The 72,089-nt window shown below is 39.2% G+C and overlaps 1 protein-coding gene across 3 annotated transcripts; it reads left to right on the top strand.

The window, feature by feature from the left end:
• Positions 1–28,459: 28,459 nt before the first annotated feature.
• KIF5B (kinesin family member 5B) lies at positions 28,460–67,952 on the top strand. 3 transcript variants are annotated; one of them, XM_082319279.1, is made up of 27 exons: positions 28,695–28,834; positions 31,111–31,215; positions 37,395–37,482; positions 39,184–39,257; positions 39,719–39,823; positions 40,239–40,287; positions 40,621–40,676; positions 40,784–40,871; positions 42,374–42,498; positions 44,215–44,319; positions 44,756–44,901; positions 46,775–46,923; positions 48,277–48,470; positions 49,280–49,348; positions 52,297–52,503; positions 54,302–54,445; positions 55,541–55,729; positions 56,572–56,689; positions 57,046–57,107; positions 57,196–57,305; positions 57,489–57,590; positions 59,778–59,838; positions 59,969–60,040; positions 60,217–60,321; positions 60,847–61,063; positions 62,829–62,961; positions 65,364–67,952. In XM_082319279.1, the coding sequence occupies exons 4-27, from the start codon at positions 39,252–39,254 to the stop codon at positions 65,368–65,370; spliced, it is 2,619 nt and encodes an 872-aa protein (XP_082175405.1). In that variant the 5' UTR covers positions 28,695–28,834; positions 31,111–31,215; positions 37,395–37,482; positions 39,184–39,251; the 3' UTR covers positions 65,371–67,952. The 3 variants fall into 3 exon arrangements, with proteins under 3 accessions (XP_082175404.1, XP_082175403.1, XP_082175405.1); XM_082319278.1 differs by lacking the exon at positions 31,111–31,215 and having other exon boundaries at positions 28,460–28,834; positions 55,544–55,729; XM_082319277.1 differs by lacking the exon at positions 31,111–31,215 and having other exon boundaries at positions 28,460–28,834; positions 65,364–67,951.
• The last annotated feature ends 4,137 nt before the right edge of the window (positions 67,953–72,089 follow it).

Genomic DNA, 72,089 nt, shown 5'->3' with positions numbered 1-72,089 from the left:
GAAGTGAGGCATGGGTAGCCACTGTTCTGGTAGTACAACGTGTACTTTTAGTTACTGGCAGAACAACAAAATGAAAGAACTTGAGGTCAAATCAATCCCCAGCCATAAATACCAGGCATTGACTTAACATCACTTCGTTGGTACATCTAACAGCAGAATGACACAGAGGGTGATATTTCCATTATAATTCATTTTCTCAGCCTCAGAGGTACCTGTCATTGCTACCCTGTATTGCCTTGTTTCACGGATTCCCATTATTTTTTATATTTCCAACCATTTTCTGGAGAGTCATTTTTATTATTCTCTCAAAACTGCTACAGAATATAGCCTGCATATGTAGAGTAATCTGAAGAGATTAGCAAAAATGACAAATTTCCAGCTGTTACAACTTCTGTGTGTTCATCTTTGCATCTGTGCTTGGTTCTGCCATCACAGCTGGCTTCCATTCTCCCTTCCCTCCCGCCCTGGCAGAAGAAGAAGAAGAAGAAGAAGAAGAAGAAAGGGAAGCCAGGCAAGGTTTGCACCCTCTGGTCAGAGCACGGGTTCCTGCGGTGGGCAGGGAAGTTGTGCTTTGCCCAGCAGTGCCTAGGCCTCTCCTCTGTGGGTTTAGTGGATTTCAGTTACACGCCATGAGGGATTACCCTAATCTTCAGGTACACGTGGCAGAGGTAATTCACCTTTTAATCCATATTTAGCAAAAGCCTTTCAACACACCTCTGTAGTGCAGCTGAATACCCTTAGAATTTTAGTACCAAATACTATAGTGGGTAAAGAATAGGAGCACACTGAAGTTTAGGGCCCAGTCATTATGCATGGTACTGATTTCTGCCTGGATGTTACTGCCCTGAATTGTGAATAGGTTACAGAGAGGAACTGCAAGCAAAGTGGTCAAGCAATAAGGAATAATATAGCGGCCTCCAAATAAAAGCTAATTTAGTCTACTATGATTGTATCAAACACAATCTCATAGAAAATAGGCCTTACTAGAGAAAAGAATAAGAGACATACTTTACCTCTGTGAAAATTTTCCCCATCACATACCTGAAGGAGGCAAGGTAACATGATAGAGAACAACAACAGTTGGTATACAAAAAAAAAAAAAAATTAAAGCATCAGCATCTATTGCTGTGCAACTTGTACTAAATTCATGGTGTGCTCTGCATGAGTTTCTGATGCATCTTCAAGTTCCTTTAGACATTTACAGTATCTGTTCTGAAACCGGTAGATCAGAGGTTCTGTAACCCTTCTTGTCAATATTTCTTCCTTTGATTGTTTTCCCACATAAATGTTCATTGAACACAATGTGGCTGTAAGATTTAGGGAACATCACTCAGATGCAGAGTACCTGATGGATTTGATAAGCATCAATTAGTAATTATGTCAAATTAGGGCCAGATTTTCAAATTCTAAATCCAGTTTAGATGTGGTTATCTAGCAAAGCAAATTAGGCCTTTATATGGTTAAGCATCTATTTTGCATATGTAATCAAATATGTAAATATTCATGGCCTCAAATGCATTTCCTTTCTCATTCTGATGATATATGGGAGACTGAATTGAAAACGTCACCCTTCATTTTGGTCATTTAAACAGATCTAGGGCAGTTGTAGCAGATGTGATACTGCAGCTTGATATTAACCTGTTGTATTTTAACCTTTTCCAGCACTTCCAAATATGTGATCTCTGTTCAGGCCCCTGCAACTTCAGCCACTCGGGGTGATGTTTCTCGTGGTAACTATCCATCACGGAGCAGTTTCTAACACACGAGTACAGCTCAGCCTGTTCCCCTCAGCCAGGGCCCAAGGAGCAGCTGCTGTGGTCCTCACCCCAGACTGGAAAGCAAAGGAGGCTGCTGTAATCTGCTTCCAAAATCAGAATGTGTGCAGGGAACAAGGCAGCCGAGGGATGAGATGGCATGTTTCTGCGATCAAGGCAATCGAACGCCTCTCTGGAGAACTGGATTCTGTCATCACATTTGCCACATTCCTCCTTTTGCTGTTAATCAAGTCATTTAAAACAAATGTTTCAGATGTGTTGACAGATCAGTATGTCAAAGGCTACCTTGAACCCAGGGAGTCTCTTCCAGCAGCCTCTGTGGTCGGTAGAGAAGGACGGACTCCAGAGGTGATCTGAAATCTCAAGTTAGACACTGCTCCAATCAATGTTTCTCAGTGTGGACTGTGCAACGTCTAAATGTGCTCTGCAAAATAAATTAAATTCATTTTTATTTCACAGATATCCTCAAACACATGAGCACACAAACAACAGGAGGGGACATTCAGAGTTTGGTCCCAGCTCCCAGCTGGAGGTGACAGCCTGTGTCAATACTACATAACATGGATATTCCTGAAAAGCTAATGGAGGGGCCTCCAATTTTTTTTAGAAAGTGAAAAACATTATCTATAGGAGCTCACCTCTTAGGGTAAAATTAATTGTTGTGGCTCCTTGTAGTGGTATATTCTTCATTGTTTGAGTGTCTGACTTAGGACTTCAGCATCTCATCTACAGGGTTTTAAATATTCACAACTAAATTAAGAGGAGCAGCACTTCAAACGAAATCTAAAGATCATAAAAATAAATATAAATAATATATATTACACATAGAAAACAAGATTTGATGTCAAGAACTCTGAGAAAATGGATTTTCAGATTGTGCCCTCCAAATCAGCAGACACTTCATTTATCTCTTCACCATCTGCCCCCAGGTAATACTCATCTCCTAGGGTTTGTAGTAGTGCAAATAAAATATTCCCTGCGGCTTCTCAAGCAACAAAGCGCAGTATACAACACTTGAATGTGACTTTTGCTGGCTCCCTCTTGCAGAAGGACTGGATGAAGCATCGTGCTCTCTGCTTATTTAGAGCTACAGATCGGCCCATTCTAGGCACAGACCCAGTTATAACTTAAAACAGTATTTCCAAAAAAGAAATGCAAAGAAAAGCAGAATGAGAAGAAACAAACAACAAAAAGCAAGGTGGGAGCAGGACCAAAGTCTGAAAGCAAAATGAACCTCAAGCCCAAGAGGCTGAGGAGAGTCACACAGGCATTCACATCCACCAGCCCAGCCTCGGCCGCAGGGAAAGGGGGGCAAACCAAGGGTTAGCATCTATGTCCCCCTCTTGCTGAGCGTGGGGCATAAGCGTTGATTGCTGGCACCACCATGGGCCTACCAGCTCACACAGATGTGCAGGGCGGTGCTGAGGAGCTTCTCCCTGCTCTGGAGCAGCCCACAATCGACGTGGCACAAGGGATGGTGCTGCCTGCTGCAGCTCTCCTGGCTTCTGCTGCGCCTCCATGGCCAAATACGCAATGGCCTTTCCCTTTCCTGGTGCAGACAGGATCGCATTTCATGTCTGAAAAACAACTGATGTGACAGGGCTCACTATGACTTTCTAGCAAAGGAACTGCATCTACAATAAATTGGGGTAGTTGGAAAAAATGGGCATGACTTAAACATTCCAGAGCTACACATATGTAAATAATATAAATATAATAATAGTAATATAAACATGTTGAAATTTAGGCTGTTCTTTGTTCCTGTATTCACAAGTTAATATCTTCTTATAATTCATAGTAATACTTGCTGCCCACTTTGGGAAAAAAAAGCTTTCCTAACCTACCTTACCCTTTTAGCTGTCATAGTCTTCTAGTCCCCTGTAATTGCAAATGTTCTTCGTCCTGAAGTTGCCTCATCGCTGCTTTTAATTTGGCCTTGTCTCTTAGTGTGTTGTGCTCAAATCACAGTTGAATAATTGGTCTCAGTACCGAGCAGGAAAAACAGAATCTTAGGGAAAGCAAATTACTGCATCCACTCCTGCAGGTACAGTCCGCTAATGAAATTATGGACTAGAAGCTCATGTTCCTGTAGCTAACCTTAATCAGCAACATAAAGGTTCATTAAAGAACAGGACACAGATTCAGCTTTTTATTCAGCTGAGTCTGTAGCTTTGAATAAATTACTTCCAAAACTAATGTTTTGGACTGCAAAAGTGAAAGGTAACTGAAAAAGCATTCAGAAAACAAGACATATTTTAACTATCAAATTAGGAGGCCAATATTTAGTATTTTAAGCTTAGTGGGGCAGATTTTGCTCTTATAGTGATCTATAAAATTATTAAATTAATTTGGTGAAGTTGAATCAGCTCAGAAACTAGAAGTTTAGCTATTTAAAAAAAAACAATACTAATGATAATATAATTTCTCAGCTATTTTAACAACAGGTATGCTTTGCTTGGATGAAGACTATCTCTGTCACATGCATCTGACAGTGCGCCGTGCAAAGGAAACAGCGACCCGACTGCAGGGTTCACTGTCATCTAAGGGGAAGCTGAGCAGCTCTCTTCAGTGGGTGACCATAAAGCACACTGAAAAACTCAGGTTTCCTTCTTTTCTCCTTTTAAGTCCTCACAAGATAAACATACTGTCTTAGGAAATAACACATTCACTAGGTCTGTGTAGATAAGTACCGGTTAGGAAGGGAACGACTGTAGCACCCCCAGAAAGGGAAGGGTATGGAAGGCCCCACAGTGGTGGTCAGGCTGCAGTGGGTGCAGAGGAGTCAGAAGCTTCTTGGAGGCAAAAGAGAGGATTTCTCAATCACTGGATCAAAACCACTCTGGTCACTGTCACTGAAGCTAACTCCCCGTACTGCTTACAGCAGCGTGGTTTTTACTGGAAGTTCAGATGGGAGTGCTAGCGCCTATCTATCTGAGAAGCAGACCTTTGAAAACACTGGTTGTAAATAATCTTGATAAGATTTTAAAGCAAGTTTCCCTGAATATATTATCTAAAATCTTAACAGTCTGGCCCTGACTGATGCAATTGAAGAGAACAACCTTTGTTAGGTAAAATTAATGCTGTACAGGGCATGAGCTCAAGGTCCAAGGGTCAGAACAAAACTTGGTGCCCAAGAAAGTGGATAGTCTCCATGCAAGTCTGAGATGATGTCGTATACGCAAATGCACCGGGATCATGGCTTTTTCATGGCAAAAGAGCAAATTGGTGCACTAGGCTACCACGCTCTGCAGACACCAACATCTGTACTGCCAACCAAACCCCAGCATTGCAACAGAAGAGATCATGGTCCAGTTTCTTGAGAGTTTGTTAGAAATCATGCTTTCTAAATTCGCCTCCTGTTTTACTCAGTTTCTGGGATAAGCTCAGGTTTTATCATCAAAGAATTTAAGTTGAAAAAAGAAACAATTGGTTTAAAGTGTTAGATTGTATAATTGAGACTACGGATAAAATGGGATCAAATCACCTAAACAAATGCACTTCCATGTTCAACAATATTTTCTAAGCATAAAGATGGCATCATCTTAGGAGCAATATTAGTTTGAGAGATGTGTATTTCATAAGGCTTGAAAATTTGCATTCTGTTTATAATTGCGGGTTTCAGCGTGATAATCCTCTCTCTTAAAGTATGCTTATACACAGGTACAGTAAACCAGCCACACCAAAAATCAGGACAGAGATAATACAGCATAGCTAAATCTGAAGTTTGGCATCTCTTGTGAGTTCAAAGCTTGCTTTATTCTTTAGAGCATTTAGTTTGTGGTCCATTGATGTCATCGGCAGAGCAGGCGTAACTTTCACTTTCAAGAAATGCCCGATTTAAAGCTTAAAACTGTTGAATCTTTACTATATGTATAGCTGTTGCTTTAAGGTAGGATATTGCCACATAGAGCTGGAAACAGTGGTGTGTTTTAGTATTTTGTTGGCAATATCGTCAAAATGAAGAATTTCAGAAGAAAAACTTCCTGAATTTTGTTTGACTTAATATTTTGCTTGTGTTCTAATCAGTATCATTTGTATCTATCTTGGAAAGTAAAGCATATGCTAAGGCTCAGGAAGGGCATTAAACTGTGCCCATCAAGAAATCATATATTCTACTCTTTATTTCTGTAAACAGCCTCCTTATTTGTATGAGCTGGCAGGAGGGGACTAAGGCACCAGCAAATGCTTCTGCATGTTTGTGTGGGTAAGCAGTAGCGTAGCCTTGGTGGCCACGATAATCACTGCCCCTCGGGGTCGCGGCTGGCAAAGGAAAGAATGCGGAGTCCTTTCTGCAGCAGGCTTGTGTCACTGTATGTGGGTTGGGGAGGGGGGGTAGGAGGAGAAGATTGCCCCAGGATGAGGAGATGGATGTGGGTAAATACTGAACAAACATTGAGAATGAAAATTAACAGCCTCTATTGCAGTTTCCTTGGCGCCGATGGTCTTCCTGCTGGAGCACAGCCTTTGGCAAGCTGCTGGGACAAGCACTTTGTCAGACTGCTCGTCCTCGTGCTTTGGAGCAATGCCTGACTGTGGCTGGTGACGGCAATCAGATGCCATCAGCCAAACCCACTTTCAGGCATTTTTATATCTAGAATATCAAACTGTTTGCCGTTGTTTCTCTGCTGGTGTATGGTTCATAGATCTGTCCTCCCAAGCTGCTCACCAATCATTGACTCTTTTTTCCTGCCATTCATCTAGATTTATCCACTGGTCCAGGCTGCTTATTGTTCTTCTGCTTTATCTTGTTTCTCTTGACATAGACAAAATTTGTATAGTTAAGGTGTCTGGTTTAAAGACTTCTGAAGGCTCAAAAGCATTGCAATAGGGTACAGAGACTTGCCTTGAGGACATTTGTCTGCTTGCAGCGCAGGCCAGAGCTTAACAAAGGACATCTTTTAGCTGTTTGGTAGCATGAAAGTGCACCGTTGGTCTCAAGCCAAGTCCTGACTGACATGGATCATCATTATCATTGAACCAATCATCACAACTGCAATTCATCTGGACCTCTGTAAGCAGACGTACAAGGTTTGGTAAGCGATACAATCTCAGTCCTGAAAAAAATAACAAAAGTGTGCTTCAATGCTCTACATTGAAGATTCGATTTTTAACAGAGCCAATACAGGCTGTAACAGCTCCCTTTCAATGAGAATCTGCATTTTCATTTCCCACCTGAGATTTAGTGGTACTAAAGTGATCCTGCACCTTTGCATCAAGCAGGTATAGGAAAAAAATTAAGTGCTCTTCATCAATAAAGGCACCAAAAAGATGAGTTAGATGATGCACTGAATCCTGCTATGTAATTACCGCCTTGCTGATGGCCACAAAAAAACCTTCCCACAGAGTAAGTCAAGTGATGACAAACATGATTTCTCAGGGACACAACACCTTCTTTCATTCCTTGTAAATCAGAGTGACAAGAGAATTATATGGAATTCTCCATAGAGAAGAAGTTGTAGTCTCAGCAAAGATCCACAGAAAGAGGCAAGCAACAAGAGTAAGCAGTAAGGAAAAGAACATGCACAAAAGCTCTACCTAATGTTGAAGTACCAGAAAAGAAAATAATCTAATTGGGATTAGGACCCACTTTGCATATGACACTCCATGCTGAATTTGTAATGAGAATAGGAGAAATCTTACTAACGCTTGGGCACCTTACATTGCTACCAATGATGATCCCGGTGTAGACCATCCTGAAAGAACTTGTACGTCTGTGTCAAATGTTGTACAGAGTCATGTCTCAGCAGCAAGAACAATTTGGTTGGAGGTGCTGAATGTCTTCAGATCCTGCCTTTTCTAACAACACTTCTACATTGAACCTGGACATTTCAGAGAGACATCCCATAATCCGTCTTTCTAGAATATATCCAGCTCTGCCAGATCAGCTGAACAACCAGCCTTCAATGATGGGATTATTTCTATAAAAACACCATTAAAATTGCACTCACTGGTGTATGGAAACCTGTCAAGGCTTCATGCCTTATTAGATACAGACTGTTTCAACATAAAATATGACAGAATATATGGCCTCTTTCTCAATTGCTACAGAGTTTTGTGGATACTGGGAAAATTTACCTTTCAGTTATGCTTGGTCTAACAGACATTATGATGAAAATATTTGACTTGGATTAGATGCAGAAGATAACCCAGCTGGTAACTTTCCATCTTGTCAGGAACATTAAGGCCATTCCCTGAAATAAATTGCTTGTTCAGTTTCATATGTCTGCTGGGGCTAAACACCCCGTTGCAGTAAGATGGAAAAAGACAGATTCATCAGCAACCACAGAGACCAGGCCCAAAATAATTCGGCAGAGATTAGGCCTTGAGTTGGCACAGTGCCTGGGAGTGAATTACATCCATGCCACTGGACTTAGTGGCCTTTCTCATATGGCCCTTACTATATATTCCTACAGTGACTTAGTATCTAGCTCCATTTATTTACTTTTTTCCTCAAATATCTTCAAAATACCAATAACCATAACTATTAGAAGATTTCTAGTGATGACATGTTTGGCACCCAGAAGCTTCATCTCTAGCTTAGTTTGGCTTTTATGCCTCTCTTTGCTAGTCATTTTGGATTCATTTTGCTGTTCTTTGTCCTTCCCACTCCACTTCGTGGTACAAATTTCTATCATCAATTCACTGTGAATGTGGCTGTTTGGCCAGCTCTCAGGCTTGAGAAGACTTCAGTGACAGTATAGGAAAGGGAATTCTACTCAGAAAACTACGAAGATCATGAGAAAGAATACTCAGAACAGAACTCTGACTTTCTGCCAGAAGATTGACTTTACACTGGTCGGCAATGGAGCTCCGCTGCTTGATAGCAACTATCACCCCATGGAAAGAAAAGGATTGGTCATCATCAGGGACGTGTAGCAGGCCTTCATGGGTTAGCATTCCCTGTGTAGACACAAGGGATATCAGAACACTTCAAATAGAGGAGCTATTGCATGGGGTAGCAGCATTGAACTCTGTAACTTAGCATTTGTTCAGAAAGCACAGCTGTCTTACCGGTAATAGCCAGCACTAAACTAGGTTGTTTTCAGCACCGGTGAATTATCTCAGGTACTTTTTTTTTTATTTTCAGCTTGAAGGCTTTTATTCAGAAGATGGCAAATGGGATCGTTGCGACCTCAGCTCAGCTCCATCTGCTGACAGAGATATTATTTTTGGCTGTAATGTCACTATTGCTTTAAATAATTTAGACTGAAAACCTTCAGGATGAATTTCACAAAGAGATGCCTGCAATGGAAGTCATAATGCTCCCTGTAGCAGCCTGCTCTGGGACAATGTCTGGAAGGAAGATGAAAACCTGAGCTCGGCTCTCCCTCCCTCCTGCAGGTAAGGAAAGGCTGCACATGGCTTCTTGAGAAACCCAGCTCCTGTCTGCAACACAGTCAAGGTTTGTGAGCTAACTTCAGATTAGCTGGCTAGGACCCCACTAGAAATCAAGCTTTGGCGCATAGGTCTCAGAGGGTAGGCTTGGCCTGTCACAGCAGCTGTTCTGCTGCTGTGATGTGAGACACAAAACAGTTCCAAGCTACTGAGGGCACGTGTTCGGGGGAGAGAAGAGCAGAGACAGGAGGCAGGACAACACAGAGATGCAAAGCTTACACGAACCAGACCAGGGATCTTTAAATCTGCTTCCTGATTTAGTTAACTTGCAATTAACATCTTGCATTTGAAGAATAGATCTTACCACACACTTCTATTGGTTCAGTCCTTAAGCAATCAAAAAAATCATGACAGGCTGAAAACAAACAAAAGCCCCACAGATTGTGCCCTTTGGCTCTGAGCCAGTAAAGTGTACACTCAGCTGTTTTTCAAAGACTTGAAACATGCTTCTTAGCAAGAAAATCCCTGAAAGTGAAAATTCCCACATAACTGTCAGACTCCAAGAATCATGGGCTGGAGAAAAAAAAGCTGGTGTTGCAAATCTCACCGTAAACTGGGGGTAGTGGACAACACTCATATTGCAGGAACCCAGAACCCTGTTGAGCCTGGATTGTTTTCCTTATTCGTGCTACGGACAACGACCACTGCAGCCAATGTCTAGCCCATCTCCATCCATTCAAAATATAACATGACTGTTGTTTTAAGTCACTAATGGGGGGTTTCTGTGTCAGTTTATAGATAGATCTCTTGAAAGACAGCTGGTTTTGGCTTTTGGACAACAGCCAGCACTCACTGAAAGCACTGTACAAACAGTTTCTCAGTGAAGTGGCTTAGGAGGTTGCCCATCCTGTTTTCAGTGCACATTGCCCTTATCAGCGAATGCATGACCACATTGGCAGTATCACTAAGTTTCAACAGAAAAAGACTGAAAGGCTACGGACACCAAATTCACATCCCACCCTTGGAAATTATTTCTGCCTAGCAAAGCTGGAATTAAGAGTTGTGAAGTGCATTGATGAAGAGGGCTGCACAGCTGCCACCCATATTAAACACTTCAGTGGTGGAAACCTCCCTCTATAAAAGTCACTCATGCCCTAAGCAGCTTTTTCAATGACGAACTCCCACCAAAATTGCTGGAGAGGAAAAAACAGCCTTGGCTAAGGCAAGGGATATATGTTTATTGGAAGTAATCCTAGATCCACTGAAATTACTTGCAAGTTTTCATTGATTTCAATAGGATGGGATCTTGGCCACTTTTGATGGAGAGGAGATGAACTCCATAGGATGGCAAGTCATTTAACTTTTCATATGGTTTAGTGCAGGAATTCGAAGAAAGGCATCCTTCCTAACATGCATGTAATGAAGCATAGTCACTGTTCTACTGTTCCCAGCCTCTTTATAACCTACAAATTAGGCAGAAATCTCAGCTGCTATCTGATCTCACATGTTGTCTTTGATGCTCAAGTCGTATTACATGACTGAAGAATTCAAAAACTCATTAACAATTACAAATGAATTAACACAGATACAATCCAACATAAAACAATTAGGGTATACGTCAGTCTACAAACATCTTAATGTTAAGTTTCAGAAATCCCAACTGACTGTCCACAGCAACATGTCTGGAAAGCTCAGTTTTTGCTCTCACCAGTGACAGCTTACAGAGCTGGATCCTGATCCTGGGCTGGGTCATTCTTCCTAAGCAGAGCTCCTCACCTATCCCATGCCTTGCTGGAGTCAGCAGGCCTCCATATGTACATCAGCAACCATCGTCTTCGCCTCAACTGCAAAACTGAGCCCAAAGAAAGAAAGACGGAAAGAAGGAAAGAAAACAGTTCATTTCTGATAAATCAAATAGTCTAATCAAACACAGCGAGGAAAGGCCCTGCAGAAAGGTATTTATAACACACAGGAAGTTCAAACAAACAAGTCAGTGACAGAGGGAGAATGACTTGAGCAAGTTAAGTGTCCAAATAATGCATCAAGCTTTGAGTTGGCAAAAACACTACAGAACCAGATGTAGGCTGTGAATCAGCAGCTCTGGAATGCCAGCACAGAAAGAACGGTAGTAATGATCCAAGGGGACACAGAGGCATGCAGAAACTGTTCCAAGACCATTTTAGCAAAGCACATGTTTCTAATATATATATATTTTCCTGTGATGGTAATGTCTCAAACACTTACTAACTTAGCTCCTTAAAGCATTAATTGAGGTCAAAAAGAGTTCCTGAGATCTTGAACAGATGAAATCTTCTGCTAACCAGGCATTAAGACAAAATTTAAACGAAAAAAACATGCTTTAGAAAGACCTATTTGCTGCAGGGTGGAGGCAAAATGCTGAATTACTGCTGCTTAGTTTCCAAAAGCCGAATTCCATAGGCTGACCTGCTCTGGCTGGCACTGCAGTGGGCTGAGGAACAGGCAGAGGGGAGCGATCCCGTGCTCCCGGCAATCTGGTGCCAAGCGCAGGATTCCTTTCAGCGGGTGGGGATAAGAGACACGCTGCGGGCAAGAGCAGCATTTGTCCCCAGCTAACTTTGGCTGTTTGCTAAATAGTCAGGATAGATGTGGGTCCAGCGGGAGGGCTTGGCATGTATCCCTACCCTCACCCTGCTGCTTGCACTCCCTCCTTGGAGATGGGGGATGCAGGATTATTGCAGCACCCAGACTTCATTACTAAAGATCCTGGACTCTGTGAAAAGACACTTGTACAGGTCAGTGAGAGTCCTTATACCCTTTTCTTTTTGGCAGTGTCACTCATTTCTTCACTCCTATGAGAGGTGAGGGATACCAAAACACTCTTTGGCCTCCTTGGTCCATTTGAATTCATAGACCCTGTGCACTCCTAGAGAAAAATTAGATTGGGTTCACTAGAGAAAGCAAATGAAGTTTCTGTTTCGGGGAAGAGGAAAAGCACATGATACTGCTGGAAGAATTATCATTCTTTTCATGAATTAAGCCATACTTCAGGAAATTTTGTGGGGGTTAGAAAGTATCTACCTAACTTCAAATGTTACTTACTGATTTTATGATTAATTTTCCTTTTCTTTCCTTTTTTATATTGAACATAAAAAAATATTTTATTTATAAAATTCTAACAATAACCTTTCCTCCAACTTTCAACCCAGAAAAAACTTTAAAAGAATTTCTCTTGGTTATCCCTATCAGCTGACTGACTGAGAGCATACCCTGCTCTGCTCAGCATACAAAGAGACCATTGTCAATCTTCAGAAAACACCTCAACACTTCATGCAGAAATCACATGAGAGGACCTTCACGGTGAGCAGATGGGTCAGTTGGCAAGAGGAGGACTGATAGCGATGAGAAGCCTACTCTGTGTGTGTTTATAATTACCACACAGGCTGCTCAGGATATTTTTACTTCTTTTCTCTTGTGGCTCTGCTGTCAGTGAAGTCAAACATCTTTACGGCTCCCATAATCTACCTGAAGATGCATTTTCCTTGAAATCCATTTCAGCATTATGAGGGAGGAACAACCCTATCACCAAGGAAGCAGTAATTGTTTTATTCTTTCAATTAAAAATTAGTTCTAGCTTTGACCAGTTCCGCAAATTACTTTGGTCTAGTTCAGAATAGCAATGCTGAGCTCTTTTCAGAGAGCAAGATAGTAACTCTTTTTTGTCTACACTAGTGAAATCTCTGGATGTAATTTGGATAAAGACAGGACAGGAAAAAATGAAATATGATGAGAATTTCTAGTGTTCCATTCTGCTTGTCAGCTGAAAAATCCCATCCAAGATGGTAATGCACTTTACCATGGGTTGTGGTCAGGAGGAGAACATTGTTTTCAGAGGACAATTGCAAAGCACCGTTCCTTAGACTGGCGCTGTACTGTGCTCTGAGGCATGTAGTTAAATTACATTCTTTTCAGTCCCACAATGCCCAAACCAAGACTTAAGGGAAATTTAATAATAGCCTGTGTGGGCCTTCTGCACTCATTGCAATTATAGCTGCAATTGTGTGACTGAAGGGAGCAGCAGCAGCAGCAGTTTTCTCCTACTGCTAACGTATCTCAGTCCTAACTTGAAAAGACCACTGGTAGGATGAGAAACTTATGTCACTCTTCTGTTCATCCACCACTCACTGCTGCCCAGATTGCTTACACGTGTGACAAAAATGGTAGTTTGGGCTCTGAGGACACCTCTGTGCTGGGAACTGGCCTACTGCTCCTTGCAGAACACCAAGCAAATACCTGGCAGTAAGATGCTGAGGATGACAGGAGAGTTGACCTGAACTGTTTGTTAGAAGCATAAGGTGATGCCACCCATTGCAAAGCATCTGGCATTTTAGAAATTTGGAAGGGTTTTTTTGTACTGTTTAAGCATGAAAGGAAACTGCTCAAACCTCTGCCTATTTTTGTTCCAATTATTGAATGGGGAGCCTAATCTTGGCCTTATAATGTAAAAACAAAAGCTGGTTCCTGTTCAACACCTCTCCTCTGATAAAAAACTTGAAATAATGTAAATCAAAATAAATAAATCAGAATAAAGAACTGCCACACGTATTTCACATGCAGCTGACCTGCTATGCCCTCTAAATACATACAGACAGTGTGTGATCTTCTTTTGATTCATCACTTATTTAGGTAATACAGATGTTTTGTTCTCCAAAGTAAAAGGCAGAAAAGACAAAGTAAAACAAAATGTAAAAAACCCCCAACCAACTCTATGCCTAATGGCTTGTAATTGCAGATCAAATAAAGCAGAACTGTTTGCAACTGTTTCTGCAAAGCTTATGGGTTTGGATATTCTCTCATTGAGCAGAAAATCACCGAGAAATGGAAAAAAAAGAAGAAAGACTTCATTTGTAAAAGTATAAGACTTCAATAAATGAGTTAAAATAGGATGATCTGCATCTTGAACTAGAGATCAGGGGTATGGCTTGGTGTTTGATTCTTTGCCAGTTGTGCCACTGGGACTTTGTCTTTGCACTTGTAACCCAGGCAGAGAAATGGCATGCAAGGGAGAAAAGTGCTGGAAAGGCTCATTAATGCCTATGTAAATAGCAGTTCTTGCCTTGTATGGGCACTGGGAATGCTTTTTTTACAAAGATTCGGTGAATACCCAAGCAGCCTCAACACTGAAGGACCCTATATTGCTTTACAAACTTTATACAGACATACAAGGTAAGATTAAAATGCATCTGCAAAATAGCTCAGACTGTTAAATTAACATTTTGATATTGAAAGGTTTTTTTACATGCATCCCAAGCTAACTGCTAGCTGTAAAAAGCCAATACTTGGAGTTTGTTGGTACAAACTACAGTGGATGCAGAGCAAACATAAGGATCATGAGTTTGGCTGAGCCTGTATATTCTATCTGCAATTTTACCTGGTTACACTCCCAGCCTGAATTGCAAGATCATAGATGACAACGATAATTCCACATCGAGAAGCAAAAATACATGCCCTAAGAAAAGAAAACAGTTTGTACTTTCCAAAATGAATGAAAAAGTTTCCTGCACAGACTCACAGTAGTTTATGCAGAATTGCTCATGGTAGATTGTCAGACAGCAGGCAATCGGCATATTGTGAAAACAACATAATACAGACCGCTGTACAGACCTAATGTTTGTGATTTCAAAGTATATAGCTTGCTAGGGCAAATGTTTCAAGTTTTGTCTATGATATATTTGTTCCTCTGACAAAATAATTAAGCATTCTGTTGAAAAGGATATTTTATTGTGGCAGCCTCAGAAATATCAAAACATTTATGACAGACATCCGTTGCATTCATTTGCACAGTTGAAAGCTAAATTGTCTGTCATCTGATTGATTATCTCTGTGACAGCCCTGAAGCTCCATTAACAGTATTTGAAAATATAAGCAAGTGTAGTGCAGGCAAAGAGTTTGAGTTTTGGCAGTGTGTCAGCATATGCATGTTAAGAGATGATAATTATTCTTCAGTCACCAACTTGACTCATCTAAAAACACAATATGGCAAAGCAGAAAAAAATCAAAAGGGAATTCATTCAATCAAAATAATTCTTTCATATTTTGATTTCAGCAAATAAAACTTCCATAGTCTTATTCATCAACTTTCTCCAATTCTTTAGGAAATCATAATCACTGCTTCAGGGTTAAAACTGGACAAAAAAATTCATAGAGATTGTTTGAATGAGGATTATTGCATATAGATGAATCAGTCTGTGAGCACTTGCTTCAGAAGTCTGGTATTAGAATACTAAACCATTTCGTATCTATCTTCAAATCCTACATCTTGAATGATGTGGAATCCATTATTTTCACTTACAACTCAATTGCAACAGCAAAAACATTCTCTAACTTGGAAAAATGGACTTGAAAAGATTGCAGAAATATTCAAAATATTGATACTGCTCTTCTATTTAAATTTAATTTTGATTGCACATGCTGAGAGTTTTATGATTTGATTCTCAATTATTGAAATACATGAAAGGATAATAAGGACCATTTCATAAGCTTTCATAAACTGGAGCTTATGAAAATGAACTGTGTATTTAGAGACAAAAAGAAAATAGCAAAAATATCCCTTAACATAACATATGGTAGCTTATTTTTCATGCGATTGTCTTTATTGTCCCTTCCAAAAAAGATGACCACTCTGATACCCACATAAAACAATATATAAATTAAAAGGAAAATTGTATGTTGTGCTCTGCCAGTGGAATGTCTGATTTCGATCGTTGCAAAGTGTCAATTAAATACATATAATACACCAGTAGATCACATTTTTTAACCCTGTGTGGGTAGATAACTTCACTACACAATTCTGTACTTAGAGTTTGTTTTCATTCAGTTTGACATGCATTCATTGATAATGGTGTTTCTGTGACCACCTGGTGGGAGAAGCACATGGTAGTCCATTACTGGCAGGCTGTTTAGTCAATCTGTAAAGGATTCCCATTTAAAGCGATTGTTCCTTACTTTTCTTTCAAATATACCACAGGCATTTGCCAAATTTGTCTCTTTGACATAAAAGTAAAATGTTTCTTTAAAACATTTTAAAAGCCAGTTTCACTTTGTTTGTTTTTTTTTTTTTTTTTTTAATAGAGAAAGCAGAGGAATAGGATGGACAGAACAATTGAGAAGTCATGGCACAGGGGAAGGAGGGGAGGGGATGGACGTACGTGCGTGCCAGAAGTGCCGTTATCACAGAATCACGGACTAGGTGAGGTTGGAAGTGAGCTCTGGAGATCATCTAGTCCTACCCCCTGCTAATGTCCTGCGCCTTTCACTATGCGCACAAATACCATCTGGTAGCTTCTGTATGCTCATAACTCATGTCAGAATCTAATCAGCCCTTTCAGAGGGCTAATGACAGAGCTCTTGGAGAGAGTACTTCAGCACAAAGTTTGAATCAATAACATTTTAATGGATTCTATTTGATCTTTGCAAAATACAGACAGAGAACCAATCTGATTCTACATCATTTGAAAACTTTCCTTCAAATAAGTGCCAAATACAGCCTCTGCTTTGGAAAAACTGTTCTAAAAAGTGTACTAAATATGGGCAGCACATCTGAGACTATCATGTAATTAAAAAGGATGTTCTGAGACTGACGCATTGCTGCTATGGGCAGTTTTCTGGAAATCTCCCTAAGGTGGATTCAAATTTACTTTTAAGAGCTCCATGAGTAAATTTAAGCATCTGAATAAAATTCCCCTGCTTAGGAGTCCAACTCAGTATTCGTCCTACCTAAGCTTTAGGCATCTAGGATTTGGCTGTCCAGAGCTAAGTTAGTTTACTTGGGCTCTTTTAGAGTCAACGGAAGGTACATGGACCTCTCCAAAGGATGATATATCTGGCCTACCTTACAATGACATAAATCACCTTCTGGAGTATTTAAATTTGCCCATAGACTATAAGAGGAGACTAGGAAGACTAGACTAGATGCTGGACTAGATTCTAGATGCTTATGACAGGTTCGGTGAAATCTGCTCTAGGTTTTAACTGTTCTGGTTGTTTAACACTCTAAGAAGCCTCCTGCCCCAGGCATGGTCAAAAAAAGAACGTTACACCTCTCTTGCAGATCAAACTTCAGCTTTCCCCATCAAAATGCTGAAGAGACTCTCCTGGACACCAGGCAGACTACAGACCATGAATACCAAGGTTCTTATATCCTATGGTATATGATGTTTCCTTTGACAATCTGTTTTCTCTTGATATTTCTCAAAAAAAAAAAGTTATTAGCAGAACAACAGTGTTCCCACAGATAAAAGATTACTATTTTGCCTGTTTTTTCTTTGTGGGAGCAAAGTAATCCGGAAAAATTAATAATCAATTAACCAGTTGACAGCAACTTTAAAGTCTTGTTTATACGATTTTATTTATTTTAGTGTTGAATCTTGAGGAGATCTTCAAAGCCATGAACTCCGGTAATCTCATGGGAAGCCTGTCTGAAGCAAACCAAACCTTTGCCCCTTTTTCAGTGTTCTCATTAAGTTCCATAAATATACTTGCTAGCAATGCAGTAAATTCTGTTGACCGTGTATAGAAAGGAACAGAATTCAGCTTATTACCTAATACATAATTATCATGTCGAACAGGAATAAAAAACAAAGCAAAATTACTTCTGTCACTTGTGTGTGCACATAAAATCCTTACAGGCAAGGAAATGGATTTGCTAAGTAAAAATCTGTCATGTTCATATAATTTTTTCTCAGAACAGAAATGCTATTTAAAGTTAAAAACTTCTATGCATCAGAACACATTGGTGTGAGGACTCTGCTATACTTTCATTAATACATATGATATTTTCTGAAAGGGTTTCCTCTACAATCTTGTGTATCTCATAAAGCCTTCAGTGATCTTAATAAAGATTTATACCACATTGGATTTTTTAGTTAATTCTAAAGTGATGCAACCAGCATGCTAGTACTTGTCTTTTTTAAAGACCAAGTCATGCTGTTGAGCTGTGAAGTACAAGAAAGAAAGGGAATGCCTGCCTCCCAGGGAACGAGCTGTGCCACTTCCCACATCCACATGCAAACAGGAGAAAACAAAAATGTACTTCGTACTCGGAGCAAGAACCAGCTCTTGTTATACATTCAACATCCACAAAATGCTCAGTGGGGATTTCTCAAGAAATCTTTTATTTGGCCAAGAACGAAGAGTCCTAAGCAGTTCAGAGTTACTAGCGGCCAGCCTTCCAAGCTTACAAGCACTGCTTCTCCTTCTCTGGATTCAGATCTTAGCACAGTCTAGAACATCACAACGGATGACTGAAAAAAGACTACTTAGGTCACTGAATGATGTCCCAGGCAATCCACGAACCACCGCAACAGATATTTAGTCTTAAAAGAGCCATACAACTACTCCATGAACAATCCCATACCTCAGAGTGTACACCGTTACTGATTGCCTGTAGACCTGAGACAGAGAAAAATGGCAAAAGCTGTAGATCTGGTGTACCATAAGAAGAAAGCGGGAGTGATCATTTCCCAACATCCATACAGTAGTAAGAATTGGAAGTAAGTTGACCAAAAGATCTTAAGATGTTCCAAGAGCTTCTAACACCAGAAGCAACAGCAGCGCATCTCACCAAGCACTAAGCCCATCACGCCCCACCCGACTCCCACAGCTATGCAGCACAAGTCCTGTAATGGGAGGCTAAAACATTGCAAACACACAGAATCTCCTCTCTAACATGCATTTGGGTACCAGCCCTACTAATAAATTGGATACAAAGGAACAGGTATCTCAAGCTTTATTTCTAACTTCAGAGTCATTCTTATCTTGTTTTGTGATCCCCATCCACAAAGTTATCAACCTCCATCTTAAAACACTTTTGAGTTTCTTATAACAATGTACCATTGTTGTCTATCTTTTCCCAGGGAAATCTAGCCGTGGGGAATACAACAGGAATCTAATGCATTTTTTCTATTAAAACAACATGAACTTGTGTGTTAACCCTTACATTATTCTGCTAAATATTATACAGCTAAAATAATAGCAACCAGTGCTGCTTCCTGTAGACCAGGCTGTACCTTCCAGCAATGGAAGCAGGACTGATGTGCCTGTAATCCATGCCATCTGTAATCCTTACACAGAAAGGACAGCTGCTCCAGATAGTCAACTCATGCATAAAACACTGATACAATTAACCCTGCAAATCCTAGATTAAATGCAAAACACTTATATGCACAATTTTTTCAAAGCGTACTAGGTCTGGTACTCATCTATGCCACTGTGAACCATGAGATGCTTATAATGTTAGAGAGGGAAGATTTCCAGAAATTGTGAAGGGATTAAAGAAGTATTCTTTCCTCTCCCATTTTTAAATGAATTTGGGGAATTATATCTGCTCTGGATACTTGATCATCACTGCTTAATTTTATTAACTGTGAGAAATACATATATGATTTGAATATCACACATAAAATACTGATAATATATTTACGAAGTAAATAAATACAAATTATTTACTTTTGAATAATGTCAAAGGCACATAAGAATAGAAGTGGAAATTTTCTGCACTAAAATTACTTCAGCATACTCCTAATGCTGTTGATGATATCTCTCAAAACAGGAGGAATTAAACTGTTGAAAATGGAAAACACCAATATTATTGACTTGGAAGTAAAAAGGAAGATTATGTTGATGAGGCTTAGAATTAACAGGTAAACAACGATGGAGTTGCATAACAGAAACATAGAAGGGTTTGTTCCAGGGAAAACACTTGAAAAAGGACCCTGATATCCATACCGATACTTGTTACACGGCTGCTAACTCTGACCAGCATTAAGAACAATGTTAACTGGGCCTACAGCATCCAAGGACTGTTGATGCGTCATACTAGAAGTTTGACATTAACTCAACTAATTTCAAATACATCTTCACTTTAGAAAATATTCTGAAGAATTTTAAAGTCTATCTATAAAAATATTTTACAAGGTGTTCTAAAAGTATTTCACCGATTATGATGAGTGAAAGTATTTCCCATCAATGTTTCATTTCAGTTTTTTTCCAAACATTTTACATTTGCTTGTATCAAGACACTCCTCCATCCCTTTGGGAGCTAATATCAACACAAGATATCAGTACTGGAAGGAAAAAACCATGATACTCCTTATGCAAATGAAATTCTCACTGTGAGAATTTTATTTCTGAACAGGCTACGGAACCAGTACTCATCTGTGCTACGCTGCATATTTTGAGTATGCATATATATATATATACACACCTCAAGCATGTGAGCAGTAGCTAATGTGGATACCTCTAGTGATCTCAGTGTGACAGCACGAGGCCCATGCAGACTAATTATCCTGCTGAGCCATGACCGGGTAGAGGTCTGGTGGATGAGATAAGAGGAACTAAAGGCCACACAAGGCTTCAGATCTACAGCAACCTTAGTAACCTTTTACAGGCTGATCGGCCAAGTTGCAACGGCCAATGAACCACGTCCTTCAGCTTCCTCCCTTGCAGCTCCCAACCCTCTTCTTCTATCCTAGTCCTCACACACTCTTCAAGCTGAATCTTTAATCCCACATCATTGAACTGTATTCAGAGGAATGGAGAGATCTGTCACCCGTGTGTGCTGCCTGTTAAATGCTTGGCCAGCGCAAAGGGCATACAGAAAATTCTAGTTTTGCTCATGTTATGCTATGTAAGTTCCAGCTACTGCACGGGGCACTGTTTCCCATTTTTAAGGACATAAACCTCATTGAAAACCTTACTATGTTTCCTTCCCTTTTAGTTGGTTGCAAGTCTAATGCTTTTTGGGGATTCCAAAAATGGAGACTATACCAACCGAGGAATCCACTTCCTTATTTTTCCATCTAAGTACAAACCCTGTCTTCACAGCTGTAACCAAGGAAGGAAGCATTCTTTGCCAGGAATGATGATACTATTGTTTCTGAAAGAAGTGCATATGGACAAATCAGAATACCATTATTTAAGAGGCGTGGGAATCACAGAAGACATTTCAGTTCCACTACTCCATTTTTTTCTCTTTATTTCTGGCAATGCTTTATAATGTTCTCCAAATAATTAGGAAAACAACAAGGTTGTTGATGTCTAGTGAAGAAGGAGAAGAACTTAGAAGCACCACGGTCAGAAGGATGAATAGCTTCGAAGATGAATCCGTGTCTTCTTAATATCAGAAATAAATGGGTTTCATAAATTGTTCTCGCTGTTTTTTTGTCTTTGCCCATATTATTCACCACTTTGGTAGGCATCATGACAGAAGTGATTCTTCCAGACGATTTGATAGCTGGAGTGACGCAGTAGAAAGCATTGTGGCAACTCTGGGAGAAAAACTGTATCCTGTCATCACTACCAGAGAAAAGAGGACAGGAAAGCCATGAGCAGAGGCAAGGACAGATAAACAAACAGCAGAAAAGTCATACAAATCATGGAATGCAAAACCAATGATCTTTAATGCTGTGAAGGGACTTAAGGAAGAGAGAATTAAACATAATTAAGGCAAGGGGCAAGAAAGGTTATATTAGTAGCTATACTTTTTTTGAACTGCTTGAGATGCCTGCTGGACATTGGGAAAACAACAAATATATCAGGGAAAACCATTACAGGGTTGGATAGACAGGGTAGGGCTATATAACAGCTGAAAACTGACCACCTGCATGAATGAAATACGGATGTGATGGAAGTTTACTTAGGATGACAAAAGCTCTTCAGATGTTGCCAGAAAGTGATTAGTACCTGTCTCATCCCTTACCTGATTTGCTTTTCTTTACTCAGCCACTCCTTAGTGTGCTAAATCAGCACTTTAGCACCAAAGCTTCTGAATAACCACCAAGAACTGCCGCTTTCCCACATAGTAACTCCATGTCGTAAGATCTGGCAAACACCCAGATTGAGAAAAAAGAAAGACTTTTACTAAACATCTTGAAAAGCTGATGAAACCTCTCTGCTCTATCCTGTGGACAGCACAGTAAATGAGCTTGATGAAAATATGACTCTCAGGAGACGGAGAAAACGATATGAATTGCACTATGAGAAATACATGTGCATGCATGCACACACAAACTCACCTCACTCCCTTCACTTCGGGCAGCTCTCCAGCTAATGAAGACTCTCTAACTTTTCTGCATGCCAGGCACACATCCATTTATGGGAAGATTAGAAGTCAGGATGGTGAGTCTGTGTGAGGTCAGCAGGAACTTCATATAAAAGGTTGATTTTGAAGCACAGTTGTGCCACCCTCTCACCCCCCGTGAATGGTTTGTTACCCTTGCCAGAGAAATTTCTTCAGCATACAACTTGAAAAAGCACTTTCAGTCTAGCAATTTCAAACTGGACTCTGAAAGTCAGCTCTGTTCTGCATATCTCATGTGCTGTCACCAACAATACATGTCAGAATTGAGATAATTCTGTTGATTGATAAAAGAACTAGAAAAAGGTTTGGATTCCTCGTCTCTGGCATTATTTCCGCAGAGCTTATAGAGATTCATAAAATATAATTTTGTCAATAGATTTCAGACACAATTTTGAGTATAAGCATGTTTCAAATTTGCTGAGTAAAAAGCTGTGTATGGTCATCTTTCTAAACCGAATGACACTTAAAAATAAATATGGATTTTACAATCATTTTGTGTGTGTCTGTGTGTATGTGTGTAGCGACTGTGAAAAACACCGTTTCCTTCAACAGTCGTAGACCCCAATGTTTTTTGATGCATGAACTGGACAAAAAGACCTAGACAGGTATACTTTTTTGGAACAATATCAGTGGGAGGCAAACCCCATACATCTTAAACTATTTCTGCCTTTGATTGTCATTGGCTGATAGAAGCACGACAAGCTTGGCCAGTTAGCCGCAAGAATTAATAAACAAGAAGGAAGGCAAGATGCTAGCTCTGCTCAAGCAAGCTTTTTAGGTCCTTCCCTAAGAAATCAGCTAGACCTTCCCAAATACTAATATCTTTTGAGCTTTAGATTTTGAAGAAACATATGAAAAGATGAGTTTTGAACTGCTACATTTAGGGGTTTTTTTATTCCTTTGATACCTGTAAATTCAAATTCAGAAAAATACATGAATTCAGACTTGTTTTTTTGCAAGTGCCTGATGAACTACTCTTAATCACAGTGGAGGCAAAAGTGTCAGAGAAGACTCCATAAGCTCCATCTAAAGTTTTTTTGAATCACTGAAAATAAGATCTTGCTGCACAATCTCCTGCACAACCTCAATAAAGATAGAAGCTCTCAAAAAAAAAAAAAAAAAAAGACCCAGGGATTTGTTCCTCCACACTCAAGACGGGACGCTGCATATGATTTCTGACACCCTTATAGCCAGCTGCATGAGACCACTGGAGACACTGTGATGTTTTTTAAAGTACACAGATACACGACACTAATGTATTTTGATAGATAATACATACCATATAGATATATGATCATAACACATAGCTTGACATTTCCTTATCATTCAACCTACTTTCCACTCTCTTCTTTGAGTCTGGGGTCTGAAGGAAGACAAAATAGCTATGACCTCACCTGGATTATATTAGAGTGGTGCCTTTTGGCACATAAAAGCACTTAGATTAATAAAGCAAGGCGATCTATACATCATATCAATGAGGAGCTGTGACTGACACTATAAAGGATACACAATCTCTGGCTCTATTGTTGATTGTAAAGTTCACAATGTCACTTGTGTCCCCTAAATTTTTTTGCCATTTACAAGTGAAGAAATAAGCAGGGCTATATTTTCACACGTAAATCTTTTATCCACACTTTTGCTACTTCGAAGCAAGGTTACCGGGATACGCTCCCTCAGAAGAGCAATCCTGTAGTGAAGACGAAGAGAAAACAAAATTGAAGCCAAACAGGAAAAACAAAACCAGGAACTCTAAGATGGGGACAAAGAAAAATGCTGCGTTCTGAATACACTGGTGTTACATAATTAAGGCTGACATCCGTTTTGCACTTCAGGTAAGGATCTAGTCTCTTGCTACACAAGGAGCGTGTTCCTTCTTCAAAGAGAATTCAGAGTCAGTGCTTTAGGTAGCGAGCTGACAAAATGTTTGCATAAGTTTATACAAATTAGCCGAAATGAAATAAACATCTAAAATGTGATATTATTCCCAGAGCTTGCTTTTGCTTTTAACACTATTAGAAATAATTAAATGTGATCTTGGTGACTGGGAACAAACTAGAGCTTTTTCTGGGTTTTATGCATTTCTAGTTAAAAAGTAAAAATAAAACTGATTTTTAGAATTACTCATATTTTTGTCAAGAAGAAGTTAATGCATATCAGCAGACGCATCCTCAAAGTATGTTTCATCCTTCTAGTTCACATAAAAGCCTAAACTTCATCGGGACAGTCCACATCAGATTGTTTGCTGGAGTGAAAAGAAGCTTTAGAATTTCGTAACTGAATGAGAGCTTCAGATAATCTAGTTGGACTCCAATAGTATTTTAGGCCACTAAACTCCATCTGCCAACTTGCTACTCTCAATAATTTACTTAGTTATTGAGTTCCTCAAGCTGAGTTGACCAGACACAGTCTGTTGGTAAAGAGACTTCAAAACGTATTTGAATAAGCTGTCTGAACCATAACATTTTGTTACTTTTAATTATGCTTTTCCAGTGTCAGGCAATGATGCTAGACTTCATAAATCATCTTAATAGCCTTTATTTACAGAGTGTGTTACAAGCAACAAAGAATTTTGTTTGAGGTACACCATATCTGGCAGATTAATCACTCTTTTGTCCTATAAATTGACTTGCAAATTTGGAATAAATTTGACCTGGAATGCACCTTAAATTCTCAGAAGTTGTGTGCTATATTTTCCCAGCACATTGCAAATCAAAATGAGAAGAGCACTTGTGTTTGCATTAGGAACACTGAATGTCAACAAGTGCTGTCAACTGATGAATCTCAGAATGTAATTCTTTAAAGGGCTGGAGGAAGCAGCTTTAATTTGCTTCTCCACAAACACCTGGTTTAAAAATTTATTCAAATATGGAGTATTCTTTTAAGACCAAATCAAGATCACTTTTACTCTGCTGAAACAATTTTGAAGGTTAATTACATCATTATCCAGATATAGCTTCACTGTAAGGCTCAGGTTTGCCGATCCCCTTTGCTTAACATGCTTTTATTGCTGGGGAAGACTGGAGATCTAAAGGAGCTGAAAATCATAAAAGAATTTCTAGAGGTTTATTGCACAGATCGTAAATGGGAAGACACATGGTTAGTGAACTAACAAACACAAATTCATTAGATAAATTACTTTTAATAAAACACATCTGCTACTGTGAAACTTCACCAAACTTATTTGTCAGATAAAGAAAACTTATTTGATTGATATGGTCATACTAGGCTTCAACACCAAACAGAAAGATTCGCTTTTTATGACAACTGAGGTATCATTTTTTCTCATTACAATAGATATTACTTTTAAACAGAGTCTCTTATCCTAAATAAAAGGGTGGTCAAGCATTGGAAGAGGCTACTCAGGGAAGTGGTTGAGTCTCCATCCCTGGAGGTATTTAAAGAACGGATAGATGTGGTGCTTCGAGGACATGGTTTAGTGGTGGACTTGGCAGTGCTGGGTTAACGGTTGGACTCTGTGATCTTAAGGGTCTTTTCCAACCTTAACGATTCTATGATTCTATGATTCTATGAAATGACAAAAAAATGTATGCTACAGACATTACATAACAATGTAGAAGACAGTAAATGTATTTCCAGTTGGCAAAGGAGTATCTGTAACTGCGACAAAATGGGAAACTTACCTAGATGCTTGGTCTCTGCCCTGTTTTCAAGAACATGACACTGCTAAACACAAGTCCTCAAGACTGCTGTTTTGACATACGTTAGCACCAACAGAGATAACATACTGCCCTCTGAGCACACTGCACGGTTGTGTCAGACTTTAAGTAGGTCATGCGAAAGAACGGTTGCTGAGTATTTTGAACAGCAGATCAGAGAAGAGAAACTTCACGGCAGAATCCCTGAAACAGGTATGAGAGCACGCACATTCAGTTCAGCAGACCTCATTTAGTCATGGCTTCCACAGCCAGTATGAGAGAGACCATCAGCTGGTTCTCCTGCGAGTTTGCACAGAACCAACAGCTTAGAAGTGGGCAGTTTCTTCTATGTAGTTCACACATGCTGATGTTTTTTGCTTCAACATAGTTGAAATTTCCAGTAATTACCTATGCATGCGTCTATGTTGTGTTTGTGCAGTGTCTGCTGTTTGAAACGCTGAGAAGGTAAGCAAGCCCAAGCACCTATTTTCTCGAGAATCATGTCATTATGAGGTTTCTTCCTTTATTGAGATGTTCTTACATTGGGTACTATACATCAGCAAGCGTAGCTAATGGTACATCCCCTCTGCTTAAGGATAATGAGAATTAGAAGTTTCTTAAATAGACTGGGGTAAAGGATGTCTCAGCAGCTGAAACACTTCTGGAGTAATAATCATGAAGTTGTTCACTTTGCAGCTAACATTTTTTTTTCCTCATGTATGAAAGCAAATTAATTGAAAAAGTACTAAATAATTTACACACCTGTCACAAAAGTAATAACGTCCTATCACAGGAAATGTGAAGATCCAAATCCAGCAGCTGTACAAGAACATCCCTAGCCATAAGCATGTGAATAATCCCAGAAATACTTGTTAGATGCATGAATACATCTTGCTGACTGCAATATAAATTCATGATTTCTAAAATACCAATCAACACAAACAGGCTTGCTGACACTTATAGGCTAATAACAATGACGTTTAAAACATTTTATTGAAAACACAGACAAACAGAACCATAGACAGATGTCTATATATATCATAAGCTAGATGCTGTGGAGCAGCACTGCACCTTCTAAAGGCTGAGTACATATCTTGGCTTTACCAGACAACTATTTCCACATATCCTGATAGGCGGGGAGATGTAATTGTTTCTGCCCTGGATAAGACAGCACAGTCCTGTAGAATTTTTAACCACAGCGGAAAAATAAACTTGTTACAACATGAAGTCAATTTAGAAGACTTAGCTTACCTCATAAGATAAACTAGACACAAAAATACTTTTTGTATTACTATGTGAAAGGAAGCTGTAGATGGAACTAGATGATTAGGTCATTCTTCTGTCTCGCGGAGTAGTTCTGAAGCAGCGTTCACCTTGCACACCCACCCTAAGTGAAAATACACCACTGAAATCCCTGAACTGAGAAGGGTCCTGAAGACAGGATGCCCGATTTCAGGTGGTCCCCGTTAAAATTCACCATCTTTTTCCCTTTTTTAATGAAAAAGAGAGTACCTTTAAGGGAAGGACATTGCTATTCTGAGTCATTCTGGCCTACTAAAATTTACTAATTTAAGAGAAAGGCTCCCTCTTTTTTTAACTATTATTAATTTCAAGGCTATTTGAAAAATTTCCAGTACACATCAAGATTTCTGCCAGGAAGCAGACTTAGCTTAGCCGAGCTGCGAGTCTGTACTGTGTCCCAGTTTGAAAGTTCATACCTGGACGCAAGTGGTGTAGTTGTGAGAGTCTCTGATCAGAAGGGTTTACCTAACAGTGTTTTTACTCTGGATACAGCCTGTAAGTTTCAACTGACTAGAATTACAGCTCCCTGTAATAAATAAATAAAAGTCGCAATAAACTAAGCTTAAAAAAAATATACTGTGCCCAACACGGGCGCTTTGGGAAACACCGACAGTTCCCTGACATCTGCGAGCACCTCACGGAAGTGGCTTTTTCCCGCTTTTAGCTCTCCGAGCAACGAAAAGAAATACCGGCGGCTTCGATCTCCACCGCCTGCTGCAACCTTCACGTGGCACCGGCCCCGCCGCCTTCAGGCGCACCTACAAAACCCGGCCCTAACCGGCACCGCCCCGCCCGGGCGCGCAGCCGGTGCGGGGGCCCTGTCGCGACCCCCTCACCGCCACCACGGCCGGCGAGGCCCCGGCACCGGCCGTTAGCCCACCCCGCCCCGTCAGGGTACAGCGGTGCCCCACCGCTGCCCGCCCGGGCGGCTGCCGGCCTCCGCCTCTGCCCGCCGCACCCTGCCGCGCGGCGAGACGGCGGCGCCCGGGCCCGCTCCCCCGCGCGCCCTCCTCCCGCCCCTGCGGGGCCCCGCCCCTCGCGCAAGCCCCGCCCCCCAGCCCCACGGCGGTCCCGCGGGCGTCGAAGAGGCGCGTGGCAGCTGCCCCCCCACCCCGCCCCAGCGACGGCTCCGCGCCTGCGCATTGAAGCCGCCGTGGAGCCGGGCCGAGCCGCCCGCGCAGCGCGCCTGCGCACCAGGTCCCGGGCGAGGGGGCGGGGCCGGGCGCTGCGGAGGGTGACGTCACCCCCTGCCCTGCCGTCGGCGCCGCCTCCGCCCGGCGAGGGAGGGCCGGGGCTCGCCGGCTGCAGGCGCCGCCATGGCTGCCATATTGGGGAGGAAGTGAGAGCGGGAGGCGGCGGCGGCGGCCAGGAAGGAGCCCTTCCCTTTTCCCTTCTGCTTGGGCGGACGCAGGCTTCCCGGCAGCGGCGGCAACGGCGGCTGGCGAGACCCCCGGAGCGGGCGGCGTAGAGGCAGCAGCGGGTGGCGGCGGAGCTGAGCGCCCCGGAGGCGGCGTTGGCCTAAGATGGCGGACCCGGCGGAGTGTAACATCAAAGTGATGTGTCGCTTCAGGCCCCTCAACGAGTCCGAAGTGACCCGTGGCGACAAGTACATCGCCAAGTTTCAGGGGGAGGACACTGTCGTCATCGCGGTGAGGGGCCGCCCCGGGCGGGGAAGGCGGGGGAAGCGCCGGCGGGCAGGGGGTGTCGGGGGTCGGCGGGGTCAGACGCCGCGGGGATGGGCGCGGTGTGAGGCGAGAGGGCAGGGCTGAGGCGGGCGGGGACGCCTCGGGAAGGGGGGGTGGCCTTTTCGGGGTGGGGGGGAAGGGGAGGAGGGCAGGCAGAGCTGTGGAGGGGGCGGCTGGTGGGGGTGTGGGCACGGCCGGGCAAAGAGCGGGGAGCTGGTGGGGGCAGAGGTCCCCGAGCAGCGGGCGTGGGGCCGTGGGGGCAGGTCGGTGGCAGCAGGTCGGGAAGGCTTTGACAAAGGCTCTAGCGAAGGGCTGGCGACTTGGGGCGTAGCGTGAGGCTTCCTCGCCCAGCCCGAGGCACAGGGCACGCTGCGGTGTGCCCAGGGAGAGCGCCTCAACTACCAGGCGGAGAGCAGCAGTCCTGCCCTGTGTCCCCCGGCTAGGCTGTCCCTGCTGTTGGCCACCGTGCTGAGTTTGGCCGCTAAATAGATGCTCAAAATGAATGCGTTGGAGCTACCATCGAAGTAATTGTCTAGAGAGAGTTTTTGGGGAAGAAAATGCAGAGCAACAGTGCAGGCTCCAGTTCATTGGTGCTCGTGATCTGTAAATCAGTCTTCGGCTGATAACTTTTTTTTTTTTTTTTTTAAATCAGAATAAACAGACCGTTTGGCTTACTACATGTTTGTAAATGTATTTTAACTGAAGTCACCTTGCAAAGTATGAAGCCCGTTATAAAACAATCTGGATGTTACAGGGGAAAAGACAATCCTTTCTTTTTTTGTTCAGTGTGTCATAATTAGCTACAAAGTGGAACTAGAATATAAAATTACAGTAGTTTATTGCTTGGTTTAGTTGGTATTGTACAAGTAACGCTCTATTCCCACTGTTTGTTTTATTTTTGCTAACTTTTAGTTTGTGTTTTCACATAAATACTTTTCTCTCTAGAGACAGTTCTGGTCCTGCATTGCTGAAAGTAATGTAGATGTCAGTTATTGTCTGTCTTCAAATTTTGTTTTTTGTATTCTGTTTCTTGAGGCTACCAGTAATAGCTTTTTTGTGCAGTATCTGAAGTTGAAGGAGGCGATTTAATAAAATATATTTTTAGTATCACTTACTAAATACTGGTGCTCCAGTCTGTTAATATTCAACTGAATTTGTCAATAAAATATGGAATCCCAGGAGTCTGGAGCTGCAAGAATGATAGCATGCTTGTGAAATGAGGTAATTTGAGCTGATTTCAGCTGGCAAGTTAGTATCTTGGAGTACATCTCTTCTTCCTGAGGTTGTACAGGTAAACTCCTCAAGAGTAAGGAACCAAACCTGGAAAATGGAAAATTTAACTAGAACAAATGATCTCGCTTCCCTCAGTTAGTACCCATTCATTGTGACAGTATGTATTCTGTTTGAAATCCACGATTAAGTTTAGAAACCGTGATGTTTTCTGACTTTTTAAAAAATAAATTTTCCGCATGTTCTTTCAGTAGTTCTAGTCTAAAGAGAACAGAAAACTTAGCATTTTTTAAATACTCTTTAAGTATGCTTTAGAAATATCTAAAATGTAAATTGGGCTGAGGTGGTACTATGTCTGAGTAGAACAGTCTGATGGCATGCTCCTGAGGGATTACGTGGGGCTTTCTCCTCAGGGTTAATATTTGGTGTTACAGCTGTACTTTGGTGTTTTCTGCATTGGTAAAAATGACAACAAAAAATCCTTCAGTGGTCCTAGGTCCAGGACTTGCTGTGTCTGACTTTGGGGAAGAACGACCCCCAGAATTATTAGACTGGGTAGCAGTGACAGCGTTTGAGTTCTGTTTCACAAAATCTTAATAAAGGGTTGATATTTTGTGATTTTGTTTTTATAATGGTGGATATATGACAAGATTGATGTTCTCCAAGTTATGACTTGATTCTCTGAAACTGTTGAGACAATTACTTTAATTTGGTTTGGGTTTTTTTTTTTTTTTTTGACAAGCTGACTGAGTTTTTACGAAGTTATGAACCTTCCAACTTGAGGCTGTAGCCAGCCACTTCTTGTGTGTGAGTGTGTTGTAGAATTGCCCAAGGGAGGACAGTAACAGAAACAGTCCTTCTCATGAAACAGTTTCTAAAAACATTCCGCAATAAGCTGTATGTTTGGTTACTTTCAGCTGTTTGATTTCTGTCTTTATTGCTACATGTTGTATTGGTGGCCTGTTGAACAGTAATTGAGCCACCTTTTTTTTTTTTTTTTTTTTTAATAGCTGCTTTCCCCAGCTGCCTGAAGGACTTGCACCTTCTGTGTACGCCTGGGTCTGTGCTGAAACAGTGAAGGCTTCTTCAGTAATACTTGGGAGTTGCCTGTAAAGGTAGACAGGAGGTGAAAACTAGGAGACCGTGGAAGCAGGGCTTATTCCAGACTGCAGATTTGACTCCTCTGTGGAGGAGGGTGGGGAGGGAAATCAGTGACTATAGGCAAACCCTCCTCCTTCCTTGATTCTCCTGTCATCTCTGAGCTATCTATCCTCCCTTCTCTTCCTAGCTCCTATGTAATTATGGGCATGGTTGTCTTTCTGGACAAGTGAGTTGTTTTGATTTGTGTTAGATAAAATACCTCTTCTAATTGTAGCTAGCGTGTAACAGCAATTGGAGGGGACGCATGGTGGTCTGTTTTAAAGAACAGACTTTGAAAAAAGTATTGTCCTTCCACAGGACAAAACTTTTAACTAGTAAAGAGCTTTTAAATTGTTAATTAAAGGGGGCTTTGTTCCATTTTAATACTCTTTTTTTTTTTTCTAATGACTCTTCCTGTTAAGTAAATATAAGGGGGTTATTAGAAGAGATAATAGGGTGACTTGTTATGAGTATATGGCTTTTATGTTAAACATCATAAATGTGCCTATATACAAAAACTGATAGCAATTTGCTCGTGGATTTCAAGCTTTTGAGTAAGATGAAACAGGGAGGAATAGCAAGCTTACATATGATTATGTACTTTATTTTCTCAAATGTAAAACTGCTTGCAACTAAGTAGCTTTATAGTTCTGCATAACATACCTATACTTCTTGTTTTTAAAAACATTGCTATACCTAGTCTTGCTCATCTTACAGCTGTCCAAAAGACAAGATAGATTACTGAATACAGCAACACTTGAGTATGTCGGACTGAAGCCTAAGCTGAAAATGAAGTGGCAAGGTGTTATGGGCATTCACAGAAATGGGCAGTATCCCTCTGTCATCCAAATGTTTCCAGTAATGATCATAGTATATTCCTTATTTCTATGACTTTTAAGAAAGAATCGTGGCTACCTGCCTGTATTTTCATATTTGTTTGTAGTACTGTTTTTTGTATGTAAGATGTAGCCCCTGTGATGCTGGGAAGAGCTTGAGACATTTAGTTTTCTTTTTCATTACCTTTTAAACTAGTATTGGATAGTAAATAGGAGCGAAGCTGGGCTTATGTTACATTAGAAACAGATTAATGAAGATCACTTGCTATTACTGCAGCTTTTGACAGTAGATTATTCAAAAGGAAAATGTAATTCATGTGTGTTGGTGGAAGAAAGGCTGTGCCGGACTGTATAAATGCAAGAAACAAGGTGCATTCTTAAAACAACTTTTTTTTTTTGTTATTTTGCTAGTGTGAAGGAAAGCACCGTTTAATTAGAAACACACAAATAAAAATGCTCAATGTTTACAGTGCAACTTAAACATAAATTAGAAATTGCAATCTGTAGCTGAAAAAATAATATTCTTTCAGTGTGACTCTCTAATTTTTTTATTTCATTCCATGAAATGGTGGATGGTAGAAAAGTTTTTCAGATTATACTGGTATGATGATTTAACGGAAAGCAAATATTCTAGCTTACTGTAATGTGTAAAAAGGAGAGCTGTGCTCCCTTGCTGCTGTACCACTTGCTTAGAAACACCTTAATCATCTCATATTTGGTGGTTGTTCTGAAATGCAATGATTGTTTTTATGACAGCAGTGCTTACTTTTCTCTTTAGAAGAAACTCTTTACTAAAGCAAAGCTTGGCTGAAGCTCTTTTTCCAAACTTTTTTCTGTTTGATGCTGGAAATTGAGTTTCCAGTCACATTTTTTAAAAAGTGAAATTAATGGTTTAGTACTTCTGTAACGACAATAACTGCTGTAAAAGTTGATACCTGCGTTGCAGTATTTGCACAGAAATAAGAAAAATAGGGCAGAAAGAGCTGAGATCCACTAACTGTTCTGTGTCGGCTGCAGTTTTGTATGCATAGAGCTAGGACAAGAAGAAAATCCTTCCTTATCCTAAAAATAAAATACTAATTTGGAACAGTGCCTTTTCACTCATTCGCGATGTTGGACTCTGTTAGGTGTGTCAAAGCAGCAATACCTTAGCTTAGTAATAGGAAGAACTGAGTCAGGTATTTGACATCATACTTTCCTGAAATCGTTCGGTGTGGGATTTTTCTTTTACCATATTTTGTGCTGATGGGAAGAATGTTCTTTATTAAAGATGTGAAACTTAAAGGGGAGGGAAGCCCATTACTTATTACTTCAACCTCTTACCAAGATTAAGCTAACCATGGGTGGGTGTAATATTGCTGTAGTAGTCCATTCTAGTAAAAAACAGTAAAGAGCTTCTGGATACATTGTGGTAGAAAAATATGCTACTGATTTTCAAGTAAATCTTCACTGTTGACTTTGCTTCAGATACTAATGCACAGAAAATAAGGTGAACGAAGGTAGCGTTATGAGTAACCAATTCTGTAGTTTACAGAAAGTTAAAATGGGAAAATGAAAGATATTTTAAATTATTTCTGTGGAGGTAACCTAAGTATTTCTAGGATTTTTAAGATTTCAGTCCAGTTCTGATCACAGATTTTTGTGTTGTCCTCAGTGAAGGTACTGAGAAAAATTAACTTTTCTGAAGAACAAACTCTCATGTGTACTCCAAATCTTCTATAATTTGGATAGGCTGAGCATCCTTTTATCTAAGGATAACTGGTAACTAGTCTTTAATTTAACTGCGGAACTGCGTACTTAAACATAAACCCTTTATTAAGATTCAGTTTAACTACCGCTAAATCATTTTGGCAGATGTACTTTTTTGAGGGTTGTGAGAGTGCTTGCAAAGTTTTTGCTGTGGGACCACATCCCTTCTGTACAAGCAACTACAGGAGCTGAAGTTGTCTTGTGGTTGATTACTGACACAACAAATGCTAGGCAAGGAGTGAATGTAAATGTTGGATTCTCTCTATTTGGAGAGAGGAAGTCAGAAACTCTGCTTGTTTGCTTGATATTTTGTGTTGCTTATAGGTTGTATGTTTTAAATTTTTATTAGGATTTGAGTAACGTCTGCTGAAAATTCCTGGAGTATGTCAAAGCAGCATCATATCGTGGTAGTGACACTGCTGCTACCACTGTTATGGACACCACGTGGAAATGTTCCTTGGACCTTTTGTACTTTCAGTTCCATCGTAATATCTGATTGTTTACTACTTGAGGAAGAAAAGGCATCTGGTATAGAAAAAATATCTGACACTTTAATCTTTTTTGATTAATCTCTTAAAGGTAATGAGGAGGCTTTCTAGGGCAGGGTAATCTGTGTAATACTGTTTTAGCTTTGTTTACAGCAGAAAGTAGACTGTAAAGAGAAGTGATAAGACATAGCATTGCGCATCTCAAAGATGTAAAACCATACGAATGGGAGTAACTTGTATTCTTAAAATACAATTATCCTGGAACCTGCTTGGCTAAACCTACTTGGTTAGATATTGGTTCAGTAAATGACGGAGCAGGGACACGCCTCTAATGTGGGTTTTTATAGGTGTGATAAAGGTACTGTAACCTGGGAGGGGAGGGAAGTATGTAATTGAATTTTACCCCTTGTGAGGATTTTTTTGGTCAGACTTATGAAATTTTGTGGGTATGTTGGTAGCAGTTGTTAACTTCAGGGAAATTGGAATTTGTCATGTGCCTAGCAGCTTTCACTGTATAAATAAACAAGATCAATTAAAGGCATTACTGTCCAACTGAAGTCCTTGCAGCTTGGTTTTCTGTTCCTACTAGTCAATGGCATTCATCATATGTGCTATTCTTTATATTAACATTTTGTAAAACAAGAGACTGTAATTATATGAGATACTGTAATTTGGCTCTGTTCTCTTATGAAGGCATTTGAATGGCAATTGGAGAGTAGATAGTCTAAAAGTATTCTGTGTCTACGGATTACTCTCAAATTAGTAAACATAATTTTTCCTTTGACACAGATGAAGAATAGTTCAATTCAGTCAATCTTTGCTTGGCAGAAGAATTAAAAAAAACCAAACCAACCCTCTAAATGCTGTTTAAAAATTTAGAGAAGGAGAGCTTTTTCAGAACCTGCCGCAAATACCTGTAGATTGCAGGATGGTTGCAGACTAGTGCAGATGGTGCCTACAGTTCTTTCTAAACAAGGTCTCTTCCTGTACTGGAAACCGGGCTTGACTTTTTTCTTTTTTTTTTTTTTTTTTTTAATTGGATTTCTTTGAAGTAAATAAAATCTGCTATTTGGCATCAGAAATATTCTGTAGTACTATATAAATACACAATAATGTATATGTATACCTTCAAATACATATACTATGCAAAATAACGTTTGCATTCTAATGTACTTTTCTGTTCTCATAGTTATGCTCTGTTGGGAACAGCAAAGATAGCTATGTTGGGATCTGTGAGAAATAGCGAGTATTGTTAACAGTTGCTGCACAGACTGTCAGAAGATGGTATCCAGGAACTTTCTCTAATTCTTCTAAAATAAATTTAATTGGAATAATTATCATCTATATATTTTCTGGAGCAATAATTTGGAGAAGAGTTTACATCTTACAAGTACAAACACACACAAATTACTAATGCTGTACAGATTGTTTGCAGTGACATTGGACGCTATCACTCTTCTCACTATATTTTTCCAATGTGTAATGGTAAATATGATCCTCCAAAATGGTATTATTTCAGTGCATACAAATATGCAGAAAAGCTTGAGCATAAAACAGATCTGATTGATGTTTTATGATGTAGGTGACTTGCAGTCTGTAGTGTAGCTGATTGATATTTGTAAAGTTGGAGGCTTTTTGAAACTACAGCTGCTAGTGAGGAAGAAAATTTATAGCTAGTGTTATCTTTTCTACAGTGACTTAGCTTTTTACGTAACGTGTTCTCAGTCCTCATTTTCTTACCTCAGGGTTACTTGAACTTGCCAGTTGTTTGTCTTCTGGTGTATGTAATGGCCTGAATTCTACCTGTAGAACATAGGCATTTGAGGTGTATTTGAAGCTAAAATGAGTAATCGAGAAGGCTTGTGATTTTCCCTGCTGTGAAACAGTGTTCTGACAAACTTCAGCACCTTAGGGATAGTTTCTGCCTACCGAGTCTTGTGGTTTCTTGGGTGTATTTACACAGTGAATGCTGTAATTATGTTTTCCAAGAGGGAGCTCATCCACCTGAATTCAAGCCCTCTCAGCAGATATGTGTCGAACCTAAAAAGCTTTGTTTGGTGTTATGCTAGATGTTATTGAAAGACAAATGGAAGGTCAGGCTGGGGAAGGGAATGTGGTGGGTGGGTGAAAGATGGAAGCTGTACTTGTTTCTTTGCCAGGTAGGCAGTTCCAGAATATCCTTGGGGGAGGATGATGATGAATTAAATTTAGGCAAAATGGAGCACTTAACAGTTGCAGTGAGTTTAGCAATGGTAACTGACCTAGGTCCCTTGTAAACCTTGCCTGTCTGCTTGGCTACCTACTAAATCAAGCTCTGAAAATGCTGCAAGAATTTGAACTTCATAAGATGAGCATAATAGCTCATACCCTAATGGATTGTCAGCCGCTTAGAACTGCATTATGAAAATCACTTCTGTAAAACAAAGCAAAATCCAACATTCCTTTCAAAAGGTGTGTCAGAGCTTCCGCTTACAGTGTCTGCCAAAATGAGTCTTCTGTGAAAGGTTCCCTTCCTCCAAAGTGGCCTTTTCCTTTTGCTTACGGAGCTTTATTCTAAGGATATCACGTATGGGGAAATGGTTCTTGTGCTGACTGTAGGTGATCTGAATGTTTCTTTTTGGTTTGAGGTTTTTAACAAATATTACCAAGACAGGTATTCTGTGTGATGTGGCATAATCTGGTTTTAATAATTTGAGTTTACCAGAGTAAACCTGCTACCAGAGTAGAAGAGAATAAGAGATTCTCAGGTGTACAGAGTAGGCATTGGTTTACCTTGTAAATCAAGTAAACTGAGGTCATGTGGCAGAGTAGTTTTGGAGAACTATTTAGATTGCACTTAGAAACCAAATATATTTAATTCAAGGCCTTACTTCTAGGCAAGCATGTGAAGATTTAGGCAACACTATATAAGCTGATTTCCTCACTGCAGTCTGCAGGTCCTTAAAATAAAACAAAAGATTGGGCTGAGACAGTATAGGCTAGTTCTAAACTATATGAACAAACACCTTCCGGTATCTGTTTTTTGGTTTGGGTTTTTTTTTTTTTTTTAATAGCTCTTCTATGTCTTTTTTTTTTCCCCAGTCCAAGCCATATATATTTGACCGTGTATTCCAGTCAAACACATCACAGGAACAAGTATACAATGATTGTGCTAAAAAGATTGTCAAAGGTAAGGTGGAACAGCAACTTTAACTGTGTAAGAAAAAGTCTCATATTCATGTGGATTTCAGTGTTGAAAACTGATACTTCTCTTGCTCCCTTTTACCTTCTGAGTGTTTAATAAAAGCCAACATGGATCACAGCAGTATAAAATCATCCTGTAGTTGAGCTGATAAATTATGCCAGCGCTGAACCTGCTGTGTCAGTTGATTGCAATGTTTGATAAAATTTACCTGTCAAGTTTTAGGTTTTTTTTGCAGTTCTCTGCAAAAGATTGTTTAAAGCAATTTGTCAGAAGTTAATCAAAGTAACTCTTACAAATAGGTTTTCTCTGCGTTTTTTTTGTTTTGTTTTTCTTTTTTTGTTTTCTTTAAATTTATTCGTGAAAACATCCTACAATTGCTTTAGTTTGTTTGGAGGAATATAAGAGGAAAGGAAACTTGTGAAATCATGTGTGTGCTATAGATCTTTTCTAAGCTTGTTTATTTAATATACAGTTTAAGGGGGATTTTTTGAATGTGATTTTTAGCTTCACAGTTAAAAGTTTAAACATGAGTTATCACTGTGCACGTCGGGGTGTACAGTTTCTCCAAACTTGAATTGTCAGAGTTGGCCTAGTAATTTCAGAAAATCAAGTCTTAGCACAAAGAAGGTTATACCACAGTAGGTTGTTGTAGGAAACAATTAGCTAGTTTCCTGAAAATAAAATTGATTAATTTCTTGAGGAGATCAGTAATAAGTTCTAATTGACACAATTTTCAAAACAACTTTAACAAAGCCTTCCCCTGAAATATCAACTCTTAGTGACAAGAGAAGATTGGGTAAATGTAGGTTTTTTTTTGATCATTAGAAAAGTGAATTGCTGTGGAAAAATCCACGCTGCTGCAAGTATTTAACCCTTCAATGAGTTAAATAGTAATCAGGATTAGGTCAGAAGCTTTCTCCTTAAAAATTGGAGTTAACTAAGAATTGTAATGCTGCGCTTTTCCTCCATCTAAAAAAATCTGATCTCTGGTTCTCTGTGCAGCATTTCTAGGCTGTGCTATGTCGTGTGGCAAATAAGCTCTAGTGGTGGTACAAATGGATTACGGGTGTGATGGGGTGGCAGAGACTTCCCCATCTGGAGTATCTCATGCATGTTTTTGGAAAAGTTTGCTTGCAGGACATGATTCTATAGAAACTGACTTGTAAACAAACCAGCCCACCAGCCCCTCACCCCTCAATCTAAAACTTTGGGTTGGTTCATTCATAATTTGAAATATAAGCTTAGTGCCAAAGTGTGAGATGCTTGAAACTTAACGGCATAGCCCATTCGTGTCACAATTGCACAATTAAACTTTCCTGAGGGCAGAAAATATTAGAGTGTTCTCGTGTATGGTGGTTTCTTCTGAGTTGTCAAAGAGTTTCTGTTCAACCTGTCAGTTGTATCGATTTCCTTTTTGTTCCTGACTCTGAAGTCCTGATTTTTCTGGTTGCAGGAGCAGATGCTTCTAATACAGTAAACTTCTAAACCACAGTTGATGATGATTTAATGCATTAAAAGGGGTAGGGAGGAACACCCTCCCTCCCCCCAGCACTAGCACAGAGTTCCCAAACGTTGAGTGATTTAACTTGCTGAACATTTTAGGAACTGCCTTCTTGCATTCTATTTCATTTGACTTTCCTTTAGAAGGAGGAAATGAACCCTAATGAAAATACTCTTTCCCTTTAGATGTACTTGAGGGATACAATGGTACAATATTTGCTTATGGGCAAACATCGTCTGGAAAGACACACACTATGGAAGTAAGAAATCTTAAAATAATTTTCCTTTTAATGTCACTGTCATCTCTTTTCATAGGCTTTTCTTTCTAGAAATAAGGTGTCTGCTTGTTTTCATCTTATAATTTTAATTTTCTTGCTGTTGCAACATTTTGATACCCAAAATGGTTTTTTAGGACTGAGAATGGCAATTATTGTATTTTTTCAGCCCTCAGTAGCAGGGTGAGAAACACAAGAATAATATAAATAGCACATTTTCACTTTTAGTAGTTTGGGAGATTTCTGAGATTGTTCTTTTCACTCCTGGCAAATGCTGGGCCTAAATGGATGGTCAAGACTTTCCTTTATAGATAAAGTAAGTGCATCATACCTGTCGGCATTTTAAAATTAATTCGTCTGTTAACTGTTTGTTTTGCTTTCGGATACTGTTTGTGATATTGGATTCAGTATGAAGGTTTCATTTTGTTGTATCTTTTTCTAATAAGGGGAAGCTTCATGATCCAGATGGAATGGGTATTATTCCAAGAATAGTGCAAGATATTTTTAATTATATTTACTCTATGGATGAGAATCTTGAGTTTCATATTAAGGTAAACTTTTCTTCATTGTTACTTATTTAATCTATATTGAAACTGGAAGTAGTCTATGGTTAAATGGATGTTCTCTATCTGTTTCAAATGCCTGTAACTTGGAAAATCTAAACGTGAGTTATTTTTGAAGTAACTGACTCTTCTTTAAGAAGAATTACGTTAACACTTTAATCTTGTTGCCATTAAACATTGATGGTAGCTACCCTGATAACCTGTGGCAGTGCTGATAGTGCTTGAAGCTTTTGATCAAAATAGTTTCTTCTTAAAGGTGTATTTTAGTTCAGCCTTAAGGCCTTGAGTTAGATGTGGTATTATGTGGTGGGAGGTCATAATAATCATGCTGGATCCTTCTGATCACAAAGCAAAGCATTTTTGCTTTCTGATGCTGTATCTTTATTCCCCTTTCCACTTCTAGGTATCATATTTTGAAATATACTTGGATAAAATAAGGGACCTTTTGGATGGTAAGCCTTTTATTTATGTTGAACATAGAAAGTAAATTGTTCTCGAGAGAGAGATTAAAAAACCCAAAAACCTTCTCATGATACTAAGATAGGTATGCAGTATGCTAATAACCTATAAATGATAAGGATATATCAAAATAAGAAAGCGTGGAGCTAATCTATATAATAATACTAAAGCTGCAGTAGTGTTTGTTTCATGTGTATTATTATCATGTACATTTATAAAAGTGTTCCTGAGAAATAGCATCTATGACTCGGACATGCATTGTACACAGCTCGTTCATTTTGCAAAGAAATCTTATATACCTTGGCTTTGAACTTTTTCTCTTCCAGTTTCAAAGACCAATCTTTCTGTTCATGAGGACAAAAATAGAGTTCCCTATGTAAAGGTGAGCATCAATCTGATATGTTTTCATCTTTCACTCCTCTAGTGTACGCCATTTACTTCTGGCTTGTTGGTGTGGTGATTTTTTGCGTTTTTTTTTTTTTTTTAAAGGGTTGCACAGAGCGGTTTGTATGTAGTCCAGAAGAAGTTATGGATACTATAGATGAAGGAAAATCAAACCGACATGTAGCAGTTACAAGTAAGTATTATCTTTTGTCTCCTTTTAGTGCTTTATCAGTTTGCTTCTATTATGCCTTAAAAAGTAAGGAAGACAAAAATAGTGAGTTAAATAATTCAGGTTTTTGAAAGGGTCTAGCATAAGCAGTTTTAGCATATTTTTCAGAAACAAGTATTTCAATTCATTTCTTGTTAGGTGTTGTTACTTAGGCTTGGATTGAAAGGAGAGAGTAAGTGATCACTGAGTAGCTCTGAATCATTGGAGAAAAAGGTGTAGTTCTGCGTTAGGAATTGTGCAAAATCCCAGGTTGTGGCATTTGTTTCAGTTAACCTGTGAATCTATAAGTAAGGCACTGTGGCTCGTCTACAGTTTGGCCATTCTGTTGCATATTCTAAGAAAAGCTGGTCAGAATATATATTCAGACATGCTGCGGATTTAAGCAGCATCCCAGTGTCCCAAGCTTTTTGGCCTGTGGCATGCAACTGAGTTGCAAGGAGCCATGTCATAGGTCTCCAAATTTCCGCAAGAAGCAGGATTAGGAAGTGACAGAGGGTTAAAAAAAAAAAACAAAAAGACAAGAAAAGATGAGGTGCATGCAAAATAATACTTCAGTTCTTAGCAACTGAACTGACTGTCAGAAATCTTTGAGAGCCAGTCTGAGGGCGAGTTTCACAATCTTCCTGTGCCTAATTCTTTATTCAGGAAAAGAAAGAATATACAGTCATTAAGAAAACAAGATTTTCCTTTTCATTTCTTTGGTTAAGGATCGAAAATAAAAATATGTTCCTTTTAAGGAATGGCTCAGTTCTGCACTTCCACTTCGTTGCTTCTAGGTAGTAAGGTTCTGAAGTGGGGACCAGACTAAGTAACGGAGAAATAGCAGAAATTTGGATAGAAGGATATTATTGTATGTTGAGCTGCTTCTGTGGCATCAATAAGCTGGTCTTTTTAGGCCTTTGAGGGATTTATGGTTAAAAGGAGGAAGAAATAGGCAGATGTTCTCATTCAGATTGCAGTCAGCTTAAATTTTGTTAATGAATTAAAATAATTCTTTAAATTCAGTAAGTCTTGTTTACTCTGGATGTTTCACAGCAGAGGGAGCAGTAGGTACTTAAACCAGAAAGGGGTGAAAGGTTATGGCCATCTAGTTCAAATTTTCACAAAAGGATAAAATGTGATACATTGTAAATCTACCAAAAAAAAAAAGTTCTGGTATCAGAATGTAAATGTGCTTTCTGTTCTAATATAGTAAATTACATGTGTGAAATCCATAGTTGACAGGCCAGCAAATCTTATCAGTGAGCTTATGTGGTATTAATAGCAGGCCAAGGGAGACTGGGTCTTTGTTACTTGATTAGACCATACTATTGGTTTTGCTGCCTCTAGTTTTATTGTCATTGAGAGATTACTCTATACAGCTTCATTAGCTTTAAATCTGTTGCTTCACTGTGGGAAGATATTGTTTTGTTAAGTTAGTTCGGTTGTACAAATATTTTTGACAATTTATATATTTTGGATTATAGATATGAATGAACACAGCTCCCGAAGTCATAGTATTTTTCTTATTAATGTAAAACAAGAGAACACTCAAACAGAACAGAAACTAAGTGGAAAACTTTACCTTGTGGACTTGGCAGGTAGTGAAAAGGTAATTCTGAATTTTTTTCTGCTCTGAAAAACTCTGATTCTTCTTTACAATCAAATATTTTACATAAATGTAATACTGATTGTTCAGTTGTCATCTCTGAAGTGTTTTAATTTTGACTTTGAAATGTGGTTTCTGAAGCCTAGTCTGGGTTGGCTATTAGATACTACCTCTTTTAAGCTGATCTGCATTTCTGCAGTAAGGGTTTGTAAATATGGAATAGGGTGAGAAAATAGGCTAGAGGCCACTGTCAGTATCTGTGAAAGCAAAAAAGTGTACAGGTGTGTTGGGTAGCCAGGTACTGGAATAAAAAGAGTTTTATGGATCCAGGTACTGGAATAAAAAGAGTTTTATGGATGTGAAATATCTGAATTTTCTTATTTAGTGGTACCAAGTTTCTTAACTTGAAATTCTGATTAACATTGTTTAAAATGACAGCTTGTGTTCCTGTGTCAGTGGCTTAAAGCAGGGAAGGAAATATGTACCATTTTGCTTATTCTGTATCACTTATAGACTGTAATTTAGCCTTTTAAGAGCTGGATTTCTGTTCTTTTCATCTGTGCTTCTTGGGTAATCCCGATCATTTTCAGTCCTTTCTGCTTGCTGTTGTCTTTCCTCCTGTCATTGTTCTATGGCCTTATTGTTGTCTCTGATCCTGTGTTTATTCTGAAATGTGTTTCTTAGCAGTGGTCTTTTTTTAATGAGAATGAAACGAAGCATTAAAGTGAGAACAAAGTTAAAGAAAAAGGCTGGGCTGCAAGTCTCCTTTCTTTGTAGTTTTGTTCCTTTCACTGTTTATTTCAAACTTCGCTTTCATGCTTCTCCCAGTCTTTTTGAAGTACATGAAGTTTTTTGATGCCTTGTCTTGGGCCGGTTTAAACATAGGCAAATAGAATTGCTTAGTTGTAGTCATGATCACAGCTTGGTGAGAAGAATAGTAAAGGGAGGGTTATAGAACTATAAGTCAAATTCAGCCCTTGAGGCAGAAGAGCTAAGGTAAATAGAATGGTGTCAGGGTAGAATTTTTTTCACATTTCTGCTGATACCTAGAGGAGCGCTCTAGGAACTTATGTAGATCAGATTCAGCCTCTAAAACCTGTTCTCACAAATTCTTACTAATATAGACTCTCTCCTGTATTTTCTGGGGGAGTGTGGTGGGGGTAGAGTGGTAGTGTGTGGTTTGTTGGGTTTTTTGATTGTTGTTGGTTTTGTTGTTGTGGGTTTTCTTTTTGTTTGTTTGTTTTTATTGTGTTTTGTTTTGTTTTAAGGATGACCTCTGGACAAATTATATAGACCTTCTTACTAGGACAAAGTTCTAACTCTTGGTTGCTTTGATATTGTAAATTATTCATAATGCTTATTTCCTTTCACTTTAAGGAATTCAAACTTTTTGACAAACTTCAGACAACTTTTGAAGTTGTTTATTTGATTTTTGGCTATATATTTATCTTCTATGAAAAGGCATACTTTACAGGGAGAATATTCACTTCAGTTTAAAAAATCGGAAACATCTTCAAACACTGAGTTTTGAATGAGAAATTGATGGCGGATCAAGGAAAGAGTCTGAGGAGGAGTTTGCTTATTCTAATCGAACTTGCTTATGAGTACCTCAAAGTCAGGGAGACTGACTTAAAAGTAGGAAAATTACTCAAGTTTTATATGAAACGTGGAAGGTGTTTTTTGAAGATGCATTTAGTAATTTACTGAAATATTGTATAGGTTAGTAAAACTGGAGCAGAAGGTGCTGTGCTGGACGAGGCTAAGAACATCAACAAGTCTTTGTCTGCTCTTGGAAACGTCATCTCGGCTTTGGCTGAAAGCAGTGTAAGTGTTCTTTTTTTGTATTTGTATACTTAAGGTTAAACGCTTGCATGTCTGAACATGATCTTGTGCAGAAATTCTTTACTGATCTCAGTGATATGCATGGAGTTTTTTAAACTAACTCAGTTGCATTGATGCAGTGTAAATGGCCATTATTCTTGTACTGTATTGACACTGACGATTAATAAAATTACATTTAATGTTGAGGGACCTAAGCATCCTACTGACGGTTATCAAACTACTACTCTGTACTCTAGAAGTTACCAAACATAAAAGTACAATTTTATGTCATCCCATGCGTGTTCAGTTTTATGAATTAAAGTAGAATTAATGTCTTTCTAATGAAGTTGTACCTAGTAAAAGCATAGCTCTTATTTCAACAAATTAAATAATGTATCTGAAAAACCATGACTGATTTGTTTAACCATTTTCTTGGTAGACTTATGTTCCGTATCGTGATAGCAAGATGACCAGAATCCTTCAAGATTCACTAGGGGGTAATTGCAGAACCACTATTGTTATTTGCTGTTCTCCGTCTTCATACAATGAATCTGAAACTAAATCTACTCTTCTATTTGGCCAAAGGTGAGTAAATTACTTAATATTGTGCTGTTACTATGCTCTTAAATAAGTGCAGAATGAGAAATAAGTAAGTTACTTTGTTAAGATTACTGAACCAAACTAATTAGAACGTTTACTTTCTGTAATTCTTCAGTGCACATGTGGCTTACTGTGGTGATTGATCTTATCTATATAAAAATCCTTAAACTGGGCAGGATCCTGAAGACTGTGTATTTCCAGGAAGACAGTGTATAATTTGGTTCAAAATATGGTTTAATGTGTAGTCTTGGAGGCTAATTAATACTTTCTTTTTTTTTGTCTCTTTCCACCCCCCCCCCCCCCAAGTGGAAGGAGGGAGGAATGAGTTTTCTCCTGTTGAAACCTTTATGTGCTGGGAGAGCCTGTCCTCTGCCAGCCTTTCTTTGACAGTGTGCAGAATTATATCTTCTGGTCTGTTTCCTGTATCTAGCATTCCAGTAACATTTGAGTTAATACTTCTAAATTCCTGTGTCATTTGTAATTGAATTTATAAGTACCCATTTCAATTTTAGTATTTTGTTGGGTATCTCTTTTTTGCTACTCTACTATTAGTGCATTATCGTAGTGCTCCAGTTCCTGACCACTAGATTTAATCACTTCATTTACTGGAGCACATTACAAAAGCTGTCAGCATTTCACTTAGTTCATCTCATTTTCTATGTTAGCGTACCTCTTCCACTTTTGTTCAACAAGTTAGTTTTCTACTGGTCTTTTCAGAGAAGATTTTTATTATGGAAAGTAGACTAGATGACTTCAGAACTTCTTAAAAACCTGGCAGAATATGGGTAGTTAGTGGATGTGGAGTAATGACTGCATTCTGCAACAGTGGAGTTTTTTTGGTCTCCTTTTAGAATCTAGGAGGTCATTCCCTTTCCTCTTAGTATTTCTTCAGTGAGCTATTGGGAAGTGTCTTCCAGCTGTAGCTGTGTAGTTTCACTGTCTCATGCTCTTGACTTCTTCAGGAGTTAATAGAGTATGCTTCTACCTCAGCTAGCATAGTTAGTCTGGTATATTAATTCAGCCTTCTGGAGGTGTTAAATTTAACCTGAAACCCTCAGCTGTCGTAACTGAAGGCTAGATAAATATCATGTAACTTAGTAAGAAATTATGTGCCTTTTGGTAGTCATCAGTCCCAATATGACTTTGCAGAAGGATGCTTATAGGAGCATAATACGGTGAGAAAAAATTCTACCTACCATTAAACTTTTTTCCTGTTTTCATCTTGGGGCAGAGGGAGGGTATTTGGTAGTAGGAGACTATACAGAAGAATTACTGAGGTAAGTGAGGTATGGCACTAAAGTAAAACCTATACATTAACTTCATGAAGATATATTATTAGTGGCTGTAATTTCATCTGCAAAGCTGATGTGTTCAGATGAGATTCGCCTGACTGAATGTAGACAATCAATCTGTACTTTATAGCTTTTTGGCTAATGGAGATCCAACAACTGGATTTTTAGGTTGAAATGGGTAGTTTCTTAAATACGCTTGATGGTTTACACCCTCAAAGTATTATGCTCTCCATTGGAGAAATGTTTGCTAGGTGTGGTGAATGTTCAAAGCTGTACACTGTCCTGACTCGAATTCTTTCAGGTGAAAGTACACAGCTGAATTTTTCCAACTCAACCAGCTTGAGGTTTTTCAGCCTTCCCAAAGTTTATTGTATTGCTCTGTCCATTAACAGTTGTATTAATCCAATTGAAAGAATAGTAAGTTGGCAAGGAGTAGAAATAGGGTTTTGGAAGAGGTGGGAATTGTTTACGCTTTTGCCAGTGATATGTAGCAATTTTATTTAAGAGCCTTTAATTCTTTCCTTTTTAAAAAAAAAGTTTCAGAGCTTTTTGCTCTTTCTATGTAGAGCAAAGACCATTAAGAACACAGTCTGTGTCAACGTGGAGCTCACAGCAGAACAATGGAAGAAAAAGTATGAGAAGGAAAAAGAGAAAAACAAGACTCTGCGTAACACCATACAGTGGCTAGAAAATGAACTCAACAGATGGCGGAATGGTGAGAAGCAATTATATTTTTGTTCTGCAAACTTTAGGCAAGATGATAGACGCTGAATTAGTATTCAGGATACCAAAAATAACTAAGAGCATTGTGCAAGACAGTAGTAGGAATATTAAAGCTAGGTTAATAAATTGACATTGGAACTTCATATTTTTCACTGTATTGCAACTGGAACAACTTCTAATAATCACTTAATGGCAAAAATGTCTGGAAGTATATTGGTATTAGGTTTTTCAACACTTAGTTTACTACAGAACTAGGGTTAGATACATTCTAAAAATTTTATTTTGGGGGAGAAAAATGATATTAATTGCAAATGCAGAAACTGAGTAAAATTCCTCTGGTTTAGTTTTCTAACTTGAATCAGTATCACAAGATCTTATCTTTGTTTAAAATTCAGATGTTAATAGGCAAAAAACACACCCAAAACCCAAAATTGCTGATAGTACGGAATGTGCGCCCATCTTTTCTTCCTGAATGATTGACTTCTATTGAAGTGTCTGGCAAAATGCAAGTTAAATATGAAGGATTAAATTCAGGAATGGAGGAACATAGGTCATAGTTACAGATGTATTCTGCAGTTTGGCAGCTACAGAAGACAATTTTGCAATCTTGTAGATGACTGCACCACATCCTGGTGTAAATCTGAGTAAAATGGGCTCACTTAAGTAAGGCTAGTGGGATGTGATGATTTTTTTTTTTTAAATCTTTTCTAGAGATGGTATGAGGCTGCACCTGAAATGTTAAGTATAGTTCTTTCAGAATATTGACACAAGATACTGGAGTGTTGGAAAGAGCCCACGCCATCCAAGGACTGCATAAAATGTTTTGTAATAAGGTGCTATGGAATTTAGTTTAGTTTACCAGCGAAGTGCCTTGATTAGTGTGTGTGGTATTTTTTCTATGTGAAGTTAGTAAAGTGTTCTCATCAGAAAAGGCTTAAAGAACATAAAAGGATAAAAGTGTAACTGAACAAATATTTTAAATTAGAAGCAAAGCAATTTAAAAGTAAATATGGCTACCTAGCAAAACAGACTTGCCAAGGAAAAAAAAAAAATTTCCTGTGTTCCGGGCAAGTTAGGTGCCTTTCTAGAAGATACAATTTGATGTGAGACTTGGAGCTCATAGCAGAGTAACTGGGTGAAATGCAATGTTCTGTGGTAAGCAGGAGATATTTGGATGATCTAGTGGTCATTTTTTTTTTTTACCATGCAATCATGTGAACTTGATTGCCTATTAAATGCAGAGCAGTACTGTTACAGGGAGTACGTAATATTTCTCATGGCTAAGTTTGTGGAAGATTATTCCATGGCTGACTGTACTAAAACTAAGTATATTATTTTCTTTAAGGGGAGACTGTACCAGTTGATGAACAGTTTGACAAGGAGAAGGCCAACTTAGAAGCTTTTGCAGTGGACAAGGATATTACTGTTATTAATGATAAACCAGCTACCACAATTGGAGTAACTGGCAATTTCACTGATGCTGAGAGAAGAAAATGTGAGGAAGAAATTGCTAAACTCTACAAACAACTGGATGACAAGGTATGTCATTCTTATTTAATTTAAGACCTCTTGGAAATATATCTTGAACTGTATTATGTAATATTTAATTTGGCAGTCTTCATTTGTTAGTACAGCTTGCTTAAATATTTGCTGGGAATGCCTGCTCTAATTCTGAAGCTCTGATTAAGAGAAAGCAAAATTGCCTTATCTGGTGCTAAGTGAGCATCCTTTCTTAGTTGCTCTCCCTCCTTTGCTGAAATCACTAAAAAATGTCCTGAAAACTAAAGTATCAGTATGTAGAAAACAAGATAAAAATGAAAGTTAGGAAGGAAAAGTTAATGAGAATCTTGAATGGTATTACTACTTACTGGGTGTAGAACATTCCTAACTGATTGTTTGGAATAATACTGTACCAGAAGAAGGAAAATAATGAGAAAGCAGGAAAATGAGTAATTTGAAGACAGCATTTTTTTTCTTCCATGTTATGCGTATTTTATTTGAACATAATTTTAAATTTAAGCAGTAGTACTACCTTTGGAGAGGAAAAAAAATAATCTTTTAATCTTAATTGTTTTTTGGAAGTTAGAAGAACTTGGAGATGACCTGCAATAACACAGGTATAAGAGTTTTGTCTTTGAAGCATAGTGTTTTACACATACATACCAGGTTGAGCCTAATGGACCAGCCAATGAAATCAAAAGGATTATTTTTTTACTTGTAACTGCTTTCAGTTGTCTCATTGTCTCAGAATATGTTGAAGTTAGATGCCTAACATCTACTGTCTCTTAGATTATTTTTCCTGAGTGGTATTTGCCAGTTTATTGAACACAGTCTTACTTCAACTGCAGGATGAAGAAATCAATCAGCAGAGCCAACTAGTAGAAAAACTGAAAACGCAAATGTTGGATCAGGAAGAGGTGAGTTTCGCTCTTGCATCTTTATTCTATTTTTGTTTGTATTTCCTTTAAAGAAATTTGAGATGTTCTGAATAGTTCACAGTTTATGAACAGGGTGGCTTATGAATGGCGGCTTACTACTGTGCAATAGTTCTCTATTCCTTATCTAAGTGCTCTGCCTATTCATTCCTCCCACTTACACTGCACTAATGGCTAAACTTAAACCAGTTTACTTGAACCTTAAGTTATCCATGAAGATTGAAGGAATTGAAATATTTTCTGCAAAGACATTGGCAGTTGTTTTCCCCATGCAAAGTTAGCAGTTTGTCAAAACTGAAGATACCTTGACTCACTGTAAGAAATCTGTTTTAAGGTTTACTTTTGGTCAGTTGCTGTACAGAGAGAGAAGGGGGAGGAGGGAAATGTGATGGCCCATAATGAAAAAGGAAGTATCTATGTGTTACTTCAGACCATACTTGCTCGAATATTCTAACAATTTGTATGCATGTTGCCAGTGATGTAACTTAATTAAGTGGGGAAAATGCCTATTAATAATGAAATTCTTAATTTCATTTAGCCAAGATAGTAGACAAAATAATTGTATATAGCACAAAGTTTAAAAAAATAATAATCTTTGTGTACATGGCAAGAAGGAAATGGGTTGAGGACTCAGGAAGTTGGAGCTACTGTTTAATCTTAAATAAATCTGCCTCTTTAGCAACTGTTCATTTTGTTTAGTTATTCTTCAGCAGCTACCAGTGTCAAAATGCTGAAAGTTTAGTCCCTAGCCTATTTCAGACTCATGAGTAGTGTTCAGTGACTTTTTTGAGAACTTGCAATATTCCATGTGCACTTCCAGTTGCTGTCATTATGTGTATTGATTTGTAATCATGTCCATTGTGAATCATAGAATTGTTTAGGTTGGAAAAGACCTTTAACATCATCAAGTCCAACCATTAACCTAGCACTGCCAAGCCCACCACTAAACCATGTCCCTAAGCACCACATCAACACCTCTTTTGAATACCCCCAGGGATGGGGACTCAACCACTTCCCTGGGCAGCCTGTTCCAATGCCTGACTACCCTTTTGATGAAGACATTTTTCCTAATATCCAATCTAAATCTCCCGTGGCACAACTTGAGGCCATTTCCTCTCATTCTGTCGCTTCTTACTTGGGAGCAGAGACTGACCCCCACCTCGCTACAGCCTCCTTTCAGGTAGTTGTAGAGAGCGTTAAGGTCTCCCCTCAGCCTCCTCTTCTCCAGACTAAACAACCCCAGTTCCCTCAGCCGCTCCTCATAAGACTTTTGCTCTAGACCCTTCCCCAGCCTCGTTGCCCTCCTTTGGACACGCTCCAGCACCTCCATGTCCTTCTTGTAGTGAGGGGCCCAAAAATGAACACAGCACTCGAGGTGTGGCCTCACGAGTGCCAAGTACAAGGGGACTATCACTGCCCTAGTCCTGCTGGCCACACTATTCCTGATCCAAGCCAGGATGCCATTGGCCCTCTTGGCCACGTGGGCACACTGCCGGCTCATGTTTAGCTGACTGTTGACCAACACCCCCAGGTCCTTTTCAGCCAGGCAGCTCTCCAGCCACTCCTCCCCAAGCCTGTAGCACTGCATGGGGTTGTTGTGACCCAAGTGCAAGACCCGGCACTGAGCCTGGTTGAACCTCATACAGTTGGCCTCGGCCCATTGATCCAGCCTGTCCAGACGCCTCTGTTAGGGCCTTCCTACCCTCCAGCAGATCAACACTCCCACCCAACTTGGTGTCGTCTGCAAACTTACTGAGGGTGCACTCGATGCCCTCGTCCAGATCATTGATAAAGATATTCAACAGAACTGGCCTCAGTACTGAGCCCTGGGGAACACCACTTGTGACTGGCCGCCAACTGCATTTGACTCCATTCACCACAACTCTTTGGGCCCGGCCATCCAGCCAGTTTTTAACCCAGCAGAGAGTGCACTCACTCAAGCCATGAGCAGCCAGTTTCTCCAGGAGAATGCTGTGGGAAATGGTGTCAAAGGCCTTACTAAAGTCCAGGTAGACGACATCCACAGCCTTTCCCTCATCCACTGAGCGGGTCACCTTGTCATAGAAGGAGATCAGGTTAGTCAAGCAGGACCTGCCTTTCATAAACCCATGCTGACTGGGGTTGATCCCATGGTTGTCCCGTACGTGCTGTGTGTTGGCACTCAAGATGATCTGCTCCATGACCTTTCCTGGCACCGAGGTCAGGCTGATAGGCCTGTAGTTCCCTGGATCCTCCTTCTGTCACTTCTTGTAGATGGGCATCACGTTTGCTAACCTCCAGTTGACTGGGACCCCTGCGGTTAGCCAGGACTGCTGATAGGTGATGGGAAGTGGCTTGGCAAGCACTTCTGCCACCTTCCTCAGTACCCTTGGGTGGATCCCATCTAGTCCCAGAGGCTTGTGTGTGTCTATGTGGTGTAGCAGGTTGCTAACCATTTCCCCTTGGATTATGGGGGCTTCATTCTGGTCCCTGTCCCTGTCTTCCAGCTCAGGGGGCTGGGTACCCCGAGAACAACCAGTTTTGCCATTAAAGACTGAGGCAAAGAAGGCATTAAGTACCTCAGCCTTTTCCTCATGCTTTGTCACTATGTTTCCTGCCCACATCCAATAAAGGATGGAGATTCTCCTTAGCCCTCCTTTTGTTGCTAATGTATTTATAGCAACATCGTATTTTCATGTATTTATAGGCAATGTATTTATAGAAAATACTTTAAAAGCTAAAGAACTATGCATGTAGATGATAAATTTAATTGTTCGTTATGCTCTCACTGTACCTGTCCTTGGCCTCCTTGTTGCATGATGATAGACACTAAAAATGTAGATATGATATTGTAATAGCTAAAAGCTTTAGTAAGATTCAACTTATACATGGAATTTTCTTGATCATTATTTGTTGTTGTAATTTTAAGTCAATCTCTATCAATGTTGCAGCTTCTAGCATCGACCAGACGGGACCAAGACAACCTGCAAGCAGAGCTGAATCGCCTTCAGGCTGAAAACGATGCGTCTAAAGAGGAAGTGAAAGAGGTGCTACAAGCCCTTGAAGAATTAGCTGTCAATTATGACCAGAAGTCTCAGGAAGTAGAAGATAAGGCAAAGGAATATGAACTGCTTAGTGATGAACTCAATCAAAAATCGGTACGATATTGGGATAAGATGTTACTGACAGTCTTCAGTGTAACTTTTCTTGCCTTACCTGTATTTCTTGCTTGAAGTCATTTAAAGGTTTTTCACAAGGGAAAATGGGAGCTTAAGTCTGAAACTCTTTTAGTTTTAGCAAAGGATGATTTTTCTAAAACCAGTAAGCTCAGAAAAATGCACAGTGAATATTGACCTTGATAGGTCTCATCTTTTTAGTACCTATGGCATTTTACTGCCTGAAGAATATTCAGAGAAATCCTAGATATCAGAAGTTAACACTTTCATTACATGCTGGTGATCTGACTCAGTTTTGTTTGTCTTTCTGGTGCAGTTGGGGTTATCCTCACTTAAGAATCGGCTCCTTCCAATCTTGAAATTGCAGTGAGCATGCTACAGCTTTTCTTGAAAGGAATGTGTATTTGCATGCTCTACTTATGGCATGTAAAATATAACTTATCTTGATGCCTTCAAAAATAGGCAGTTGATTTTACTTTCTGAAAGTAGTCCTGAACACTGAGGACATATTCCAAAAGGTCACCCTGGTTAAAATACAGATGCAGCATCAGTCCCACAGGATGAATACTATATGCCTCCTCACATACCTGCGTAGTTTCTGAATTGACTGACAGTTTTGGTAGCCAATTATTTGGCAGACTTCAATCAGTTTTAAACAGCTTATACTCTACCTGCTATCCTAAAATTCTGAGTGCTGAAAAGAATCAGCTTGTCTACTGGCATTGCAGACAGAATACGCGATGGTGCAAGTCTCATTCTTCTCTGTTCTTGGAGATGAAAATTGAGTGTGTCTGGGTCTTCTAGTGAATGTGGCTTTCAATTTTCAGTTAGTAAGATTTGCCTAGATAGAACACTGGCATTAAAATTGATGTTCGCAAGATCATGAAACCTCTCTTTAAACTTCTAAGTATTCTGAGCTGAGTAATCTTTATTGGTAACTTACATCACTTTAAGGTCGGCTGAAAGTCAGATAATCTCTGGTCTTCCTATTATGAGCAGCATTTAAAATTTGGTGGAATAGGCTAGCTGTATGTGTGTATGATTCTGAAGTGTGTGGTTTGGTTTTTTTGGTTGGTTTTGTTTGCTTTGTTGTTGTGTTTAATTAGTTTATAGATAATCAAGTGATTCTAGATATATCTAACGTCCATGGAGTGTCATGAATAACTCAATCCATGAGAAAGCAACAACTGTTCCGAGATGTAGAAAAATTAAGACATTTCAGTGTTCTCAGTCTGTCACAGCTAACCTATGCGGTAAGCATCCTTTGGCATCACTGGCTGAAACTTTCCTGCTGAAAAACTGCTCTATAAGTGTAGTGCTTATGAACTCTCAGAACGGGGTGCCATTTTTTTGATTTACAAGTAGGAAAGAGTTAAGAGCTCTGCAGGTAGAGATGAAATTATTTTCCTTTACCAAAATACGGTGAAAAGTGTTTGACTTGTTGTCCATGTGCCTTTTTCCTATAAATGCAATCCTCTGCAATATTTAACCATATATAACTCTGACTGCTGTTTAACAATGTTGACATGAATTTTGCTCCAGAGCTGTAAGATTATACTTTGTGAGCTGAGGGCCTCTGTCCCCAGTACTTTACATTTCTTTGAGAAGAAATACCATCACTCTAGGACTTCTAAATTTTTACTATATGGTGTATTCATAGAGGTTGATGGGACATTTCAGTAGGCAACCACATGTTGCTGCATTTAAATAAATAAGATGAAACTAGTTCTAAAAACAAGAGTGTGTTTTGTTTATTAAAGTGTAACTTCTTTTACTATAGGTCACTCTAGCCAGTATAGATGCAGAGCTTCAGAAACTTAAAGAAATGACCAACCATCAGAAGAAACGAGCGACGGAGATGATGGCCTCCTTACTAAAAGATCTTGCGGAGATAGGAATTGCGGTAGGAAATAATGATGTCAAGGTAAGAATTGGTCAGTGCAATTTTTAATGCCATGTATCATGCACATACATTGTGGATAGGTGGGGTCAGTTTTCTTAGTACGGTAAAAATAACCACCATAGGAAGCCTCATGTATATTAATAATTTGGGCATAAGCTTATCCCCTGCTTATGCTCTGACTTATCAGGTCCTAAATAGAATTTGATTATGCAAATCATAGACAAGGAAGAGCAGGTATGACTTTTTTTTGTTTCATTCATACTGTTAAACTGCCTTATGACATGGTCATAATCAACATCATCTTGGAAATCTAATGCTGACCTACAGTGGTAATCAAGATGTTACTTATTAAAAATGGAATGAGGAACTAAAATAAAAGATAAATCTAGAAGATCACTGTAGGATAAGAATGTAAGCAGTGTTAGAAATCTATAGAATCATAGAATGCTTTGGGATGGAAGGGACCTTTAAAGGTCATCTAGTCCACACCCCCTGCGGTTGGCAGGGACATCTACAACTAGATCAGGTCGCTCAGAGCCCCATCCAGCCTGGCCTTGCATGTTTCCAAGGATGGGGTATCTACCATCTCTCTGGGCAACCTGTTCCAGTGTTTCACTACCCTCATTGTAAAAAATTTCTTCCTTATATCCAGTCTGAATCTACCCTCTTTTAGTTTAAAACCACTACCCCTTGTCTTACCGCTGCTGGCCCTGCTAAAAAGTCTGTCCCCATCTTTCTTATAAGTCCCCTTTAAGTACTGAAAGGCTGCAATAAGGTCTCCCTGCAGCCTTCTCTTCTCCAGGCTGAACAACCCCAGCTCTTTCAGCCTTTCCTTGTAAGAGAGGTGTTCCATCCCTCCGATCATTTTTGTGGCCCTCCTCTGGACCCACTCCGACAGGTCTATGTGAACTGTATTTCCCTCTTCAAGTGACTCATTACCTTTGTGCAAACTTCTAAATAATCAATCAGAAAACGTAAAAGTTACATTTTGGTGTGAAAATGCTCTGATTATCAGTCGAGGTGGGGGATGTGTACTGGGCACTAAGTTGCTCCAGCTCATCTTTAATTCTGTTTCGTTATCTGAGCTTTCTAAATGTGTCATTCCACACTTTTCAGCAGCCTGAGGGAACTGGCATGATAGATGAAGAGTTCACAGTTGCGAGACTGTACATTAGCAAAATGAAATCAGAAGTAAAAACAATGGTGAAACGTTGCAAACAGTTAGAAGGTACACAAGCAGAAAGCAATAAGAAAATGGAAGAAAATGAAAAGGAGTTGGCTGCCTGCCAGCTCCGTATCTCACAGGTAAATGTTTCTTTACACTGTACTTCAGTGTTCTTTTGAATTCCTTAACCTTGCAAAAAAAGTTGCAATTTCTTAGTGACACCTAGCCAAGTACACTGTGATCAAACAGCCACAAGACTCAGCTGAATCCTCAGTACTCTTTTCACTTTGGATGCTTCTGAGTAATTGTGTGACAGGATATAAGAATTTCTGCAATATGTCTGTAGCCTGATAATGCTTTTGTAGCATTTGTGTTAAATATTAGGGTCCGTATCTTCTCCATCGCAGGATCCTTTACAAATACAAGTCTTACAGAAGCAGTGGCTAGTGAGCACTCTGCCTACTAATGCAGCAAGTTGGAAGTGGGAGAGGTAGCAATAGCACAGTAAGATTACGGTAGGCTTGCACAGCAGGTTAAATTTACTTATAATGTGAGAAAGACCATTTTAATGTGATTGTTAAGTCATATTACTGATCTTTTCTAAAACTCTGAAAATTGTCATCTACATATGCAATTTAATTTTTCTACATACAGATGGTCATCTTTTTTTAAATCAGGAGATGTATATTTCAGTGCAGTCTTCTAAATACAGTGAGACTCTCTTGCCTCTGATAGTATTTAACATTCAAAACATCTCTTCTCCCAGTCAAAAATGTATTTCATTCCAGTCCAGAATAAAAGACATTGTCTTACAGGCTACATTACATATCTACTTGAGTAGTCATATTCTTCTTAGATTTTAGTTGGCACCATTTTTGTTTTGAGATCAGGTTACTTGTTTAAAAATAAGTATAAACTGTTTATGCAAATGTAATTACACGATACCTAGTTCCAAAGTAAATGAATCTTTCCATTCTACAAGCATGAAGCCAAGATCAAGTCATTGACTGAATATCTTCAGAATGTGGAACAGAAAAAAAGGCAACTGGAAGAGTCTGTGGATTCCCTTAATGAAGAATTAGTTCAACTCCGAGCACAGGGTAGGAATTGCCTCCCTACACCCCACCCACCACCACCATCAGCATTTTAAGTATATAGTGATAAATAGGAAATTGTTCTGTTCTATTTAGATTGAATGGCAGAGCTATAGAATGGCTTTTTGCTACTGAACATGTAGAACTAGTCAATGGGAAGGCATGTTTGCTGTTTGAAAGAACTGCTATGGATAGGATCAAATTAAAGATGTTACTGATTTAATTGACCTTTGTGGTGAGAGGGGACTTTTTCCAAATTTTAAGGTGTTGGGGAGGGAAGGGGTAATTAACACCATCTTCCCTGTGACTGCTTAGTTACCTAGCTGAAATTTGTTTTCTTTTCTCTCCTCTATCCCTGCTAGAAAAAGTCCATGAGATGGAGAAAGAGCACTTAAATAAGGTTCAAACTGCAAATGAAGTCAAGGTAAGTTAATTTCATTGTTTTTAAAAAAAAACAAAGTGAAGTATGGCAACTTCTTAAAGCATATAATACATACTGTTTTTTCTAATAGCAAGCTGTGGAACAGCAAATTCAGAGTCATCGTGAGACGCATCAGAAACAAATCAGTAGCCTAAGAGATGAAGTTGATGCAAAGGAGAAACTTATCACTGAACTTCAAGAGTAAGTAACTGTCATCATTTTGTTAGTGCCAAATGTCTCTGGACTGTGTGAGTACAGAAGCACAGTATGGTGGGAAGGAAGTGGCAAGGGTTTCCTCAAGCAGTGTCTTTCTAACTTGTGTTGCTTTACTGAATATCGTGTCTGACAGGTTCAGTTGATGTAATATTTACTTTCTGTGTTCAGCCAAAACCAGAAGATGATGCTTGAACAGGAACGTCTTAGAGTTGAGCATGAGAAGTTGAAAGCGACTGATCAAGAAAAAAGCAGAAAACTGCATGAACTTACGTAAGTGATAATCGCGCATAAAACAAATATGTGTGGGAACACTTATATTTTAAAATCTAGTGACCTAGTATGATGAAGTGGCTCTCGCTGTATGATATGCTTACTAAAGAGAGAGGCTCCAGAGCCTTCCTGAACTTAACTTTTTTTAAAACCTTTGCACTGCCTTAATATTTAAAATTGGAAGTAAAATGATGAAAGGTACAAAGGCCACAACTTTTTCTTTGTTAATATGCTGTAGGTGGGAGTACTTAACTTTTCAATTTTCAACTAAGTATTGCATGCTCCAAGACTGGAAGAGGCTTGTAACAGTTCCCTTACTCTATTTTGGTGCTAGTGTTCCCTTACCCTTTTTTTTTGTGGTTCTTGTGTGATTTAACTACTTAGGTGGTTCTAACTGGCTTATTCTTGAGGTTAAACAGTTACATACTTCATTGAGTAACTAAATACAGTGTATTAGTGAATTAGAGACTGAAAAGTTAATGCAAAAATTAGAATTCAATTCTGCTTGCAGGTAAGTATCCAAGGATCAAGCTGGAAAACAGTTCTCAACTTCTAGAAATCTGACCATAATCTCCTGGAAATATTTCTAGAATATCGGTAGCAATCCCTTTCTGACATATGAATTTATCTTTACAGAAGTTAAGACTGCATTATACTTAAAACTTTTGAAAAAGTGCATGCTTTTTGGCCATGTTTAAGAACGCACAGTGGCTTTCAGGTTTTTATCATAGAATTTGAAACAATCCAAGGGACTTGATTGGTCTGTACTGGTAACCAACAAGCAACACTTACTTTTCTTTTCTTTTCTTTTAGCCTTACTGTGAAATACAATGTTGGTTTAACTGACTAAAATTTTAACAGTGCTCTGGTCTTGTGAATCCATCTTATTCTGATTTATTTATTTTTTACAATGATTACAAAAGTTACCTTAGTTACAATAGGTTTTCTTGTCTCGTAAGATTTGATATACGTATCACATTATTGCTTCTTATTTCAGTTTGCAGGCTAAACTATATATAGCATTGATCCCTTAAAGGCACTTGCTATATTAAAACTTTCCTCTTCAAAAGACTTGCAAAGAAATGTTAAAAATTAGTTTTGTATTCTGTGTCCTCCCCCAGCCTTTTTGAATCCACTTGTTTTCCATTGTATGTCATAAACGTGCATGGCAAATGACAGGCCAGAAAAAATGCAGATTATTCACTTTTTTTTTTTTTTTTGACTTAGTATTGTATGAGATGCCTGGAACTACTTTTCCAGTGAGGTCTGGAAAATGGGCAGGATGCTGAGAGATTCTTTAGAATATTTTATTACCTCAAATGTTTAATCATTTAGCTGTGAACTAGTGGTGGAACTGGCTGAGTGAGAAGAAGATTTCAAGACAAAAAGAAACTTTTTGGCTACTTAATAGGAACACTTCATTTTCATGCAGTCCCTGGCCTTCCTATTCCAACCTCGAGTCATAAAAAGAAAAGTCAAAATTTCTTTTTTATATCCTGTCATCTTAGTAATTGCACTGCCTTATAATTCTGAGAGAGAACATTAGCAGTACAGTAAATGCTTTCACGTTAAATAGGAAGACAGAAGCTCTGTAAAGTGATAATTAGTAGGTTATATTCCTGTAAACGGAGATTGTTGTTTATGATGCTAGCTTTGGCAAATGTGTTGGGGGTGAAGTGGTAGAACAAAACAAAGAAAAACTCCTTAATCTGTCATGTGATACTTGTCATCTCAGCTGGTCAGAGCTAAGAACATTTGTAGGATAAGATCTCCCCAAGTATTCATCCTGAACCTGACTTAGAGTCTTTCTTTAGGGACATGGTTTAGTGGTGGACTTGGCAGTGCTAGGTTAACGGTTGGACTTGATGATCTTAAAGGTCTTTTCCAACCTAAATGATTCTATGATTCCATTCTAGAAGCATATAATTTATGCATCTGAATGTACTTGTTTGTATTCCTTCAATATTAAAAGTACTTTCCTCTTTTCCTCCTGCAATTCCCCCACTCCCACCCCACCCCATATGAATTTCTAATTGTGCTGTCATCTGTTGATTACATCCTTAACTGAGGACTTCAACTGAAAAACGTTTTTCATTTCTACCTATAGTGTTTATCATGCTAGTCTCTTAAAACGTTAAAATTTCCAATTTTGCTCAGATGTTTCAGGATGAATTTATTCTCTTCTAGGGTTATGCAGGACAGACGGGAACAAGCAAGGCAAGATTTAAAGGGTTTGGAAGAGACTGTGGTAAGACAGTCAGAATATGTTCCAAAGCAAATGTCAATGCATGCTTTTTTTTTGTCCCCCCTTCAGAGTTATTTTTGTAAATTTTTATTTTTTTTTTTTTTAGTTTTTAATTCCTTGTCCTTAACTGTAGGCAAAAGAACTTCAGACTCTTCACAATCTTCGGAAGCTGTTTGTTCAAGATCTGGCTACTAGAGTGAAAAAGGTAACGTGGTGCTGTAGTGAAATTTGGTGTTTCTGCGAATGCTACATAAATTTCAGTTTAGAACTAAATTAGGAATTAATCTTTATGTGATGTAATTCTTTTGGCTTGATCTTAATATGCAAGTTCAGATTTCTACTCAGCCTCCTCTCTCCCTCCCCGTGCCTTTACTACTGCAGAGTGCTGAGATTGACTCGGATGATACAGGAGGCAGTGCTGCACAAAAACAGAAGATTTCCTTCCTTGAGAATAATCTTGAACAGCTTACAAAGGTTCACAAACAGGTACTATGAGGCTTAATTTCAAGTTTTAATCAAAACGACACTACTTAAGGTGCATTATTATAGAAGCGACTGAATGCATATTGGTCATAAAGTAACTGTTTTGTAATTAAATACTTCTACATCTTTAGTGTGTGTCTTGATGTAGGAAAACTTTAGTCTATTGTTTTATAAAGTAAATTAATAGCTATTTTAAGTGCATGTGGGTATGTAACAAAATAGCTGCATTTAAACTGAAGAACATCCAAGTTAGTGTTTAGAGTTAGTATATCAGTCTGGGGAATGGTTGCCTGTCTCTTTCTGACTGAAAAAGAATGTGGACTGTAAGTGGCTATGTTGGGTAGCATGGTCTTCCACAGTAACTGGTTTTCAAATGACAATTTTACTGATGAACTATCAGATTTACTAAAAGCTTAAGCAAAGATAATATAGCAGCCCTACTGCTTTGCCTGTTTAGGGGCGGGAGGGTGTTTGATTGGCTCTCCCCATGAAGAGAGATAAAGAAAATAATTGATTCTGTTTTTGTAGCTGGTACGTGATAATGCAGATCTTCGCTGTGAACTTCCTAAACTGGAGAAGCGACTTAGAGCTACAGCTGAAAGAGTTAAAGCTTTGGAGTCTGCATTGAAGGAAGCCAAAGAGAATGCTTCTCGTGATCGCAAACGGTATCAGCAAGAAGTAGATCGTATAAAGGAAGCTGTAAGATCCAAGAATATGGCCAGAAGAGGACATTCTGCGCAAATCGGTTAGTAAAGAATCCCTTGCCCCGAAAAGCTTCATCTGTCTCCTGATTTTTTTGATCTTTGTGCATGTATGAATCTTTCAACCCTAGTTGGAGCTGTATGTGCGAACATGGTGTATTTTCTACCATGAATTATATTTTGGTTAATAGACTGTAAGTGTGTGTGGGTGGTGGTGTATGGTTGGTTGGGGGGTTTTTTATTTGTTTATTTTAAATGGGTCTCTTCCTGGTAGCTGGATTTTTGTATTTGCTGGGAAAGGCCTTCCCAGAACAAAACAATACACTGAATGTGAGTCTTAGGTCTTGAACATGATTCCGTAAGAATTTCTAAGACTAAGCAGGTATTCCAAAGTAAGGAGAGAGATTAACCCAACAACAACAACAAAATTGTCTTGCTGTCTCTTGATCTTGTGGGTGAGGCACAGAGAGAAACCCACAACTAACATCCCTAATTGCCTTTTCAGTTCTTTGTTCCAAAACATACAGTACTCCATAGCCCTCCCTAGGGAAAAAGAATGGAAAAAACAGAAATCTGTAGTAGCTAGTAGTGTTCCTTACTGTGTGGTGGGAAGGCAGTCATATTCCCTTGGTCCTCCCCCTGCTGTTATGCTGTAAAGTGCTGAGGGCCAAGAGGGTGTGTGACCTGTGGAGGACTTAACTGTGCCTATTGCATTATTGTTGTAGAAGTAACTGTGTGTTCCAGCCTTTTTGTCGTCCTGTGTGAGGACTTCAGTAATCAATACACTTCTCTTAAATGCTCATGCAACGGAAATGAGCATTGCAGTTAAACTTTGCTTATGTTCTGTAGGTCTGCAAAGAGGTGTTGCAGAATAAAGTTATAACTTTTTTCCTTGATCGTTTCAAGTGGCTTCCCTGTCTTACCTTTCTCTCAAGTGATCTTCAAGAAGAATACAATTCTCTAGTGAGCTTACCACAAGTATAAAGCCTCCTGTACTTAAATGTCTAGTTGAACTAGGCATGTCTTACTGGAGATCAGCTTCCTATAAGGCAGAAATTGAGACGTGTTTCTCTGATGTAGTTGCTACCCGTAGGTACTTTATATCCACTCTTACCTGCTGAAACTTTAAATGTGTCTGATGTTACAGAACTTTGTAAAGTCATACTGTTGTGCATGTCCTGCTAAAAGCTAGTGCAAAACTGATTGAAAATACAGTTTGTTTATCAAAGTGTATGCAGCTTGTGAATTACCTGTCAAAACTATTGGTTTTGAATTCAGTAATAGAGCAAGTTTTCTTTTTATATGGTGGTAAGAAGTTGATGAAGCAGTGTGGAATAATTGGTACGCAGAGCCACTTGCAGAGCAGGGTAACTAGTGGCCTATCAATCACGTAGATGTGGGAAATACAGCAGGGTATAATGATTCCTTACAGGAACATAACCCATGTGAAACTTTCTCTAGCAATGCGTCTTTATTTTTTTTATTGCCAAAAAATAGGACTCTTAAAGGGAAATACATTAGGTAGGGCAGATAATACATGTGAAGATAATCATTATTAAAAGTTTTGCTAGCTTTAATTCTAATAGGTACAATAAAAGCAAAACCTTGTCTATTTTTCAGGGCTTGTTATAGTTGATACTAATCTGTTAGGTTCTCAGAATACCATCTCCTAAAGTTGTTTTCTTATTCAGAGTGCATTCAATTTTGATTATTACGTTTGGGATACTGTATAATAAAACATTTGTAAATTTGAATAATCAAAGGTAAAATTGTGATGTATATATCTAAGTCATGTTTCTTTTCATGCAGCTAAGCCTATCCGTCCTGGCCAGCATCCAGCAGCTTCTCCAACTCATCCAAGTGCAATTCGTGGTGGAGGCGCGTTCACTCAAAACAGCCAGCCAGTTGCACTGCGTGGAGGTGGAGGACGGCAAGACAAAGTGTAAGTTTGTCTTGTAGGATTTTTAAATGTGTAATTAAACTACTTCACACGAGTTTTATTACCATTCATTCCGTGGCATAAAATAACTCGAATAACGAGATAAAATTCTGTAAAAAAGAAGCTAATAGTTAGAGGAACAGTATCCATGTACATCTGACCAATGCTGCCACTGCTTTGGTTATAAAACTGGTGTTTGTTGTAAAATGGTAGTTCTGGAGTTGTTCTGCTGGAGTAGAACAAAATGTGAAAACAGTCAATTGGAGATAGTTGCCAGTCACAGCCAATAGCTACTGTTTGTGAAAGGAGTGGACAGTTTAAGTTCTTTTGGCTTGCTAGTATCTTTTTAAATATGGCTTTCCTCAGAAAACATTCAGCGATGAAATTAAAATGACCCTATTCTTACATGTTGTATATATGCTGTTCTTACACATGAAGCAGTGTGCAATTGTAGTAAGTAATTTGAAAGTATTTAACAGAAAAATTCATGTCTTCATATTAGTCTAGTTAAAATACAGTTACAGTAATTGAAACTAATATGTGCACTTATTTGAAAAGGTCTCTAATCTCCTAAGTAATTATACATAGCCTGGTACTTACAGAATCACATCTCTTTTTAATTAATGTCTGTGTTATAGTTGGTCTGTTGGTCACCTAACAGTAATGCTTTACTGCATTCTCTGTCATCATCTTCACTTCTGAGTGTTCATATAAATGTCCTCTAGGCATTCCCTTAGTTAAGGTTATCTGCATATTCAGTTTGAAAATACTCTTAAAATGATGGTGTGGTGCTTGAATTCTGGGTGCTTCTCTTTTGAAGGGCTCTGGACCAGCTTACATTAATCTTGTTTCCATTTGTTTCTTTTTATTAGCTGACTGACTTCTCAAAGCTTTCTCTCCAATTTAGAGAAAATCAGACTGTGGTACTAGTTAGGGTACCTGGTTATGTTCAGTAGTGTCTCTTAGTGAGTAAGAGATTGAAGTGATACGTGCTTTAACCTTGAATAACATTTACCTTGAATGACCAAGGAGCTGGCAATTCATGGATTCTTGATTATGTTGATATGGTGAAATTAATCTTCAGATAGATTGCCTTTTAGGCCAAGTAGCTATCTCAGCTGTCCAACGTAGAGACATTCGAAGGCATGATTGACCCAATTTATTTTAGATGCCTACTCTAGCATGAGTTTGCACATGCTTGATGTTGCCTAGAATTCAAACTGAAGAGAGCCTATTTAGTCTCATACTTCTTTAAGAGTACTTATGATAGTTGATATAATCAGCAATAAATAACTAAATTTTGAGCTTGCATTTTGCTTTCACTGTTGGTCCTAGGGAATTTAAATAGAAGGCTTAGCACTTTGACTTTTGGACTATTTGTAGATAAACCATGAAGGAGTGGAAAATTGCTAACTACTGGCTAGAACCCTTTAAAAAAAAAAAAAAAAAAAAAACAAAAACCCAAAAAACTCCCACATAATTTGCTTGCAGAATCCCTTAAGCAGTTGTAAAGCTTTCATAGAATACTTCCAATGTCAGCATGTTACCCATTGCTGTAGAACCAAACACAGTTTAGCACTTAAAGGCAGGAGAGTGGTCATAATTTATTCCAACTTTCCTATCTTGTTTTTAGAAGAACCTGTCCCTTACAGAAGTAAAGGAACAAAACTTTCTTGAATTTTATTTTACTATTAAATATAAATTTGTTCTGAGCTTGTGAATACTCAGGTAGCCAGTATGATTTTTCTCTGTAGTCATGTCTGTTATACTTTTTTTGAGCATTAATACAGATACTAAGCATCTGAACTTATGGTTAGAGAATAACTTCTGGTACAGTGGGAACTTGGGAACATGATGTACTGTTTTACATTTGGAGACCACCATTTAACAAATTATTCTGGAAACATTAAAGAAATACAGAGGCAGTAAATTGTTATTTCTTTATGCAAATCAAACTTTTTTAGGATGATCAATGCCAAATGATCTCTTCATTCCCATTTCATCTTCCAAAAATAGCAAAGTCAAAACTTTGCAGCAGCTGGTAGGTGGTATCCAGACAGTTCTCACTGACCTGGAAAAGTAGCAACAGTCATGGGAAACGGAGCTGGGTTATAATTGGTTTGTGTTCGTAATGTTTACTCCATTAAGGCAATCAAGATTGGATGCCCAGTCAGTTTCTCGTGCTGTAAATTTGTTGGTAACAGACAGCATTGCTTAAATGCTTTGCGTTGTGTAATTTCTTATTCTAAAGCAGATGTTTTATTAGCGCTTATCTGAGTGGTCTAAGAATTGGGCTCTTAAAGGCTCCGTAAATAGTGAATACGGTCTACTGTAAATGTAAATAACTTGGCTTTTTTGGCTTGTGAGGTACAAGCACTTAACTCTGTTATTTTTCTCATTTACAGTTGCTGAAAAGTAAATGCAGCGTGAGGAGGATTGGATATCGTGTAGAGGGAGTCATTCCATGACAATAATCTCTCCCTTTGGGGACTGTAGGATTATTTTTCGATAATGTATAAATTATACCTGGCCTGTACAGCTCTTCCCCCTTCTACAAATTCTGCTAACTGATTCCCAAAAAAAACCAAACCCCTAGAGTGCAATTTTGGCGTCTTGAAAAATGACATGTTACTTAAAGTGTAGCTCTGCTCATTACACAGTTTGTCTTTCATGTCTTAAATTTAGTCTGCACTGTGCCAAGCTGAATGTACGTTGAGAAAATCTTAGTTCAAATTTTCTAGCTTAATTTGTGTACATCTTATTGTCTTAGGGAATGTGCAACAGTGTTTCAGTATACTTTCATTTTTATCACTTCACATAACACTACGTGTCCCACTGAATTAGAATGGCACTCTACATTACAGTTTTCTTTTGGAATGCTACAAAAAGCATTGGAACTAAATTTATTTGTACAGTGTAAGAATACTGAAGTGTGCTTACGACAACTGCCATAAGGCACTGCGATAGCTACACCACAGAACTAGAGTTCAATATGAACAAGGCTGTTTTAACTGTTATCTGATTAAATGCCCATTTATCGGGTAATTTACAATTAAATATTGTACAGTAATAAGAGTAAACCTAAGTTTACAAAGGAGACTTTGGCAATGGATTATCCCATCTGTCCTGTTCTTGATTCTACACACAGTACAGCCTGGTGGAGTGAAAACATTCTGCTTCATTCTGATGAGCCTGTCTATCCATTTGTCTGTATCTGTGACGGTTCACTTTTGCTATTTTATAATAGTGAAATGAGCGCAATCTAAAATTTAACTTGATATTCCACTATATACACAGTACTGGAAATTTTGGCTAAAATTTTAACTTTCAATTAAAAAAATTCAGCAACTGGCCAATGAATTCAGATACACTAATAAAGGATACAACTTTTTAAAACTGATGTATCTGGAAATCCCAGACCTGTTTAAAAAAATAATAAAGTGTTACTCTGAATTGTATTTGTAATCCATTTGTAAGTAGGTATATCAAATGTCCAAAGTAGTAGTTCTTGAATATTTTTCTTCTCTTTGCAATAAAGTCCTGTAAAGTGGCTAACAACATGAAATGGTTTTTTTTTTTGTTTGTTTGTTTTTGAGCTCTAATACTCCCACTGAGCTGAATCTGGGTTTTAAAATTTTATAGTGTAATTTGCCTAACTTATTCATAGGGTTTAGCCACTGTAATTTTTAGAACAGCTGCCTTGTGGGTAGAAATTAGTTACCAGGTCTTTGAGAAGGAAGGAACTTCATAATACTGAAAGAGTTCAGTTAGCTTTCCAGGCCCGGTTGGTACCACTTTGTGTGCTGGCTGGAATTTTTTGCTGGGTATTCATCAGTTATTGTGGAAACAGTAGAGACTCTATGACTGTTCAGACAGAAGTCACTTTCAACTTTTATATTATAAATAGACAAAATGTTTATATTAGGATGGAATGTAGTCAGATTTTAGACCTTAAACCACTTTTTTCTATATCTGCAGTAGTCTGAATTTTTAAGAGTTTGACTTTTAAAGGTTGAGTGTATCAGTCGGAAATCTCACTATTCTGGAGTTTTCAGCTTTTAAGACTGTTTTGTTCATTAAGGCTGCCAAACACTCCAAACTTTCAGTTGTTTTAGAGCACGATTAAAGACAGCACACTGAGAAAAGAAAAATAAAGGAACAGCAAACTATTTGGAACAAAATTTCTCATGATGGAAACAGCACTGTCCATTATCTTTCTCAATGTTAACTACAGGTTTTCAGACCTTCATTTGTTAATATGCAATCATAAAAACAAAAAACCCCACTTTCTTTAAAGTACATTCAGATGAAGCAGGATTTTTTTTCTCATGCCTGTGAATGGGGGTTTCATTCCTGTAGGTAATTATCATGGGTTTTGGTGCTGAAAATTACTGTGTTTTAAAAAAAAATAGCGGTAACTAGCCTGTAGCTCAGTGTACATCACCTTTTTATATTTAAACTTTTTTTTTATTTTAAACCTTTTATGAAGTTTACCAAGAACTGCCTCTTAAAAATGTAAAAAAAAAGAGGAAAAAAAAAAGAGAAAAAAAAAGAAAAAGAAAAAAACAAAAAACAAACAACTTTTTTGTTTTCTGGTTTGGCTGTCATAGGTCAGCCAGACAGGACAATTACTGTTTTTTGTAAATTAAAATATTCAGTCTATACAGGGAATGTTCAACACTGCTGTTTCAACTTGCAGTCTTTGAATGGTTCTTATTTTTATGTTCCTCTAGATCATATTTTTTAAAAGATGGTTTAGGATAGGAACTTGGTGAAATAATATTTATTTCTGGTGAACAACTAAATTATTTACATAACTTAAATGCTGACTCACTACTGTGTGTAACTCTAAATTTGACATGAGAGGACAAGTCTACCTGTGGAATATGATTTAACTTCAGTACACTTAAGATGCATTAAAACAATTGGTTTGGGGAAGACGCCATATAGTTTTAACTTACCTGCATGCTGTAAATGTATTTGTGTTTAAATAAAGAGAAGAAAAATCTTTGAACTTTGTGCATTTATTCAGTCTCTACACCTGTTTGTTAAATTGTCTCGATACATTATTTTTCTCTTGATAACTGGTCATGAAGCCTATCTCTCTGTAAATCGTGATCACGTGGCGTTTCTAACCTCTTATTCCAGTGTTTACTACAAGTAAGCTTTCCCACACACAAATATGAATATTTAAGTCTATCTTCAAAAGACTGCTCATGATAGAAAGAAAATACACAAACAAAAAACCCCCGAACCAAACAAAAGAACAAACAAACAAAAAAGCCAACAGTTGATGTCTGTTCAGAAATTTATTATGGCCACAGTATATCAGAATTTGAACCCCTTCAATCTGTGATACTTTGACCTCTCCCAAAGGCATACACTCTATGTAGTTCATAAATATGCCAACTTAATATCCATTTTTAATGGCTTCTCTTGGTTGTGTGTGTTTTGTTTTGTTTTTAAACGTGAACTTCCACCCTGTCTATCTTAGATACAGTAAGTGACACACTTGAAAGAATTCCCCCTTGGTGTAGGGCGCAGATGTGGGCATTCTTTCTCTCAGAGGTGAGAGTTCCTCTTTTGCTCAAAGCAGCTGTTTTGTTTCCAGTGCACTGATCTCTGCCTTAGCATTCAGCTGCTTTTCAAAAACAGACCTAAAAAACAAACCCCCAAACCCTCACCAACAAACCCAACCCTCTTCTCCTTAGGCTATGTTTACATGCAGTTATTTCTTAGCTGTAATCAGGGGTTAGATATATAAGATTATTGCTACATCCTATTCATCAAGGGATTTTTTTTTTTTTTTTAATGGTTGCATTCCAGAGTAAGTTGAAGCCAGGTTGGAGACAACTGTGCTTTCTTCTTTCCAGGAGCAGAAGGAAATGTAAGAATGAGAGGAAATTGCCTTAATTCAGGCCTGCTGGCAATCAAGGAACCATAGATGCATGTTCCACGCTTGTTCTTTAAAATGAAACTTTGAAATGAAACGGCATAGAAGCTGATCAAGGGTTTGGGCACATGATGTGCATTTGATTTAGTTCCTGAGCAACTTAAAAGTCCGATTTTACAGACTTTTTCAGATGGCAATGTGTTTTGTCTGTTTTGGGATGCATGAAGCAATGGGTGCCTGCTTGCAGCAGTTCAGCCTGCAGATCACAAATTCTGAAAACCACCAATTCATCTGCAGCACCTGATGTCTACTGTATTTTGAGCTTGAGCCGTAGCTGCTTGTGCTTTATGTGCTCCTGGTTAGCCAGTGAAGGAAGGAAGTGAAATGGAGATCTTCTGCCAGTCTGACAGAACAAATAGTTGGTTTGGTTCAGACCTAGCTAAATCTGCCTTCAGAGGCGCCAGATCTATGGGTTGCCCAGAAAATCGGTCAGATGTGATGATTTCTCTTAATAGTCTTCTCTAGATGAGTCGCCTCAGGGGCTTTCCTGAGTACGGTGCGAGTTGTCTGTATGGGGATGCTCAAAGTTCTCCTTTTTATCTGCATGCTCGGGCAGTCTTTGGAATCCGTGTAAACTTGTCTTGGTTTCGGTTGGAAAGGAATTCCCATGAGTTACCACTTGCTTCATGAACCTCTCTCATTTTTTGAACTTGGCTTCTGCTGATTTGGTGACCCCTTGTTCTTCTTTCAGAGAGATTAATCCCTTTCCAAGATTTCTGTGCCACTTGGACTTTTGTGGACCTCTCTCTGGACTCATTTTCCTTTCCGAGGAACCTGTAACAGTTGATTCTGCTTTTTCTGAGTGCTATTGAACTGATGTTTTTTATGGAGCAATCTACTTATGTGAGGCTGCAATCATCTTCTGGATAATTTTCTCAGAAAAAGATTTAACTAAATTTATAGAGCATTGATATATAAATATATATATATATAAAAGCATAGAGGAGGTCTGCCAGTACAGTTATGTAAAAGAAAAGATCTCAGGAGGAAGAAATTGCATCTGTAAAACTGCTCAATAATGAGCTAATCTGATACTATAAAACATTTCATAGTGTATCCTGTTAACGGAAGCTGGCTCAGTCACACTGGTGACGTGCTTGCGTGTGAATAGATCTGTCTCTGCACTAGGGGATGACAAACTCAAACCCTTTTAATTGCAGACAAGGACTAAGGGGTGCTCAAAAAGGAAAGCAAATCTTCTTTCACTCTGAAGTTTCTTATGAGCAATGGCATGACCTGAAATTACTTCTGAAATTAAGAAAAAAATATTATTACATCTCTGACAAGGAAAACTGCAGTCACCTGCACTGATAACCCACAAACTGCTAAGGAATTCATTGACAGAACAAGTTTGTTCTGTTGACTGCCTTGGGGTGGCTTCCCTCTTGAACAGACCAAGAAGTTCATAGAATCATAGAATCGTTAAGGTTGGAAAAGACCCTTAAGATCATCGAGTCCAACCATTAACCTATCACTGCCAAGTCCACCACTAAACCATGTCCTCGAGCACCACGTCTGCCCGTCTTTTAAATACCTCCAGGAATGGGGACTCAACCACTTCCCTGGGCAGCCTGTTCCAATGCCTGACTTCACCCTTTTGGTGAAGAAGTTTTTCCTAATATCCAACCTAAACCTCCCCTGGCGCAGCTTGAGGCCGTTTCCTCTCATCCTATCACTTGTTACTAGGGAGAAGAGAGCGACCCCCACCTCGCTACAGCCTCCTTTCAGGTAGTTGTAGAGAGCAATAAGGTCTCCCCTCAGCCTCCTCTTCTCCAGACTAAACAACCCCAGCTCCCTCAGCTGCTCCTCATAACACTTGTGCTCCACACCCTTCACCAGCTTCATTGCCCTTCTCTGGCCACGCTCCAGCACCTCCATGTCCTTCTTGCAGTGAGGGGCCCAAAACTGAACACAGTACCCGAGGTGCAGCCTCACCAGTGCCGAGTACAGGGGCACTGTCACCTCCCTGGTCCTGCTGGCCCCACTATTCTTGATCCAAGCCAGGATGCCATTGGCCTTCTTGGCCACCTGGGCACACTGCTGGCTCACGTTCAGGCAGCTGTTGACCAACACCCCCAGGTCCTTTTCTGCCAGGCAGCTCTCCAGCCACTCCTCCCCCAGCCTGTAGCACTGCATGGGGTTGTTGTGACCCAAGTGCAGGACCCGGCACTGAGCCTGGTTGAACCTCATACAGTTGGCCTTGGCCCATTGATCCAGCCTGTCCAGACGCCTCTGTTAGGGCCTTCCTACCCTCCAGCAGATCAACACTCCCGCCCAACTTGGTGTTGTCTGCAAGCTTACTGAGGGTGCACTCGATCCCCTCATCCAGATCATTGATAAAGATCCCTTGGTTGTCCCGCACTTGCTGCATAATGGCACTCAAGATGATCTGCTCCATGACCTTCCCTGGCACCGAGGTCAGGCTGACAGGCTGTAGTTCCCCAGGTCCTCCTCCTGTCACTTCTTGTAGATGGGTGTCACATTTGCTGACTTCCAGTCATCTGGGACCTCCCCAGTTGACCAGGACTGCTGATAAATGATGGAGAGTGGCTTGGCAAGTTCCTCCGCCAGCTCCCTCAGTATCCTCGGGTGGATCCCGTCTGGCCCCATAGACTTGTGAGCATTCAGGTGGAGGAGCAGGTCGGTGACTGCCACCTCTTCGAGAACTGGAGCTTCATTCTGCATCCTATCTCCGTCTCCCAGCCCAGGGGCCTGAAAACCTCAAGGATGACCAGTCTGACTATTAAAGACTGAAGCAAAGAAGGCATTAAGTACCTCAGCCTTCTCCTCGTCCTTCGTGACAAAGTTTCCCTCTGCATCCAACAAAGGAGGGAGATTCTCCTTGGCCCTCCTTTTGTCGCTGATATATTTGTAGAAACATTTTTTGTTATCTTTAACGGTGGTGGCCAGTTTAAGTTCTAGCTGGGCCTTCGCCTTTCTAATCTTCTCCCTGCAAAACCTCACAACATCCTTGTAGTCCTCCTGAGTCACCTGCCCCTTCTTCCAAAGGCAGTAGGCTCTCCTTTTTTTCTTGAGTTCTAGCCAAAGCTCCCTGTTCAGCCAGGCTGGTCTTCTCCCCCGCCTGCTTGACTTACGGCACATGGGGACAGCCTGCTCCTGCGCCTTTGAGATTTCCTCCTTGAATAACGTCCAGCCTTCCTGGACTCCTTTGCCCTTC

This window comes from Platalea leucorodia (genome assembly GCF_965183815.1).
Source record: "Platalea leucorodia genome assembly, chromosome: 1".
Taxonomy (NCBI): domain Eukaryota; kingdom Metazoa; phylum Chordata; class Aves; order Pelecaniformes; family Threskiornithidae; genus Platalea; species Platalea leucorodia.
Note: the sequence above shows the minus strand (reverse complement) of the source record. Positions and strands in the feature narration are given on the sequence as shown.

Coding starts and splice junctions, on each gene's coding strand:
- KIF5B (XM_082319277.1), top strand. CDS start 28,709: ATGGCGGACCCGGCGGAGTGTAACATCAAAGTGATGTGTCGCTTCAGG. Junction 37,483..39,183: donor TGCTAAAAAGATTGTCAAAG/GTAAGGTGGAAC, acceptor CTTTCCCTTTAG/ATGTACTTGAGGGATACAAT. Junction 60,322..60,846: donor TTACAAAGGTTCACAAACAG/GTACTATGAGGC, acceptor CTGTTTTTGTAG/CTGGTACGTGATAATGCAGA.